Source organism: Photinus pyralis, unplaced genomic scaffold, assembly GCF_008802855.1.
Source record: "Photinus pyralis isolate 1611_PpyrPB1 unplaced genomic scaffold, Ppyr1.3 Ppyr1.4_LG8, whole genome shotgun sequence".
Taxonomy (NCBI): domain Eukaryota; kingdom Metazoa; phylum Arthropoda; class Insecta; order Coleoptera; family Lampyridae; genus Photinus; species Photinus pyralis.
This window is the reverse complement of record NW_022170819.1, coordinates 3,106,967-3,178,623: the sequence shown is the minus strand read 5'-3', so window position 1 is coordinate 3,178,623 and position 71,657 is coordinate 3,106,967. Positions and strand designations below refer to the sequence as shown.

At 39.1% G+C, this 71,657-nt stretch overlaps 4 protein-coding genes and 1 long non-coding RNA gene across 5 annotated transcripts; 2 read left to right on the top strand and 3 right to left on the bottom strand.

The window, feature by feature from the left end:
- Positions 1-7,265: 7,265 nt before the first annotated feature.
- On the bottom strand, positions 7,266-14,977 carry LOC116178969 (pickpocket protein 28-like). Its single transcript, XM_031498637.1, has 7 exons — positions 14,815-14,977; positions 14,526-14,768; positions 14,227-14,478; positions 13,705-14,177; positions 7,877-7,936; positions 7,643-7,826; positions 7,266-7,590 (listed from the first exon to the last, which is right to left on the bottom strand). Exons 1-7 carry the CDS (start codon positions 14,955-14,957, stop codon positions 7,326-7,328), a joined length of 1,620 nt encoding a protein of 539 aa, XP_031354497.1. The 5' UTR covers positions 14,958-14,977; the 3' UTR covers positions 7,266-7,325.
- Positions 14,978-21,370: 6,393 nt separating this feature from the next.
- On the top strand, positions 21,371-23,459 carry LOC116179025 (pickpocket protein 28-like). Its single transcript, XM_031498720.1, has 8 exons — positions 21,371-21,577; positions 21,622-21,867; positions 21,915-22,166; positions 22,218-22,419; positions 22,465-22,735; positions 22,787-22,846; positions 22,891-23,065; positions 23,118-23,459. The coding sequence occupies exons 1-8, from the start codon at positions 21,426-21,428 to the stop codon at positions 23,377-23,379; spliced, it is 1,620 nt and encodes a 539-aa protein (XP_031354580.1). The 5' UTR covers positions 21,371-21,425; the 3' UTR covers positions 23,380-23,459.
- Positions 23,460-31,434: 7,975 nt separating this feature from the next.
- LOC116177631 (pickpocket protein 28-like) lies at positions 31,435-39,051 on the top strand. The gene is made up of 8 exons (XM_031496639.1): positions 31,435-31,754; positions 31,800-32,151; positions 32,197-32,357; positions 37,612-37,816; positions 37,866-38,136; positions 38,182-38,241; positions 38,291-38,489; positions 38,534-39,051. Exons 1-8 carry the CDS (start codon positions 31,603-31,605, stop codon positions 38,790-38,792), a joined length of 1,659 nt encoding a protein of 552 aa, XP_031352499.1. The 5' UTR covers positions 31,435-31,602; the 3' UTR covers positions 38,793-39,051.
- A 2,329-nt stretch (positions 39,052-41,380) lies between these two features.
- Positions 41,381-58,629, bottom strand: LOC116178949 (pickpocket protein 28-like). Its single transcript, XM_031498614.1, has 10 exons — positions 58,382-58,629; positions 48,597-48,822; positions 48,308-48,550; positions 48,150-48,258; positions 42,793-42,938; positions 42,550-42,739; positions 42,238-42,505; positions 42,129-42,191; positions 41,885-42,086; positions 41,381-41,840 (listed from the first exon to the last, which is right to left on the bottom strand). The coding sequence occupies exons 1-10, from the start codon at positions 58,404-58,406 to the stop codon at positions 41,558-41,560; spliced, it is 1,755 nt and encodes a 584-aa protein (XP_031354474.1). The 5' UTR covers positions 58,407-58,629; the 3' UTR covers positions 41,381-41,557.
- Positions 58,630-61,512: 2,883 nt separating this feature from the next.
- LOC116177893 lies at positions 61,513-62,205 on the bottom strand. The gene is made up of 3 exons (XR_004146777.1): positions 61,960-62,205; positions 61,731-61,900; positions 61,513-61,679 (listed from the first exon to the last, which is right to left on the bottom strand). It is a non-coding gene; the product is annotated as an uncharacterized LOC116177893 (long non-coding RNA).
- Between the last annotated feature and the right edge of the window lie 9,452 nt (positions 62,206-71,657).

Sequence of the window (71,657 nt, the reverse complement as noted above, 5' to 3'; positions counted from 1 at the left end):
GCCAGTGCTTTGCCTAACCCTGTTTTGCCTCATATTAAATCTGCTGCTAGCTTCACTATAGGGCATTGATTATACATACACCGTCTTGAAACAGGTACGTACGTCGTTGACTAAATTTCAGTTACACTTATCATACAGTTATGATTCATCAATGTTTACTTTTTAGAAAAAGGACCTGTTGATGGTTAATTTGAAGTGAAAAGGAAATAAAGAGAGATTGTGGAAGAAGTGCAGCAATGGATGAAAGAATTGTTATGCGAATCCTGGTAACTGGTGTGGGCCCCCCCATGCCTCACATTGTGATATGTTTATGAGTGTATCCCGTTACTTGGTTCTCTTACGATTCGATTTTCATTTGTCAGTACCGTAGGAGATTCACGATGTTTGCGGTTCCCGTTCCCTGCCAGCAAGCCGAGTAAAGGCTTAGAATTGGCAAGATTCGTTCGTGTTCTGGGATTAGAGGTGCCCGGGGAAGGTTCCGTCAAACTTGAATGGACTCCAAAGAGACAAATTGACGCATTAGAAGTGTTTGTAAAACTGAGAAACGTAGGTCTAGGGCACGGCGAATGAAATTTTAACGAAACGAAGTAATACCGAATTGATAGTGTCTCGACCGTAAGTACCAGGATTTCAATGTAAATGTCATAATCGTAGCGCAGTGTTCTGCGAGTCTGTGATCATCCCACTGTATTAACACGTTGGCCCCCACATGTACAGCCGGCTGTCGTAGTTGATACTATTTTGGCACACCAATTATGCACCAGCGAAACAGCCGGGTTGCCGTAGGAGATAGTATTTCAGCACACTGGCGTAACCGTTTAACACAAGTGGGACAGCGGGCTGACATGCGATAACCAACGCACACAAGACCGCTCTGGTGGCGGTTTAACGTATTAAAAGACAATGTGACCTACTTCATCGGATTAATGTGAAGATGGGTAGCAAAATATTAAGAGTGCGGTTATCGTACAGTACCTACGTCAAGAAAGTTTTCCTTCGTTACTGTTCAGCCTCACGTCTTGTGGCTGCCGAATGAATTGTGTCCCGATCATTTATACCGAAATGAAATATACCGAGAATACTTTGACCGGATTGTTATCGTCGATACTAGCGACGTCGTATCTTAAGGGTAGCGCAAGCATTATCGTACCCGTTACCATGCAACTTTTAGAGGTCTACAGACTCACCCCAAATCAACATATCCATGAAATCCTAGGGGTCTTGATTCCAAAACACGAAATAGGTGCACCACAAACGTTAAGTTTTAAATACAAACGAATTTAAAATCGGAAGCCATTTTCGATTTAATCTGAAAATCTCTAACAACACAGACACTACCGATTTGCGAGCACTTCCCCGACGGTTTTTATTAATTTAAGGGTTGAATTTAACCACAAAATTACATTTTACGCGATTCCAACACGTAAACGGCGATTTAAATTCGAACGAAAAGTAGTACTAATGGACGCCATAACTTTTCGAAGTTTAAATTACGTTTTAACACCGATTTACGTATTACGGACCGAAACGCACTACTTTCCACAATTTTCCACGTCTTTTATTTGCCGTTTTTTAACTTTATTTTAATATGGCACTTCGCAAATTAACAGAAAACCGAAAAAAATACAACGCGATCGCGGAACGCTGCAGCGGCAGATGTGGTCACGTGACCAAACTGGTGTTTGACGTAACGACTACGTGAGTCATTACGATGTGATCACAACCACTGTGGGTCCATGTTTGCGCCCAACGGTCTCCATGCTCCCCCGGACCTTCAGAATCTTCTTCAGACCTGACACTATTGAGTCGCTTAAATTTAATTTAATTTAAAGTTATAAGTGCGAAGGCTTCTAAAGGTTCTCCTTTAAAAAAAAACTTCTGGAAAGCCTCTTGAAAACTTTTCGGGATTTTTTTACAATTATTAATAAGCTCGACCTCTAAAAGTGTTCATATGTTTTTGTGGATCTTTAATGGTGGGAGCGGGAATCTCGGGGTTTCCTGGAAACTCCTTTAGCCCCGAGGTAGTGCTCGGCTGTACATTTAAAGGACCTCTCTGGTAGTACACTAGCAGGACCAGGTACTTAGTACATTTACAGGACTTGGTAGTACGCTGGCAGTACCATAAATCTCATTTCCTAGAAGTACCTATACTATAAGCTATAGGAGTGGGTTAAAATTAGGTACTTAGATGGTTCCCAGGTTAGAAAGCACCATAGGGAGACGACTATTTTCCATTCCACAAGACCTTGCTGCATAAAAGCAATTTCCTGAACTTCTCATTACAGAGTTCTAAATTAGGGGGTCTCATTAAAAGTGCCTTGGAGGTCGAGATCAAGGTCATCCTCAAGATGACTACCGATTAGCCTAATTACAATTGTACAACTTGTTGTATGGCACTTTTTTTCTAAAAAATACTATCCCACAAATTATTAAATCGTCTCAAGGTAAATCAAATTATTTTTGAATGTCTCATTTTTACGGTGCAAATAAATAACTGACTTTTATAAGTAGAACACCCTGTATTGTCGCCATCTTGTTAATATTTTCCGGATAATTCCCCATAAGTAAGCCTCACTTTTATGAATCGTAGCGTTGAGCAAGAATGTTAATCGGAGTAATCGGCAACACTTTCATAACGAGAAACTTGGGTTTAGTGATACAGAGTGTTCGCAATGAAATGGTAAATTTTCCGAATGTCAAAGTGCCATAACTTTTTTTTTCAAATAGAACTACCACTATTTTTTTTCGCTATTCGATAGTGTAAACCCTCTGAATCAGTCCCGGTAGGTACATGTACTCTTTCTACAAGCATTCTTCTACGGGCCCGCATTTACTGCGAGCCGACCAGCCAGCCAAAGTGAGATTCAATGCTACCTTTTTACAAATAAATTTGTAAAAACGGGCTAAAAAGACAATTTAAATTGTAAAGTTTTAAAATAGGTCCTAAGTAGAAGGAATTTGCGATGTATCGGTAGTAATCCGTCTAAGGTCTTCGTAGCAACTAGAATTTAGCACCACAATTGTACGGAGTATGGAATTTGAGGGAGGGAGTAACCCGTTACTAATTTAACGTTTAGCATATTGTTACATAATTTAACACCACGATTCTATGGAATAGGAAGATTCGATTGTCCTTTCCCAGGGTTATCAAACCTTTATTCACTAAAAGAGCTTTAAGAACCTTCTTAACGCCTTCTTTACAAGGCATTTCGTGTTTAACGACTGCACCTGCAAAAGTCAAAATGTCAAGAGCCTTTTAAGATACTTTACAGTTTTACGTTTTTATTTGTTTTTAAAAATATTTAAAGGGATTTTAATAACCTTCAAGAGCTCTGAAGAGGAATTCTGCAAAAAAAAGTACGTAGAGTTGGGAAGTTTTGGTTTCAAAATTTACAAAATTCCCGGTATAGGAAATTTTACACGTGTACTGCTCATAATGAAAAAGAACAGAACTGATGGCCAAACAAGTCAAGTGCGTTAAGATAAGAAACGAGTGTTCAAGCAGATCAGAGTCCAAACTCTACAGTGTTGCGTGTTCTAAAACGAGGGACGTCGTTTCTGCTATACCTTCATATGCATAAAAACATAATAACAATCGGTGTTTCGTTGGGTCCGTGTTGGGTGTAGGATTCGGTGAGTATACAAGTAAAAATCGGGTGGGAGGGAGGCATTCTTGGCCAAACTTTCGAAGCGAATCTGTGCAAGTCGAGCGCAGCGTTGTGGTCTTAGTCAGACTAAAACTATTTATTAGTTGGCACTCCAACGTACGGAATTTTTCTGCCCCACACGAACCGAAAAATTTTAAATCAAAAAACCGCTCCTGTTACAGAACGCATTTCGACGTGGAGGGGTTCCTGTCGGATCGTCGTCAGAAAAGATGATATTCAAAATCGCGGCCATCGTTTGCCGTTCGGAAACAGTGTATCTGTCACGGTCGCGAACATTGGAACAAGGGTCGAAGGGAGCTTGCTGTTGAGAGGATGTGCGGTAAACTACTCTCCAGGGGTTAGCCGACACGCTAGACTCGACAAAACGCCGCCATGTAATAATTGTATAGAGACGTTGTCATAGAGATAAGTTGTAAATTGGTTATCGTTAGAATAAAAGTTGTTAGCAAGTCTACAACCTTTCTCCAGCGAATACATAACACCATGATCCATATCTTGTTTTGGAGCTGTCATGTACTTTCTCCTGTTCGAAATGTACACACTTCTGACCTTTAAACAAATGCTTATTCATAAATGCAATATAGGTAAATCTGGTGATGCAGATGGTTCTCATAGGTCGATTCCTTTAGGAATATTAAAATTACTTCAAACAAAATTAAGTATGCAAATTCTTAAAAATAACCGACCACTATTTTATACAAGTAAGTAATAAACATTTAAAATAACTCACAATTATTGACGTGGGTAATATTTTCTTTTTGTAACAATTTATTATATCTATCCTTGGAAAATGCCGATTCCTTTAGAAATATGGTCGCGAAATATAACGAAATATATCACTATGAAATTCTGGTGTGCCAGCTCTTGGAATTCTTACGGAATTGCTGCTAAACTTTTGGAATTCAGTCTTTTTACGAGCTATTGTTTAGGCGCTGATTTACTTTTTATTGATTTATAATAATATTACCTGGAATTCATACAATATTGCCGAAAATGAGGCTAGTTCATTTATAATTGCTTAAAAAGCGAGCCGATTTTATTGAAATTGTTGAAGCATTCTTTACGTCAATTGGCTTTAAGACAAAATGGCATCTGAGAAGTTTCCCTGAGCCGCTGGGAGCACGCTTGAGGAGGGGCGCATGCGCGCTTAAAAAATTCGCTGCTCCGAAACACGGTTCGAGAACGTAACGACTTGAGCTAGTCCGCGGATCCTGGGGAGCGGGGGTGTTGGGGGGGAGCAGGGAAACCGTGGGGGTGACTGCCGTAAGAAACGAACAAATCGAAAAAAAGATAAAACAATTCGTAGCCGGAAAACAAATCCTTTTTCATAAATGTAATACAAATCCGTTCATGCAGATGGTTCCCATAGGTCGATTTCTTTAAGAATATTAAAATTACTTCAAACAAAATTAAGTTTGCAAATTCTTAAAAATAGCCGACCACTATTTTATACAAGTAAAAAACATTTAAAATAACTCACAATTATTGACGTGGGTAATATTTTCTTTTTGTAACAATTTATTATATCTATCCTTGGAAAATGCCGATTCCTTTAGAAATATGGACGCGAAATATAACGAAATATATATCACTATGGAATTCTGGTGTGCCAGCTCTTGGAATTCTTACGGAATTGCTGCTAAACTTTTGGAATTCATAGAATTATTTTGGAATTCAGTCTTTTTACGAGCTATTGTTTAGGTTCTGACTTACTTTTTATTGATTTATAATAATTACCTGAAATTCATACAATATTGCCGAAAATGAGACTAGTTCATTTATAATCTCTTAAAAAGCGAGCCGATTTGATGAAATTTTTGAAGCGTTCTTTACGTCAATTGGCTTTAAGACAAAATTGCATGTGGGAAGTTTCCTTGAGCCGCTGGGCAGCACGCTCGAGGAGGGGCGCATGCGCGCTTAAAAATTCGCTGCTCCGAGACGGTTCGACGTACGACTTCAAAGCACGAGCGATAGGAAGGGAGGGGGGGGGGGGGTCAGAGAGACCGTGGGGGCGACTGCCGTAAGCAACGAACAAATCGAAAAAAAAAGATAAAACAATTCGTAGCCGGAAAACAAATCCGTTTTCATAAATGTAATACAAATCCGTTCATGCAGATGGTTCTCATAGGTCGATTCCTTTAAGAATATTAAAATTACTTCAAACAAAATCAAGTATGCAAATTCTTAAAATAACCGACTACTATTTTACACAAGTAAAAAACATTTAAAGTAACTCACAATTATTGACGTGGGTAATATTTTCTTTTTGTAACAATTTATTATATCTGTCCTTGGAAAATGCCGATTCCTTTAGAAATATCGACGCAAAATATAACGCAAGGGGCAAGCACTATGGAATTTTGGTGTACCAGCTCTTGGAATTCATGGAATTGTTACGGAATTGCTGGTAAACTATTGGAATTCAGTCTTTTTACGAGCTATTGTTTAGGTTCTGACTTACTTTTTATTGATTTATAATAATTACCTGGAATTCATACAATATTGCCGAAAATGAGGCTAGTTCATTTATAATTGCTTAAAAAGCGAGCCGATTTTGATGAAATTTTTGAAGCATTCTTTACGTCAATTGTCTTTAAGACAAGATGGCATCTGGGACGCTCCCCTGAGCCGCTGGGCTGCACGCTTGAGGAGGGGCGCATGCGCGCTTAAAAATTCGCTGCTTCGAGACGGTTAAACGTACGACTTCGAGCCGCGGGTTGGGGGGGGGATGTCACGGTGACCGTGGGGGTTCTGCGTTCTCGAATAGGGCGACATAGGTACATACCTTATTTTTGAAGGTCTCTTCCTTTTGGAATTCTAGGACATATTTTTGCGCAGTGGTTGACCCCATGGTTTAATGTCAGTTTATTTAATCCCGTTTTTATTTGAAAAGAGGTTCCCCGATTCGAAAATGTTCCTTCGCGTAAATTGTATCACCCGTAAATAAAAAGACCGTGTTACGAACCAGGCTCCTAAAAAGCTGTTTCATCATCCCCCCCCCCTTTTTTTTTACTGTAATTCGTTTATTAGCACACATAAAATTGCAAGTAAGTCGCCATTTGTCACAAGCACGGATTTGTTTAAATATTTCTCCATGACGTACTCAAAATTTTCTCTCTCTGCAATAGGGTTCTTGTTATCGCCTGACATACTTTTGTTCACGTTCACTTTGATGCGGTATGTTTGTAAATTCAAAACTAGAACCCTACTGAGATAAAATTACTCCTTTTATCTACGATTCTCCGAAGCCTAAAGTTTCCGAAACCCATTACGAAAACAATGCGCCATAGAAGTTAACAGACGTAGAAAAGATAATTGCACACAGGCCATTTCTTACAATTCCACCACTTGTGTTATTTACTGGAAAAGTTTACTCTCCAATTTTGACACAACAAATGCCAATTTAGAGCTACCGTTACAAGAGGTAGGAGAAATTCCAAGAAAATCGTAGCAACTCGCAGAGGAACAGGAGGGGACTCCCATACATTTCTCTGACTCCTTAGCCTTTCTTTGTGCAAGTTTCCTTCAGAGTCACTACACAAAACCTTAAATTCTAATAAAAGTATCCGCTTAAGCATTAATTTATTAGAGCTTCACATTTACACCATGAACGAATTAAAGAGTGACAAAAGCACATGAGTCACCTGCGCGGTGCATTTACTCATTGTGGACGTAAGCGTCGTCCTCCAACAGTTCGGGAGAGCCCGACCAATAGTGACGGCCGTACTTCCTGAGGTTGCACACCAAACGCAAAGACAGAAAGTAGAAAATTTCAATTATGGAAAGAAGCGAGAATCCCATAAACAGTCCCAGCAACCCCCCGCAGTTGGCGAGGAAATCCGTGGGACCGTACAGCTCGTTCCTCTCCGACGTGATGAACTGCATTTCTTTGAAGAAGAGGGTGATACTGGTCAGGTTTGCGCTGAAAGAACGCTTAGGTTACGGTAGGTGTTTGCGATTTCGGAGGAGCTCACCCAGCTAGTCCGCGATACTTGGCCTTGGTCGCCTCAAACACTTTGTACCACTGGAAATCTGCCTGGGAGTTTTCTGAGTTGTAAGTCAGTGAGGTACAGGCCGGTAGGCAGTCGCAATCCGGTCGGTCCCAAACCTGCGCGTTTTTATTGAACTTGTTCTCGATCTCCTCCATGAGCAAATCGACTGTGGTTGTGATACGTGGTGAGCTGGTGAACTTAAAAGTCGTTACTTACCAGATGCGTTATGAACGCAGAGGGTCTTTCCCGATCCGCACAGCTTGGTGTTTTCGTCATCTGAAACGAAACAGCTAACACTACACGCGTTTCACTATGGTACTGTAACGGAAACGCTCCAGACATGACGTCGCCTTTGGCGCTCTGAAATTTTCTACGCGCGCGATAGTGGGATTTGTATAGGAATATTCGAGACTTATCCGGTAATTACGCGAGAGTTCTAGACTTACATTGCTTGCGTGTATCAATGGTTGCGGACCGAACATCGCAGTAAGTTTACTACCGAACGAGATCGAGTACGGATGAAACATCGAGCGCGGAAATATAAATTGCGAAGTGTGTGATATAAATAGTCGATATAAATTGTACAGTTTTTATAGTGTTTTAGTTTTGTTTAATAAATATTGATATAAATCGAACCCGAATTTATAAATCACGTTACATTGGTGTCAGGTGTGGGGTTAATTAAATTAATTAAAAGTAAGATTAAATTAAGTGCTTCTGCTTGTGTATGCCTGTAACAAGATCTGCTGCCGCTAAAATGGAAGAAACGATGCTCAATTTGCTCCAGCAAATCCAAAATGGCCAACAGGTGTTGCAACAAGAAATGAAAAGCAACCAAGAGAAGATGGAAGAAAATGCTAGAAATTTTGAAGAGAAGATGGAAGAAAATTCTAGAAATTTTGAAGAGAAGTTCGAGAAAATGGAAGAAAATTCTAGAAAGATTAATGAAGAAAATTCTAGAAATATTCAAGAGAAATTCGAGAAGATTGAGGAAAATTCTAGAAAAATGGACGAGAAGTTCGAAAAGATGGAGGAAAATTATAGAAAGATTATCGAAGAAGTCTCTAAATCAATTGAAGAAAAAGTTGAAGATAGAATTACGGAAGTTTCCAAAACATTTAAAGCAACATTCGTTGAGATTGAGCACAAGTATGAAGAGCTGCGCGAGCAATTCTTGCGACTGACTACGGAAGAGCGTACTAGTAGTGCCCCAGATGAATTACTGATGGACCGTCTTCTTGAGGTGCCACAGTCTACTCATTACAAGAAGGTCGACCCAGAAACAAATACAAGAGTAGAAGGCGACGTTCAGCAAGCCCGAGTAAAGCCACCTACTTTTGATGGTAAGATTCCTTGGACCACGTACGTTCGACAGTTTGAAGCAGCGGCTGCGGCAAATAAATGGACTCTTCAAGACAAAACTACAGCCCTGATTCTTGCTCTGAGAGGAGATGCTCTGGATGTGTTGCGGACCATCCCCGAGGATCAACAGAACTTCCAACAAATAGTAGCGCGACTCGAAATGCGATATGGCGATAAACACCTTCAGCAAGTTTACTATGCCCAAGTCAAGAACCGAATGCAGAAACCTGGAGAAAGTTTGCAGGAACTTGAAGCGGACATCGCTAGACTGATTCGATTGGCAAACCCTACGGCACCGGAGAGCTTTCTTGATCAACTGGCTGTACAAACATTTATCGATGCCGTTCGTGATGGAGATGCCCAGCAGGCTTTGAGACTGGCTAGGCACGACAAAATTGAGAAAGCTTTGGCCCATGCGTTAGAATTCGAAGCCGCCAAGAAAGCTAGTCATGGAAGTGCGCGAGTACGTATGGTGGAACCTCGCAGTGACAGCCGGGTAAGAACCATCGAAGAGGAAGGTGGCTCTGAAAGTTTTGAAGAAAAGGTCAGTAAAGTAGTGGTAGAAAAGGTCAGTAAAGTAATGGAAGAAAAGGTCAATAAAGCAATACAGTCACTGGCAAAGAAACGTGAACCACGATGTTGGAATTGCGGCGAGATTGGATACGTTCGCCGCAACTGCCAAAAAACCATTGCAGCAGTCGGAAAACATAGAAAGTCGATAGGAAGGGGCTATCGTCGACCTGCAGAAACAAAGCCCCGATCTTCACTGTAAACATTACGTCGTCTGGAAGAGTTCTGAGTCTGTACATCGACGGCCGAGTTAATGGAGAAGACAGATCCTTGCTAGTAGACACAGGTGCAACAAGAACTATTGCAAGACCAGAGTTATTGAAGAATCATTCTCGGATCTCATCTTCGACCGTGCAGTTAAAAACAGCAACTGGTGAAAGAATAAAAACGCACGCAGAAATACAAATGTCTGTCACCATCGGAAAGACCACCATCAATCATCAGGTGCTAATTGCTGATACTTCTCATCAATTCATCTTGGGGATGGATCTTCTTAAGAAACTCGGAGCTGTGTTAGACGTGAAAAAGGGCGTGTTAAAGGTCGGCGATGAAGAACTCCCTTTCCATGAAGACAAAGAAGATGTCATCCGCCTGTTAACCACTCATGGCGTCATTATACCCGGACTTAGTGAAAAAATTATAATGACCACTTTAGATGGATATTGTCGCCAGGGAAGCCTACGGATACTCGAAGCACCAAACGAAAAGGAATTTCTAGTAGCTAGGGCTCTGGTAAAAGTTCAAAATGGCGTTCCGATTCGAATTATGAATTTGAAAGATAGTCCTGTTAAGCTAAGCAAACGAACTGCAGTTGGACAGTGTGTACCCATCTCGGCTATTCGCTCTGTGAGATCGGAAAATCTATCTAAAGGAAAGTATCCAAGAGAGCTGACATGTCTGGTATATTTGGATGATGTAATTGTCGTAGGAAAAACTTTTGAAGAACACCTAAAGAACCTGAGAGAGGTGTTTGGACGATTACGAGAGGCCAATTTAAAACTATGTCCCAAGAAATGCTTTATGTTCCAAAAAGAAGTTAAATATTTGGGGCACATCGTATCTCGTGATGGTGTTACAGCTGACCCAGAGAAGATTATAGCGATTCAAGAGTGGCCGATTCCTGAGAACAAGCACGAGATTCGAAGTTTCCTCGGTTTGTGCACCTATTATAGACGATTCGTGAAAGGATTTGCCAACATTGCCAAACCATTAATAAAGTTGACAGAAGAGGGCAATGAGTACGAATGGAGTGAAGACTGTCAAAGAGCTTTCGAACATCTCCGGCAAGCTCTTACTAGCGCACCTATCCTTGGCTACCCCAGAAATGAAGGAAAGTTTGTGCTAGATACCGATGCCAGTAACACCGCCATTGGAGCTGTTCTCTCTCAATTGCAAGACGGACAGGAAAGAGTCATTGCCTATTTCAGCAAAGTACTGTCGAAACCCGAGAGGAATTATTGTGTGACTAGGCGAGAGCTCCTGGGTGTGGTAAAGGCATGCGAACATTTCCATAAGTACCTTTACGGCCGCAAGTTCCTGATAAGGACAGATCATGCAGCGCTAAAGTGGCTCTTGCAGTTCCGAAGCCTAGAAGGACAGGTGGCAAGATGGTTAGAACGTCTTCAGGAATATGACTACGACATTGAACACAGGGCTGGAAAAGTTCACAATAATGCAGACGCTTTGTCAAGAAGACCGTGCAAGGACAACTGCACACATTGTTCTAAAATAGAAGACAAGATTCGCCATCTGCGACGAACAACTGTAGAGAGTGAGGAGTGGAAGCCAAGCGAAATCAAAACGGCCCAAGAAAACGACCCAAGTATAAAAACTGTCCTGAATTGGATGCGCCACGGACAAAGACCAGACTGGCAAGACATTAGTGCCACAAGTCCTGAAGTAAAGAGTTATTGGGCCAATGGAATAGCCTGACTCTGAAAGACAACCTGTTGTATAGGACCCTTGAAAGTGAAGATGGCACCGAATCGACGCTGCAATTAGTAGTACCTAGAAGCAAAGTGTCGGAAGTATTGCGAAAATTGCATGACGGCGCTTCCGGAGGACACTTTGGTATTACGAAAACGTTGCAAAGGGTACGTGAGCGATTCTATTGGGTCAACCGTAAAGAAGATGTCCGGCGATGGTGTCAAAAATGTGAGTTATGTGCTACTGGAAACGGACCAGTTTCCAAGAAGAAGGCACCCATGAGGCAGTATAACGTTGGTAGTCCGATGGAACGAGTTGCTATCGATATCGCAGGACCGTTTCCCGAGACAGATGGCGGAAATAAATATATCCTAGTCGCTATGGATTATTTCACAAAGTGGACTGAAGCTTACGCCATTCCAAACCAAGAGGCAGCAACAGTTGCAGAAGTGTTGGTAAAGGAGTTCTTTACACGTTTTGGTGTTCCTATAGAAATCCATTCAGACCAAGGAAGGAACTTTGAATCGGCTTTGTTCCAAGATGTTTGTCGATTGGTAGGAGCCAATAAAACCAGAACAACACCTTTGCATCCTCAGTCAGATGGAATGGTAGAGAGAATGAATCGAACGATGGGTAAATATCTTTCAAAAGTCGTGGCAGAACATCAGAAAAATTGGGACCAGTACCTCCACCTGTTCCTTATGGCATATCGATCAGCCGTCAACGAAACCACGGGTCAGACTCCTGCCTGCCTTATGTTGGGTCGTGAACTACGCCTTCCATGTGACCTCGAGTTTGGGCGTAAACCCCATGAAGAATATGTCGCAGGTGAAAATTATGTTGACCAACTAAAGGCGTAGATGAACGACATTCACGACTTGGCTAGAAGTCATATTCAGATTGCCAGCGATCGCATGAAAAATCAATACAACCTCCGCTCGGCCAATGAAACTTTTGAAGCTGGAGATCTGGTATGGCTGCACAATCCACAGAGACGAAGAGGTCTTTCTCCCAAGCTACAAAGACAATGGGAAGGTCCGTATGAGGTGATCAAGAAAATAAATGACGTGATATATCGTATCAGAATGAACCACCGGAAACCGAAAGTTGTCCACATTAATCAACTCGCACGATATGCCGGATCCAACAACAACGAAGAAGTTAGAGGTATTCGAGAAGAGGAACGCAGCTTTGGGATCGAGCCAAAGTTTAACGATTTTATGTCAAATTACGCCCAGCGGAAGAAAGCTCGATTTGGCGTTACTCAGGAAATTTGTCAAAATATTTTTGAGCTTCCGATTAACGTTTCCATCGCCCATTGTGTCGCCGAAGACCTTCGCATGGGTAGAGGTATAGCTTCCGTATTCCGGAAAAGATTTGGAAGAATGGACGAGTTGTTAAAGCAAAGACCACGAGTGGGTAAAGTACTGCGCTTGGAAGATAGTCAACGCTCTTTGTTCTACTTGGTTTCAAAGAAAACGTCAGAAGGCAAACCCACCTATGAAAACCTCTGGTCTGCTTTAAAAAGCTTAAAGAAACTCATGGCATACTATGACATAAATAGCTTGGCGATCCCGAAGATTGGATGTGGTTTAGATGGGTTGGACTGGAAGATAGTGCGAACCATGATCGAAGTGATTTTTAGAAACACTAGCGTTCGAATTACAGTATGCTGCTTCAACCCACAGGGGACGACCCTCCGCAAAACTGTGGACTGCTTACTTTTTCAAGAAAGGTGTTTGTCGAGCAGGCTCTGACTGCAGATTCCGACACGAGGCATTAAAAAGTAATACTAACGCAGTTTCTGAACGAGACGTCCAGAATTAAGAAGGGGGCAGTGTAACGGAAACGCTCCAGACATGACGTCGCCTTTGGCGCTCTGGAATTTTCTACGCGCGCGATAGTGGGATTTGTATAGGAATATTCGAGACTTATCCGGTAATTACGCGAGTGTTCTGGACTTACATTGCTTGCGTGTATAAATGGTTGCGGACCGAACATCGCAGTAAGTGTACTACCGAACGAAATCGAGTACGGATGAAACATCGAGCGCGGAAATATAAATTGCGAAGTGTGTGATATAAATAGTCGATATAAATTGTACAGTTTTTATAGTGTTTTAGTTTTGTTTAATAAATATTGATATAAATCGAACCCGAATTTATAAATCACGTTACAGTACTTACGTGGCATGTGATAGGATACGCAACCGCAGTGAATGAGGGTGTAGTTCGTCACGCACTCAACGTCGCAGTTTTGCTGAGTATACACCTGGTAAAAGCGCAATTGCCGCTCGGAAGGGAAGTAACACTGCCTTCGGTGGGGGTCGTAGTTCCTCAACCCTTCGGATGTGGTCATCATATCGGGCTTGATGGCGACGACACTTTCTTGATTTAGAGGTGCACGAAAGTACTGCTGACTCACCCTGGGCACCTCCGAGGGATGATGCAATAAAACCTTGAAACCCTGCACAGGGCCTCGACAGACGTAGTCCAGATCCTTCTCGAACAGTCTCAACCAAACCGATAACCCCGCACCTTGTCCGGCAGATATCGCACGCTTGGGGTACGCGTTCTGGCCAACATCAGGCGGGTACCCATCTTCCAGTGTCCAGTTCGTTGCCTTCACCCCGTGGTGGAGGTAATCGCCGTTGAAAAACCTGGAACCAAACCATACTGTAGCATTGCGTCGGAGAAGGTTTCACTTACACCGCGTTAGTGTAGAGCTCTTCGCGGTCCAGCATGTTAAACGTGAAACAGATACCTTCCTCAGAGAGAGTAGGTGTGAAAAGCCGGGAGCAATTTTGAATCTGATTCATCCACTTGCACTGGAAGAAGACCTCATCAAACGGAGGGGCGACTTTCCCCAAGAAGTCGATGGTCTCATAGTCAATGGTGTCATTTCCTGAAAGATGCAGGTGATTATCGCAAACGAGACTGATCCGCTCCAGCATGGCGTTTCTAAACAAAGAACGGTTGTAAAAGGCGCCGTGACAGAAAATACGTACTCCTCGCTGGTGACGTTTTGGCCGCTTTCAAAGCGGTTGTACGCGTTCGTGTAATTAAAAATGCTCTGCTTCGTCTTCGTTTCCGAGCAAATTGTGACCGCCGGAAATGGTATGTTCCAAACTGGCGTGGGACTACGTGCGAAACTCACGATGACCGGCGACGTCTGCCATTTTTCGTAGGTTTTGATTATCATAAAAATGCAAATCGACAAAGACGCCAGAATTACCACCGACCACCACAGTCTAAACGACAACGTAATTCGTTACGAAAATTAAGGTGCATACTCACTTTTCGATAACGGTCCTCTTTTTCTCTCCAATGTACTTTATGCCGTGAATGCTCGAGTTACCGCTGTACTCGGAAAAATAATCGTAAAAGTTCTTAACGCACCCTGGATACTTTCGGGGTTTCTTCACCGAATCGACGGACATGGTTACGCTTTTTTCCGAAGACTAATGGCACTCGGAGTGTTAACGCTCAAATTGTTTAGGTGGGGCGTTTTTCCGAAAGGCGTTGTTCATTGAAAAATTATTTGTCAGCGGGACGCATACACGCAGCCCCCAAAGGTGCAAGAATTAGCAAGTCATCAACTGTTTGTGTGGAAACTTTCATTAAATTTTATTGCAGTAGGTATTCTTGGGGGAAAATTGTGCACACGAATATATTGTGACACTTTGGATAATAATTTAAGGGTTGGGTGGCGACAACAACTAAAAACAATCATAACACGTAAAAATGGTACTGTTACAGATCTCCTCTGATCTGGATTTATTTAAATTACTCGCCTTTTATTATTATTCGGATTCCTTCTTCCACCGATTTTCCAGCTCCTAGGGATCCTTTCTTCTTGAGATTCGACTTAACCATCAGATCCCTTAGATTCTTATGATCCTCGCGGTTATTTAGTTTCTTAGGATCCAACTCCTACAACTCTTTCCTTTTCACTTTCGACACTTGGGTTTTTCGGATGAAAGATTTTTCTGTTTCTTTGGATGCTTTCAATTCGTCACGTTGTTCGTAACTTGTACAATTTTATTCTCTACGGCACCGGTGTTACTGTAACAATTAATTTTTAGTAATGAAATGATTACTACCACGGCTAGTTCAGTAATGAGTAAATCTTCAATGACTCTTACCTTGTAAAGCCAAAAAAAATAGAACAAGTGGGAGGAAAGAAAATTAGAGGAATGTCAGGATACTACAATGAAAGTATGAGAAAAAGGGGCTATAGAAGAGGTAGGAAGAGAGGACGGTGAAGAAGATGAGATACCAAGAGCAGGAATTAACAAGACTGAAGGAAGGGGGAGACGAGATAGGTAATGGGGCATGGATTCTCTCCACAGACAGGATCAAGGAAAGGATGAGAAGTCTAGTAAACAAGGTAGTGAAAACAGGGTGTTCGCGCAGGAAGGGGTAATTGTGACGATCTTAAGAAGAGGGAACAAAGATGGTGTGGGAATTATAGGAGAATTACTACAATGACTGAGGAGGAATTCGAAAAAAAGACTTACAGGCAGCGTTTGACAGAGTGAAACGGGAAAAGGTATGGAAGATGAGAAAATTGACAGGGTAGAATCAAGGAAGTATGTAGACAGACAAGGTTGAGGATAGAAATAGAAGGGAAGGAGTCCGAACTGTTTTATACATGTAAAGGATTAAGACAGGGATGCCCACTTAGCCCAAGCTAATTTAATTTCTGCTTAAGAGACATGGAAATTAGGAGATTAAGACAGTGCCAAGGTGGAGCGATAGTAATGTGTCCCTGGCATATGCACACGACGCAAGGATCATGGGAACAGCGGTCGAAAAAGATGGGAAGAATGGAAAGGTATTGGGAAAGGGAAGGAATGAAGTTACATGTAGAAAAGTCGAAGATGATGACATTTGAGAAGGGGAGTGGAAGGAAATGGAGGTGGAAAAGAATAGAAGAATAGAATAGAATGCAAAGAAACAATCGGGCAAATTCGCAGATAACAGAATTAAGGCAAAAGGGGGTGGTGGCGATTAGACAGGTGCGGAAAATTGGAGAGAGGAAGTTCAAGAATGATTTTAGAACAAGAAAGTACCTCTCCGATGCAATAGTGAGCGAGGTGCTCGTGTCCGGAACGGAAATACGAGGGCGGAAGGAACTGGACAATAATTTAAGGGCATTGGGGTTAAACCAAAGGACACAAAATTGTATATTAGAGGAGGAACAAAAATGGGAAAGGATCGAGGAAAGGGGCGATAGGAAAAGAAAATTGGCGAAAGAATCCTTGACAACGAGGATGAAGGGAGAAAGAAAGAGGAGAAATGGATGCGAACGTGCTGAGGTGGAAAGGAGGAGAAAAGATGGAAAATGAGCTGGCAAATAAAGGATCTCACAAATACAACAATCATGGGTGAATTTAATAAGGGAGTCGCTACCGTGGGAAGGATAGAACAATATTAAAACAATAGCCAAGTTCAGACGGGGAAAGGAAGAGAAAGGGAAGGAGAAATCGCGACAGGAAGAAGAAAAAAATGTAGATCATGATTCGAGGAAGAAGAGGGGGGGCTCCCTCGGCTGGCAGGGTTCCGCTGGAATGCGCAGGGTGCCATTGTGGTCGAATGCGAGGACCAGTGGACCTTGTCGGAGAGGATCGTTCCTCTTATTAGGCCCTAGGATGACGCGTCTCTGAAGGTTTGGAGGCAGGTTCCTAGGGTAATTACAGTGGTGGCTGTGCTGTACGGGCTCTACGCCTTCAGATGCAAAATCCTGGTTTCAGGACGAGTCTATGGAAGACGTTCTTCCGCGGGGAGACGCCTGGCAGGGTCCTCCTCGCATTTAGTGTCGATGAGTCATCCTATCGCGGGGCACTCCATCGGCAAAACTTTTAGGCACACGCGGCGGTCTCGCACGTCACTTTTGTGACGAAATCCAGCCTGCCCCATGTAAAGGAAAGAGCTCCGTCGGAGTAGCGGGACTCGGTGCAGTTGCGACGGAGGGGGCTCAATCCTTCGCTATCGACTTCGAAGATGCTACGGGATTACTACCGGCGCGCTCAGAGATAGATCGAGAAAGATGTCGACGAGCTTTTTTTGGTTCGTGTGGCGGTTCTTAGCTACGACCAGGGACCGGAACCGGCGGCATCGCTAGGGGAGGGGAAACCTAGTACATCGGCGCAAGGTAACCTTCTTACAGATCAATTTGCAGCAGAGCAAGGGACGTCAACTTGTTGCAAACGCGTATGCCTCATAAAAGAACCTTGGTTTTATAAGGGACGAGTAAAAGATCTGGGCCAGGACTATCTTTATTATAAGAAGGACAGTCAACTAAATCCTAGAGCTCGTATTTATGTCGATAAACGATAAACGTGGTCTTCAGGGATCTCCTCGCTCTAATACTTCAGCTGAAAGATGGCAGGGGATGGAGCAGGCACTTGGTGAACTGCCGTACGATTCGGAAGAGGCTCCACAAACCAAGGAGCGGGCTGAGTTTATAGTGTACTATCCAAATAGTGGGCGAAACTAAAACTGTCAGAACGGTTGGATGTACCATCCTTGGTCGGTTGGAAAACAGAGCAGGTGGATGAGGCGGCCGCAGCTGTAAAGTGCGGACCTTTCCAGGAACGAAGAGAACACCTTGGTGGAACTCACACCTTGAAAAGATTCGTAAGGAGGTCTTTAATAGAAGATTGGTCAGCGCAGGTACAAGGACCGTATTCGAAGGTCTGAATGAGGATCATGGACGTCCTTCTATGGTAACACGGAGAGTTAAAAAACTTCGTAAGATCCTTTTGAAAACTCCGGCGTAAAAAGTGGGGACACTAAGGCTTCCATGTGGCAGATATACATTCACCGCGCGGGAGGCTCTCCACATATCTCCTGGAAACACATTCCCAGGCTGTGGGGAGGAGGTGTAAGGCCGATCGACTGGAAAGTAGCTGCCCGGGTGGTTACCGTACCGGACTCAGACAGTCCAGGTCCTTTTCAACAGGACCCCCTTGTGGAGAAGCCCACGTGCAGATTGTGTGGCGAGGCAGATTAAACTACCGAACACGTGGTCTGTCACTGTCCTTGTCGACAGCTATCTGGAGCCGGGGAGAGTCGAGCAACTTGGGTTAAACACGGTCCTATCCTTTCTTGAGAAGAACGGGCTCTGAACCTAGTTGCAAAAGAAATGGGGTAAGCACAAGGGGCCTTCGGTGTGCCTAAGTGCTGCCAGGTCGGGCTCCCCTGTAGAGTAGAATAGAAAGTGGCAGTAGTTTTGGGATTAGTTCGGGTTTAAAATAGATTCGATTTTTGACCAATCGTTACAACCAGTACTAATTTGTGTTTCAAACGTAAAATATAACAACACGAGTTCCGGTAATTACCGCTGATTAATACACTCCATTAATATACGACCAATCAGCTCGATGATTGTTTCATCAGATGATTTTTATCTGTTTAAACGCTAGGTAGGTTTTTATCAGGGATAAAAATGCGCGTAGGAATGCGTAAAACGTGTAGTGGTTGTAAAATTTACTGTCTTTTATTAATCTCCCTAAAATACACTCGACCTTGGTTTTAAATCAGGATAATTTTAGTTTTAATTCACTCAAATTTTGTTGCCTCCGCCCCTCCCCCCAGGCTCCGTCGCTCACTGATCACGAAAAAGAGTCGCACGGGAAAGTTATAGTTTGTACAAGTCTGATCGAAAAAGTACGAATTGTTTTGGATTTTTAATTTTGGTGCGCAAAATTAAAAATTTTCTTATAGAATGTGGCCTGTAGAATCCATAATTACAAACAGTTCCAAAATTGGGCTACTAGTTCAAAAGTTACAGCCCTTTGAATTTTCTTTCGAAATTGGTTTCTAGTCCATAACTTTGGATTGAGAAGTCCCATCGAAAAAGTACGAATTGATTTGGATTCTACGCACCAAAATTAATAAGAAAAAGTGTTTTCCCGAGAAATCTTGGTGCAGTCGATTTTTGGTAAAAAAGGAAGGTTATAACCTGCCTTTTTTGAAGCCCCGAAAGGAAAATTGTCTCAGATCGACCCGGAAAAAAATTTTCTTATAGAATGTGGCCTGTAGAATCCATAATTACAAACAGTTCCAAAATTGGGCTACTAGTTCAAAAGTTACAGCCCTTTGAATTTTCTTTCGAAATTGGTTTCTAGTCCATAACTTTGGATTGAGAAGTCCCATCGAAAAAGTACGAATTGATTTGGATTCTACGCACCAAAATTAATAAGAAAAAGTGTTTTCCCGAGAAATCTTGGTGCAGTCGATTTTTGGTAAAAAAGGAAGGTTATAACCTGCCTTTCTTTGAGCCACGAAAAGAAAATAGTCTCAGATCGACCCGGAAAAAAAATTTTCTTATAGAATGTGTAAAACGGAAGCTCATGAACTCTTTACTTTATGTTAATTACACTTTTTCGGTCACCAAGTCGGATGGCGGTTATCTCATTCTTGTTCTATCCTTGCTTTTACTTTTTGTGGGAAACTGAAACGGCCTATAAACAATTAACCGTACCAAAGAATATTAATAGTCCCTCATCTTCGGCAGAATGACAACCCTCGGTGGTTACAAAAATAATTCCAAAATTCCAACAGGAGCGGTCGTAGGCGGACTAATTAATTTTGGGCTCTTTTAGTCTCCATGGCATTGCGGAGTGTTCTCAAAGTTACGGTTTTCTATGTAACGAAGCCCAAACCAATCGTTACTATACAGAGTGGTCCTCATAAACAGCAAACTCCACTCAGAAATTCCGGGTGCTTCGTTACAAAATGATGGAATAGACAGTTAACGTCGCGTAAGAATGGTTTACGTACGAAGATAAAAAACACTAAAGTGCACATTCTTACGCAGTGAAAGCTTTCTCCTACTTGGGACAGTCTAACCGAGTATTTCCAATTCTTTTGGCCCCTGTTTTGCCCGTATTTTTAAAATACAAGGATACGCCAGAAAAGACAACATTCCGAGAAAATGTGCGTCATTTAAAAATTGACAGAAGTTTCGTGTTACCCTCGGCAAGATTCCAATTGGATGTGCACAATTCGTCTTTTCTACTTCATTGTCACCGAGGGTGGATTGTATGCAACTTAATTTTGTGACTGCCTTGACTCCGCCAAAGAGCCGTCGTATGTGAAGTGCGCTTTATTCCTATTATGATTATTAATCTTTAAGAAAAAAAAAATCATAGTAATTCTAAATGTCATTGAGGTTTAAAATTCTTAAAGAGCTCAACCTGTAAGTAATTGGCGTAGTCTTGTCTTGCATGTATTTTTTTTTACAAAAATGGATTTCTTTAAAAGCAATTGAGTGTTGCAAAGAAGTTACATTGCAGGAAACTGAAAAGAGGAGAAATCTTCAAATAAATCAATCATAGCAATACAGGCAGTCGTTGGTTAAGTAACAATTTTGACTAAAGAATTTGCGAGTTTACTTAGAAACTCAAAATTTTGAAAAAAGGAAAGAAGTTCAACCCGCTTTATTAAAAAAAGCCTGTTGCACGCAACTGCATGGTCTTATCCATCAGGCACTTTTGAAAAATTTCGTGATACTGAGGAAGAAAAAGTCAAGGAATTTTTCTTTGTATATAGTCAATTTTTGTCAATTGAACTAACGGCAGCTGAAATTTGCAAGGAGGAATGGTATTTGGGGTTCCTCCAATTGATTTTTCCCACATTTGCGTATTACAAAACAAATGACAACACTTCTAACATGAGTCGTTCATTCCAAAATTCATTAAATGTAATTAACAGAAATTGTAAGCGACGAACGTAGGTGTTCCCTAAGGAAGGGCGTGAAGAATTCCCAAACTGATAACGTGTCTACAAACATTTTGAACGAATGTTAACTGTTATCGACCTATTTGTTACGGAACGGAAGGGCAATTAGAGTCTCGCCCCCGTTCACGTCCCATTTACGTTTACGAAGTTAAGGGAGAATGACGGGCACCGTCGTCGAAGACGCCAAGTCGGGGAGGAAGTATCCGGGCTTTCGGAAGAATTTCGTCGCGTATTTCGCCCAGTACAGCGATAACACGAGCATTCACGGCGTGCGCTATCTGGGGCAGTACGCGAGGAGCATCGTCGAGAGGTAAGTTACGAGCAATCCGGGTAGATACTCCTGATGTGTTTCAGGTTGTCGTGGTTTGTGGTCATTGGGACGTCCCTGTACTTGTGCATCACGCTGATTTTGGCGACGTACGACAAATGGGTGGCATCGCCTGTCATTGTCAGCTTCGCGAGGAGTCCCACTCCAATTTGGCAGATCCCGTTTCCGGCGGTGACCGTTTGTCCCGAAACGAAGACGCTGCAGAGAGTCTACAACTATACGCACGAGTACCATCGATTCCACGAAAATCCCGAGAACATGACGGAGGAGGAGTAAGAGTGCCACGCTTAATCACTGGTTCTGTAGGCGAATTTTGCAGAAGAGACAGGTTTGACAAGATCAGCCTGGTTTGCAACAGCCACCTCCATACGGTGGGCGACAAGTTCGTCAATGATAGTCTATTCGAGGTGTTTAGGGAGTTGGCCCCTCCATTTGAGGACGTCTTGTGGCAGTGCAAGTGGTTGAATCTGAACGAAACCTGCGCATCTCTTTTAACCGAAGTGTTAACAGAGGAGGGCGTGTGCTTCACTTTCAATATGGTCGGAAATGAGGCTCTCTACACAAAAAACGCGTGAGTATTGACGTGACAGCACCTTTTGACATCTTTAAACAAGACTTTCAGTTACCAAAGCGCCACCCCCTCGCAGTTTGGCATACGGTCCCTGGAATGGTCACTGGAAACGGGATATTCTGATAAATTGGGAAAAGATACGTATCCGAAGAGGTCGATTGCAGCAGGACAGAAAGCTTGCTTTTCGCTCTTGATGACACTGTATGAGCCGGACATGGATTATCTTTGCAAAGGAGCGGTGCAGGGATTCAAGGTGGTACCCCTTCCATTAGTCCGCGAGTCTACCACGTAATTTCAGATACTCCTCCACAACCCGGCCGAAACGCCAAGAGTAACTCAGCACTACTTCCGTGCACCATTAAATCAAGAGGTGGTCGTGGTGATTAAACCAGACATAATGTCGACTTCGGAAGGTCTACGAGGTTACACCCCCAACAGTCGCAAGTGCTTCTTCCAAAATGAGCGCCAACTCACCTTCTTCCAAATGTACACCCAAAAGAATTGCCAAGTCGAGTGCCTAACCAATATAACGTTACAATACTGTGGATGCGTAGCATTCCACATGCCACGTAAGCCTTCTCCTGATAACTAAACGTGGCTACCTCTTTACGCCTTTGTAGGAAACGAGACTACCAAGATGTGCGGCCCTGGAAGTAACCTCTGCCTGAAACAAGCCGAAGGTTTGTAGTTTTCGCCGAAAAAAAAAGTTACTCGATCATTTCAGCGGAAATGAACGCGAGGGAAGTTGACCTGGAGCGCACCCACACCGACATCAACGAACGCTGCAACTGCCTACCGTCGTGCACGTCCTTAACGTACAACGCCGAACTCTCGCAGGCAGATTTCAACTGGCCGAAAGTATTCGAGGGTTTCCACGTTAACTTTAGCGAGTTTCCCGGGTAGGTCTCCCCATTGCGCAGGTTCCCAAAACGCTCATCGCCACGTTCGCAGGGTCGCGATGTCGAGGGTCATGTTTTTCTTCAAGGAGCAACAGTTTATAACGTCGGAACGCAACGAACTGTACGGCATAACGGATTTCCTGTCGAGTTGCGGAGGTCTGCTAGGTCTATTCATCGGATTTTCGGCGCTGTCCATTTTGGAGATAGTCTACTTCCTTTCGTTGAGATTGCTGGGTAATTTGAAGAATTACGGGCGCCAGTTTTGGTCTGGATCGGCGGAGCTGATTAATGATGAATCTTACAAAAACGAGTAGCATGTTTGCGTTTAATTTATGTAATTATGTGCTTGTCATTTTATAGCGTAAATTCGTGTGCATATTTCGTATAGCAGTAAATCCTTCTTTAACTTACAAAAGTTACGAGCTTTCCTTGAAAAGGCTCCCTCCAAGAAAATTTGAAAACTGGATCGCCTTTGTGGTGATATAGTTCAATTTTCATGATAATGAAGCGTGCATTTACCTCAACCGCGTTCAAAACGTGCGGCAAATTCTCGAAGAAGTAAATCGAGTTGTTGTTTATGCACAATAATCAAAATTCAAATTCCAACTACCCTGTACACGCTGACTTTTTCGCTTATTGTTTGAAATGTTCTGCGAGAAAAGTTCCACTTTAAATACGCTTCTGATTGTTAAGCTACGACCGCGTTTTGTTTACAGAGGGGCATTTTGAATGAAAGGTGAGTTTACAGTGAATTTGTCGCATCTTAATAATGAGTTCTGACCAACAATTGGCCCCCATTTAATTAGCTACTTCCCTTGTTAAAAATTCTAACCCTTCCGCTTCATTGCAATACACTTATACGAGGACGAATTTACCTGCTGGTGTTTTTTTTGGGTACGAATATTTTGTAGGCGGATTTTTGGGAGCGAATTTAGAGGGGTCAGTTTTCTGTGTCGAATCTTCCTACAATCATTATATCTAAAATTGCAAACTCACTTTAAACTCATCTGGGACCAATTGCCGGCGATTTGTGAAATATGAAATTTAAGGTTATGTTCCTTTATAAGTCGTCTAGTATAAAAACAGTCGCAGGTAGCCGGCCACTACAAAACTTATATCCTATAACCTAGACACTTTGGAAAACGTGGACTATGAGATTGCCTTTGAGAACCTGCCTGTGATCATAAACATTAATTTACAAACTGGACTTATGAAATGGTTCTTAAAGAGAAAGTAAACACCAAATAGTTTTGTAAGCGTCCGCCGCAAAATATTGGCGGATGGAAAATTCCCAATAAATGAAACAGATTAACTAAAATCCTTTGTTTGGGTTAGATTCTTATTCATAAATGTACTACAAATCTGTTCATGCAAATGGTTCTCATAAGTCGGTTCCTTTAGGAATATTAAATTTACTTCAAACAAAATTCAAATTCAAATTCCTAAAAATGATCGACCGCTACTTTATACAAATAAAAAAATTAAAGCTTACAATTATTGATCTCGAATTGATATTGAATTGGTCTTATCTTCCCTGAGAAATACGGCTTCTTTTAGAAATGTGGAAACAGAACGGTTCAATGGTACAGTTTACTTTCTGCACCGCCACGGTAACGTTAATGTTTTGTTGGATGGAACAATTTAGCGGAAAATATGCCCGTACCACTTTCGGATACAAGCCAACCGGTTATTAATTTTATCCAATTTATTAACTAAGTTTTGTTGCGAGTAAATGAACCGATTAATTGCGAATAAGCACAGAATTGGTTTGTAGCACTTGAATTTGTATTTCTGCAGTATTGTCTATCCTTTTAGAGTGTTTGTAATTGCGCATTGTTTATTTGGCACATCTGGTCATTTGCGATAAGATAAGAACTGTTGATATCAAATGAATTTCAACGAAATCTACATCTGGCGCAGATATAATGCACGTGTGCGCGACACGAAAGAGAGAAGATAGCACTTCAAGCGTTTTTTTTCGCAGTTTTTTCCAGTCTAATTGTAATTGGTACATACAAGCATACAATATAAGAGAATAGAGTTTATTCGAGAATAGAAGTGACTGGAAGCTGCTAGCTAGCTGATTTGTGACGGTTGAAAAAGCGTGTACGTCTTTTTCATAATAATTTTGTGCAGAAGAAAGTGAAACTGAAGTTATTTAAAAGTAAAAGATTTTCTTATTTATAACTATCGACCGTCTGCTAACGGAGTATCATCTAAAAATAAGCTTTGTAAGCCTCTCTTTGTATCAGTAATTTTTGTGTGTTTGTTCTAATCCTTTATACAACCCGCATAGGGTCATTAGGTATGTCAGATCTTTCTCTTCGTATCCAAGACTTATTTCAGGTGTTGATAAAAATTTGCTTAATAAATTACTTGGTTCCGTTAACTCCCCTCCTCCTCCCCCCAAGAGATTTAATAGTTGTATTATTATAAAATAATGCGCTCACATGCGTCACCGATATTAACTCTAGCGCCATTATCGTTTAGAAATCCGAAAATACATTTGGGAAAGTCCAAATATACCTTCCCCCCCCCCCCTCCCAGTACGTATTTTGTCGGTGGTGGGCAACTTAACGTGACTGCGCATAGATACCAGCGACAAAACACATAATGAAGAGGGAGGGGGGTTGCTATGTACACTTAACCCCTCAAATGCATTTTCAGATGTCTAAAAACAACGATATTGGTGCAAAAGTTATTATCGATGTGCGCATGTGGCGCAATTGAGCGCATAACCAGATGTATCGAGTGGCACGGATACCGGTATCAAAATGAGTTATGGGGGTACATTCACTCCGCCCCCCATATATTTAAGGATAACGAAAAACAAGAATGGCGCAAAGATGTCTTTTTACGGCGCATTTTAGCGCATACCTAGGCGTACAATTTTGCATGGAAAAATGATAGAAAAAGGTAACTTTAAAAACGTTAAGTTGCCCCCCCCCCCCATTTTTTGAAAATTTGTCATGGCTTAACCGTGATGGCGCTAGCTTTAATTAAAGTGGTGCAATTGAGCGCATAACCAAATGTATCAAGTGGTATAGGTACCAGCGACAAAATACGTAGGGGGGTTCCAAATGTATTTTGCAATTTCTAAAAAACGATAATGGCGCAAGAGTTATTATCGATGGCGCAAATAGCGTGCGGAAAAGTGATAGAAACAGAAAACATCTTCCATGTTGAAAAAATTGAAGAAGAACCAGAAGATTTAGGAACCATACATGGGATAGTGAAGCAAAGCTTTGGAATAGAAGCGTTTGGGATAACAATATCAGAGTTGAGGGGCAATCCACTCGCTGCAATCATTCTTTCACAGGACAGCCTTATCACCGCACCTCAAATCCTCACCCATTGTTTATTTATTAATTTATTTATTTATTTATTTAATTAATTCATTTATTTATAAAGTTTTAATAATTCGAAACATAACTGGAAGATTTTAAAATACACTCGAATTGATATACCTGAATCCGAGGTGGCACTTGGTGCCCTTGTGCCCACTAAATCAACCTCGTCGGTAAATTCTTAAAAAATTAGTGAAATTGCCTATGAATCCCTAATTAGCATCCCTTACGAATCATAATAGAATTTCTAGAAATGTTCCAGATGTTACCTTGTTTAGAAATCTCTAAAGAAATTGGAAAAAAATCTGACAAATTTCACAAAATTAGATGATGCCACAAAAATAGCATAATATTATTATATACTGCCATAGGATCTACGAATTCTAGATGTCATTTGCAACAGTTTGTTTCAAAATTACTAAGGGAGTCTCTGGTACTCTGGTGGTCCAGATTCAAGAAAAGAATTATATGTATACCAAGCCAACCAAGTACAAGTAAAAATCGACAACCTTACTTAATTCCATACTAAAGGTGACAATATATGCTGGTTGGCTTAGAACGGCCCTGTTTTGCATCTGCTGCTAGGTTGAAAGTAAGAAAATTGAATTTTTTTTAGAAAAAAGGGGGGGTTACTTTCAATTTTCCACTTACCCCTTGAAAACTGATTTTGAACGGGGCGATTTGTAAGAACTTGAATATCGAATAATCTGAGAAATCTTAAAGATCTGGTGGATCTGGGAAGAACCCAAAGAACCTGGAAAAACTGAACAATCGGAAAAATGGAATTAAAAAGGGTTAAAGACTCCAAATCCGGAACTGGACAAGGATCCGAAGAAATGGAAAATTGTGAAGTACAGAATTATTCTGAAAAACCGAAAAAAAATCCAAAACGTCGGAAGAGGTGAAAGAATCAAGAGAACCAAACCCAGAAGGACGTAAAGGTTCAATTTGAACAATTATGAACAATCCCAAGGCTTTGGAAGATGTGGTGAATGTGAGAGATTGAATCGTAATAATGGGGGAACTGCAAGAAATGGATACAGGAAAGATCTAAAGGTGTAAAAAGATGCTAAAATCTTAAAATAGATAGGACGGTTTGATTCGTCGATCTATAATAATATATTTTACCCAAAATCGTCCTGAAACCTTCATTTTCATGCCTGCTTTCTGTCAGGAAATTTTAGTTTCCGTGACAGAGGCAAAGCAGACTACGTTTCCTGCCGCTTGTCACTTTACTGGCCGCATTTGTGATATTTCCAAATGTCTATAATGACTTCTGTCATCACTGACAGATTGACATTAATCAAAAGTTATATATAAAAATTGAAATTTTATATTAAAATACGAATTCGGGTAAAATTTAATACAAAACTCGTCAGTAAAATGACATTACCTGACCCGGAAATTAAAGCACTCGACCCCAAAGGGGCCTCGCCCTTCAATATTTCCTCACTAGTAATGTATCATTTTCTTGACTTTTATGTAAACAACTATTGAAGTTTGAAAAACGGAAAAGTTGCGAAAAAACAACAAAAAATTAACAACGAAAGGATCTTTAAGATCTAATGATAATAATTAGTGAACCATTTATTAATTAAACTTTTAGTATTATTAGTCGCACTTAGTATTAGTAATTATTCAAGAGGGCCGATAGATAATTTTTTCTTTTTCTTTTTGTTTGTTTGATTGTTTTTTGTTATTGGTTTCGGTAGTTTAAGTACTATTTTCAATATTACTAGACATTTTTTTTTTTATTTTTAACTCTATTGTACTCTGGCAAGTTGCAAAATGTTGTTTTTGCTCTGAAATTGGAAAGGTTATGTCTTTCTGTTGAGCAAATAAAGGATTATTATTATTATTATTATTATTATTATTATCTAGTCTAGTCAAGAACCTTTGAAATCTTTCAAGGTTCTTCAACCTTCGTCACCTTATAATTACAGCCTCCAAAGATGTTCCAGTGTTTATTGAGTTTTGCGAAATCACGTGTTGCGTGAGTCTTCTAAAGCCTCTGGTTCCTTTGCGAACCCATAGCTTGAGGGCAAGATCTTAAAATCCAAAAGTCTCTAATCAGACATCCTAATATCGAATATTTGTCCTGCGTATTCGAATTTACCTTTATCTTTATGCAAGAAAGAAATAACAAGAATTGCGTTATTTTGGAGCTTGTTTTGTGTAAAGGCACGGAGGGGGGGTCCAAATGAATCATTTGGTTAACCATGTTTTTCTTTGTGTCTTTTTAGTTTATTACATACCAGATGATTAGGTACACATTATTTGGTAAAGTAATGACAGTGTACAACATGCATTAGGTAAATACCAGGGTATCGAGGGTTTAGCCATTTTAACTAATTTATTATACATATATAATAATAATAATAATAATAATAATAATAATATTTTAATGCTATCGTGCAAAGCACTTACATGCGTCAAAAAACATATAGAACAATATACATAAGAAAACAAACGTATCAACAATTACATGACTAACTAAATACAGTTAACATTTCTAACGGACTGAACAAATTCTTCAAAAGAATAGAATACATTACGGGAAAATAGTTTTTTAAAGACACCTTAAGTTCCTTAACACTAAGATTTCTAACATTTAAAGGGAGACAGTTGTAAAGAGACTGGCCCTGAAACAAAGTTCCATTTTGCGTAACTGACAATCTGCAGAATTTTGTATTCAGATTTAGTTTGTGTCTTGTGTTATAGTCATGTTTATCTGATTGCTGATTAAACATAGATATATTATTCTTAATATACAAAACTGCTTCCAATATAAATAATGAAGGAAACGTCAATATTCCAAGGTTTTTGAAAGCCTTGTGACAATCATCACGATAACCAAGCCCGGCGATGATTCGAACAGCTTTTCGTTGTAATTTAAACACCTTATGCCAAGAGCAGCAATGTCCCCAGGTCAATATTGCATAGCACAAGGTACTTTGTACTAAAGCAAAATATGCTGCTTTAACAATATTACTAGAGACGTTGCTAACAAGTCGACGTAAGAGAAATATTGATTTACATAGTTTCTTAGCAACCAACTCACACTGAGGACCGAAACTTAAACGTGAATCAATAACACATCCTAAGAATTTAACATGCGGTACAGTAACGTAAGTACCTGAGTCCGATTTTTTTAAAGTAAAATTCATGAGGGCTGTTTTTGTAGTGTTCACTGACAATTTGTTTGCTAGGCACCAATCCTTAACTAAATTTAAACTATCATTAGATTTAGCAAAAGCTAACCTAGCATCACTCTCGCTGGAAATAAGCGTCGCGTCATCAGCATATAAGATGCAGGTTACATTAGATGGAAGACACAGAGGTAAATCGTTAACATATATAAGAAACAGCAAGGGACCAAGAATGGACCCCTGCGGTACTCCTCTTCTTAACGGTAAAACATCCGAACGTTGATTGTTAAAAGATACACACTGAAAACGATTACTTAAATAAGGCATTAACAAGTTGGCGCTATTATAACTAAAATTATAAATGCATCTGAGTTTACTAATTAAAATATCATACGCGACACAATCGAAAGCTTTTGAAAGATCTATAAATGTTGCTACAGTGTTCAAACGTCTTTCAAAGCCTTCCAGTATAACTCCCGTAAAGTCTATAATTGCTTTAGCCGTACCCCGTCCTTTCCGGAAGCCGTACTGCTTATCGTAGAACAAATCATTTTTTTCGAAATAATCTAAGCTGATCGTATAGAATTATTTCAATGACTTTTGAGAAAACCGGAAGGATAGACACGGGCCTAAATTCGGTAATATCACTCGCACCAGGTCTTTTTGGAATTGGAATAACCAATGAAGTTTTTAATTCTTCGGGAAAAACCCCCGACGAAATAATAGAATTAATAACAAAAGTAAGAGGCGGTACCAGTAAACTCATGTTACTTTTTATAAATTTTGCGTTTAGTTCGTAAATGTCTCTACATGTTCCCGTTTTTAGTTTTCTCAAAGAATGCCTAACTGTAATTTGAGAAACCTGCACAAACTCAAAATGCAAGGCTTGATCTATTTGAGTACAATAGTGAAGTGGATCTATGTCTATGTTATATATATAATTAATAACTAATTATTGCACTTTTATAATTATGCTGACACATTCATAATTATATAATTAAAAATAGTATAATTGCTTTTATTCTTATGGAGGCATGCAGAATAAAATCCTATAAATTCATTTGTAGCTGCGTTGCCTGGTTGCTGCAATTTGGACATCGACCAATTGTGTATTCACAATTGAACTTCCTGCAGGATTTCATTACCTTTGCAGGTTCGATATGGCAACGTTAATTACTGTTTTTACAGGGTGTTTCGTCTGTGGGCGAGTTGCGGTAGGTCAAGATTGTTGAATAACTGCAACTGGTATTGAATTAATTAATCGGTACTGATATTTTGCCACGACACCTTTCGTCGTATTGTTGTAATGTTAACTAATGCCCCTTGCATTATTTATTTGATCCGAAAATTCATATTTAGTAGGCTAACTTGCATCGATTATACCTATTTGACATGGTCCAATATTGAAACTACGTGAATTTATTATAATATTTAATGTTTGTTGTGTCAAATATTAACTCTTTAGGAATTCCAGAGGAGTGTAATTAGAGATAAGCATCTACACCGTTTTTTTTATACATTGCCTATCCTCATTTGGCGCCCAAGATCTGCTGGTCGCCTTTAGGTGAGTTGCTAGTATTCTTAGAATCTTCATGAAGCTTTTTCTTGTGTAGTAAAATATATGTCCTCAAACTCCTAGGTTAAGGAGTGTTCTTGTTTGCATGAGTAGCTCTCCTCAAAACCTACCCATACCTACACCTAGAACGAAAGTGCCGAAGGCTAATTAGCTTTCCGTGAAGTGTCACACGATCATTTATTCATAATTGAGATGGAGCTAACGTAAACGTTGTGGTATGTACATGAAATAGGCGTGTTAGAAATACTAATTAAGTATTTTAATAACGCAATGGAATGAGTACATACTACACCGATCTTGGAGCACTATGCTATAATGAAAAACGTTTTTATGTCCCTTTTCGTTTCAAACAAAGGGTAGTTTACCTACCCGACCACTGATATTAAATATCCTTCGTTAATTTTTCGTTTAAGAAAATTAATTATCGATCGTCCGGTTTTCGGTACAAAAAGCGCATTACTCACGATGGCTTCGATTAAAACGGTCGCGGAGGAGGCGGACGAGTATGAGCCTCCGAAGTGTCTCAAGAATCTGCGTTGGTACTTTATGGAGTACTGCAACAACACCAGCATTCACGGATTTAAATATTTGGGGGAGCGACGGAGCTCAGTTGAAAAGTGTGACTAAGTAAGTTGCATTGTGTGCTTAAGATTCTGTTGTAGGCTGTGGTGGGTGATCGTCTTGTCCTGCTCCTTGTATTTCTGCGTGGATTTTATGACCGAAGCCTACCACAAGTGGCAGCGGTCGCCTGTCATTGTTTCGTTTGCGACTAGCGAAACGCCAATTTGGAACGTGCCCTTTCCAGCGATCACAATTTGCCCGCGCACCAAGGCGATCAAATCCAAGTACAACTTCACCAAAGTTGCCCTTTTAATAAATGAGAACAAGGAGAACTACTCGATGTGGAACGAGTACAACTACATGTCCATGGTGTGCCCAAGCCAACTGGACCTGTTCGTTGATAACGAAACTGCCCAATACATCAATCGCGAAATCATAAACTTTCTCATTGAGGTAAAAGCACTCGATCCGCTACCGTGTCACCATAAGAAATTTTAGGTGCATCCCACAGTTAACTACTCAGTCGTCAACTGTAGCTGGATGGGGCGGAATTGCGATGACAAGTTGATGCAGTACTTCGTACCGACCGTGACCAGTGAGGGTGTCTGTTTCTCGTTCAATATGCTGGACAAGGACGAGATTTTTACGTCGCACATGACGTGCGTATTGTACGAAAGCGTAAAAGGTCATAGGGTTCTTTTTTCCCAGTACGCCTAAGGCTTTCTGGCGCACCTACCCCTCATTGAGCTAATTGGCTCATATATTTTCCGTTCAAAACCATTTTTTATAGGGGTGGCTTGACAATGAATAGGTAACTTTAAGTTGATTTCAACAATTGCCTGTTGTAGTAGGATATTTCATTGGACTAATTTTCGTAGATTCCGGAATTTAAATGGAGGTTTTGTTAATATTGATTTATACCTCGTTCGTATCCGCGTTTTAATCTCAATTTAGCGGCGTGGTTTATTAATTGTACTGGAACAACTTTCCCACGCGTAATCCCGTACGCCCTTTACCCTAAATTTGTTAGTTTATTAACTAGTGAAAAGATTAGTATTAACTAAATAACGGTTGAAATCGCGCTTGACCCTTAGCACTTAACGCCAAGCAAAAATTGACTATATTTTAAACCGCGGCTGTACCTTTAATGAGCACTATGACGGCTCAACACCAGTTTTTTTTAAATTCCGCTCTCGTAGAAACTGGCACTGAAAGTTTAATGTCTTCGAACTTATTAATCCCCCCTATACTCCTGCAAACTTGCGCTTATCAACTAAGCTATACTCTTGAGCATGAGCACGGAAAACCGGCGACTGAATTATTTTTAACATGCATCTTCGACTTACAGCTCAACTTTTTTGGAAAATTACTGACTTAAAAGGAAATTTAGAATAACCCATTTTGGAAAAACCATTCCTTTAACAAACCACCCTGTTTGTGCCCTCGCTTGGCACTATAACAGGGATAGTGTGAGGCTTTCATCCACCGCGCGAGCATTAGTTCGGGTTGGACTTTGTTGATGTCCGTTAACTTGGCCCCCCCACTGAGAGATTTCATAGTCGTATTATTTTGAAATGAATGCGCTTGTTATGCGCTCATATGCGCCACCGATAATAACTCTTGCGCCATTATCGTTTTTTAGAAATCCGAAAAAACATTGGGGGGGGGGGCAAGTGAACGTAGCCCCCCCCAGTACGTATTTTGTCCCTTGTAACTAGGTCACCTGATACATTTGGTTATGCGCTCAATTGCGCCACTTGAATTAAAGCTAGCGCCATTACGGTTAAGCCGTGACAAAAGCTCCCAAAAAAACACCCTGTAAGTTGTTTCTGAAACACTATAATGGCGCCAAGATTTTTGTTTACGGCGCATTTTAGCGCATGATGAAAGGTACGATGTAGTAGAAAAAACATGTTAAAAAACGTAACTTTTGAAAACGCTAAGTTAGACCCTCCACTTTTTAAAATTTTTTTATGGCTTAACCGTAATGGCGCTAGCTTTAATTCAAGTGGCGCAATTGAGCTCATAACCAGATGTATCAAGTGGCACAAATACCGGTAGCAAAATGCGTTATGGGGGATTCCGTTCACTTGGCCCCCCCCCCAAATATATTTAAGGATAACCAAAAAACAATAATGGCGCAAAGATATCTTTTTACGGCGCATTTCAGCGCATACCTGAGCGTACAATTTCGTATGAAAAGATGTTAAAAAAAAGTAACTTTTAAAAACGTTAAGTTGCCCCCCCCCCCACTTTTTGAAAATTTGTCACGGCTTAACCGTAATGGCGCTAGCTTTAATTCAAGTGGCGCAATTGAGCGCATAACCAAATGTATCAGGTGACCTAGTTACAAGGGACAAAATACGTACTGGGGGGGGGCTACGTTCACTTGGCCCCCCCAAATGTTTTTTCGGATTTCTAAAAAACGATAATGGCGCAAGAGTTATTATCGGTGGCGCATATGAGCGCATTCATTTCAAAATAATACGACTATGAGATCTCTCAGTGGGGGGGCCAAGTTAACGGACCCACTTTGTTGGATGGCCCGATGTTCGCACCCCTTTTATCATCTGTAGTATTCTCTTATATGTCGGTCTTATTTCCTCTCAATTCCTTTCCGATTTTGATTTTATTGAAGGGAATCATCTATGACGAGTGTGCTCGGGAGTGTCCCCTTTGCAATTGCAATACCAGCACCAGGGTTTTCGATCCTTTCCCATCCTGTCTACAAATGACAGTCTATTCTCTTGCCTTGATCTCGGGAATCAAATGCCATGTCCATCTACCTTTTCCTGTCCCCTGCCATCTGTTGCCAGATTTCTATTATTCTTGATATTTTTTTCGGATCCTTTCCTTCGTAGAGGCGGCGTCTCTCCTCAGCTATGAGAGCCAAAGGGATCCCGCCGGCCATCTGTCCCCATGATCTCGAATGTGGCCATTTTTAAGACTCCCTTCACTGCATCCAGAGTGGATCTCCTCCCCCTAAAACCGAGCTGATTTTCCTTTTTCCTCTAGGTGCTCCAAAATTCCTGCCCTTAACACGTGTTCATGCAATTTTCCTGCAGCGTCCCTCAGGCAGATAGACTGGTCTAACTTTTCGATCGTCTTTTGGCAGGAGGGCCAAGATCGCTTTCTTCCAGCTCTGTGAAAACTCACATTTGGATAGTTTACCATTAAACATTTCCAGCATTTTCCATTCATCGGCTTGGACTGCCCATTTAATCACTTCAACTGGAATACCATCCGGCCCAGGTGCCTTTTTCCCTTGTAATTTATTCACAGCTACCTTCATCAAACGGTTCCATGGGGGTTATCGGCATCTCGGGTAAAATTTCTTGTGCCAATATTTCCTTTACATTTGATTAACCGAGCATAGGCAATGGATCTGAGTTTTCTGTCATTTTCTACACTACTTGCACCATGTCTACACCTACCCGACCGACTCTCCATCTTTTAAGTGTGGAGCCGGGAGGAAAGCATATACCCACATCTTTTTTTATTGACTGTGCCCCTTTTAATTTCGGTCTACCGAGCGAACGCATAAATGACAGTACTCGGCACCTATTAACTACGTGAACACGGACTCATATTACGGGTTGCATTTGACAGTGGTTCACTGAACCAAGTTTGAGGCACTGACAGAATAATAATAATGTACTAGTATTTATTACAATAGGCCTAATTCAGTCTAAGTCTTTAAAGAACCCAGAAATAAGGCACTATTTGATCTTACTGGTGCCTTTAGTAAACAATTTTAAGACCAACTTAAAACCAGTGTAACTTGAAAAAATTTAACTATTCCATTACAAATAATCAACAGCCGAACGCATAGTTTCGCGCGGTATAATTGTCATAAATAATAAAGCACATATACAAATCTATCGCTGTCCCTTACCAACTCCCCTATCTGATGCATTTTTTCATATCAGAAAACGCGCAGATTTGCAATTAATATTGTATTTCTAATTCAATTAATTAATGCTAATTGAAAATAATTTACCTTGTAGTGAATTATTCCTATAGTAGATCGCACCAGGGTCCATTCTTTGGTTGTTCCACTATTATCTTCTTACATATATCAAAGACAAGTTTAGGGGTGGCAGAGACCAAAACAAACATTTTTTTCTAAATGAACTGAATGCTCAATATGCTTGGTTTAGGCGCTACACCTGCAAGAATCCCAAAGTTTACGTTTTCTTCTAAACTACATACCTACAATATCATATAATAGGTTGGAATTAGCAGCAATCCCTAAGTACAATACAAAATTCATGGGAGCAGACGAGCGTGGCGGCGGTCGACGGAATGGACTCGAGCGCCACCAAGGGTACAGCCTCGCCCCTGGTCAATGTCGGCGGTAGCAGAGGTTCGACAGATCGGACGGCAACTTCAGGAATCGGTCGAGTTTAGCAAATGGCGGCAGATAATTGGGAAAAACTGCTAAAATTACGGCAAAGCAAAGCAACAAAACAGAAATCGGCGGAATCCACGGTGCAGGAAAACGGAACAATATTCCTCCCTTATAACTTAAGGCACCCAGCTACGAATATAAGTAAAACTTTTCTAAAATATTGCTTTTCTACCATCTATTGATATTCCCGCACTAGTGCGGGAATTGATCACTTTGCGCAGGCGACTTGATTAATTCTTAAACGATTGTAGGAAAAACGTTGTTCCTAACATGCGCGTGAAGATGATTCCGAACCTCAAGCAATCTGCATCCTGCTTTCGTTTCGGAATCATCATCTTTACGCACTTGTTCGGAAAATAATTATTTGCGCATGCGCAATGCCAACTTTATTATTTACAAACGCATTTAGATATAAAATATAAATTTAAAAAGAATTTTTCAAGAATGGAGCAAAGATCTCGCGCCTGCCCTAGCATTAATATTACTACGAGAAAGATGCGCTTTCGTCATTTAAGTTTTCATGACCTTTTAACTTGTACTTATTTCTCTTTCAACAGTACTTCCTTTGTTTGTGTATGTGCGGTGGAATGTAGGTACATATTTAGTCCTGTATAAGTTTTGTGCTCCTGTATGGAGTCGTAGGGCGAACTATTTACTCTATGGTAAACTGAAAAAGGATCACCAAAAATCAAAATTTTAATTTGCAGCATTACCCATTGTCTACACTTTGTCCGCCGGTCTGTCCGAATTCTCTCAGTCTATGCTTTTTCGTTGTGGTAGCCGACTGTGCAGCTCAGTGGTAAAACGTTGGGCTACATAGCCGGAGGTCGGGGGTTCGAACCTGGGTTGAGGTAAATTTTTATCTGTGGCAGAGATGGGAATTTCCTCAGATCAGTTTCGAGCATTCGGCCGGCTACTCCGAATTAGGTTTTCCTGCAGATTTCCTCTCTGTGAATGTGCGAAAGCCTGTTGAGGGTCCAGAACAAGAGAGGGACAATAAATAAATAAATTACAACCAAATTACGTACCATACTTCTTGTGCGACCTCCATGAATTTCGAAAAAAATCCAAAACGAGGTCTGTTGACCGTTTTGAAATTTGTAGATAATTATCACTTCCAAACGTACATGATCTATTCTAATTTTTTTCATTACGCACGGGTGTAGGTAATGGGTCATGCCTCTAAATTATATGTTATTTTTTTTTTCATTTACCATCTCTCTCTTGTTCTGGGCTCTCAACAGGCTTGCGCCCAATTACAGAGTGACTCGCATAATGCTTTTTAGAGGTGCCGGATTTATAGCCCAACGCTCTACCATTGAACCACAAAGTCGGTTGAACTCATATTTCTGGGAGGTCGTTTTTTCCAAGTCAACCCTTATAAAAAATCGTTGCGCTAAGTACGTGATTCACCTTGAAATGTATAAAAATTGTACCTGTGGCCCTTCCACGCTTTAGCACTTACGATTTTGAGCGATTTCAAACTGAAACGCCCATTGCAGCGAAGACTACTCCGATCGAAAGTTCTCCGAGCGCCAGCCCAACTCAGAGTGGACCTTAGAAGAAGGTTATCTAGATGACGCAACTTTGAAAGCGTTCCCTCGCCGAACTTTGATTGTGGGCCCAAACGGAGGACTGGATTTAACCTTTATGACTCTGCAGTCCGACCTGGATTACCTTTGCGGCGACGCCCTGCAAGGATACGATGTAGCTCAACCTCTTTTTTTCTTGTGAACACGACTAATTGGTTTTTTAGGTGATTTTGCATCACCCAGCCCAGATGCCGGTTGCCAAAGCGGGCTACTTTCGTGTCGGATTGAACCAGGACGTGGTGGCGGCGGTCAAACCCAACATGATGCGAACCTCTGACGAACTACAGCGCTACAGTGCGTACGATCGGAACTGCTACTTTGTGGAGGACAGAAAGCTACGCTTCTTCAAAGTTTACAATCAACAGGACTGCTTGATTGAGTGCTTGGCAAACTTTACTCTCGCCACCTGTGGTTGCGTCGAGTTCTACATGCCGCGTATGTACCCGAAGTGCACCAAGTCACTTACGAATTAATTTCCAGGTGACAATCTCACTTCAATCTGTGGAGCCAAGCAAAGGATTTGCGTCAAATACGCCGGAAGTAGGTAGTCTACTGGTCGCACATTGCTCGCTAACTGCTGTGTTTGTAGCAAAATTTCTGGAGAGCGAGGTATCTTTCCAAATTGAAAACGGTGAGGAGAATGAAGAAAACCTGACGAAGCACACTGCGCCCAATTGCAACTGTCTCCAATCGTGCAATTCGCTAAGCTACGACGCTTCAATTTCCCAGTCCGACTGGGACTGGAAGAAGGGGAAGAGGATCGTTTCGTCAAAAAACGAGACCGACGGGTTCGTAGCATTCCTCCTTTGCCAACTTACACTTGACCTTTCAGCTATAATCTATCGAGGCTCAGGATCTACTTCAAGGACATGCAATTTATCACGTCCCAACGCAACGAGCTCTACGGCAAGACGGACTTTTTCGCAAATTGCGGCGGACTTTTAGGCCTGTTCACCGGATTTTCGATCATTTCGCTGGCCGAGATCGTGTATTTCGCGACTTTGAGGTTTACGTGCAATTTCCGCAAGCACGGCAGGCACTATTGGTCCGGCGCCAAGGAGCTTATGAACGATCCCAAGCGCCACGACTAAAAAATTCGAGATCGGCGAAAACTACATTAAGTGCTCCCAGAGAATAGGGGTTTTCACGTTTCAAATCTAATAGCGCACTAATCAATGTTTAAAACTTTGGCAATAATAATAATAATAATAAACAAAAAGTACTACCTGATTCATCATATATCACCCAAATAGCCCGGACTTTCTTAGTTTCTCTGAAAATGTGCGCAATTGAGCCTAGCACCTACGCCTGGGTCCATGAAGTTAGCAGAACATCGGCGGCACAAATTTTGAGACTACTGTCGACGCAAAAAGTTTGTGCACTGGAGTTTGAAGCTTAATAAAAAAAATTTCCGTTGGGTCGATTTTAATGGGAGTTCGGTAAATAACGTAAATTTACAAGTTTAAATTATTACTTTCCATTTTTCCATTTATGGTCAGAATAAACACTTTCCATGATAGATTATGACTTACAAATGACAGTAAAAAAAATCCAGATAATTTTTCAAAGCATTTGTCTGTTATTTGCAAAATCCCATTACCTTCGGTCCCCTTAAGTATGGTTTCACCGGTTCTTTCCATATTTTGAAATTCATCCCTCTAATCCACCGGCAAAAAAAAACGTTCGGGTTGGATTCCACTTGCAAGCTATTAAATGACTATTTAAACTTGTTCTTTAATCAATTTCAATATCAATGTGGAAAAATGTTTTTTTTAAATAATTGATGGCTATTGTTTTTTGGCTACGTAGACCAACGGGCCAAAAAGTTACAGCCCAAAAACTACCCAAACCTCCAAAAAGGGTTTCTTTTATGACTCTTGTTACAAAGAACGTATGAATGTCCGGATTTCTGTGTTAGTAAATAATAATAATAATAAATAATATGGCTTTATGGCTCAGTGGTAGAGCGTTGGGCTATAAATCCGAAGGTCGGGTGTTCGAACCTGAGTTGAGGTGAATTTTTCATCTGCGGCAGAGATGGGAATATCAGTTTCGAGCATTCTGCCGGCAACTCCAAATTATAATCCGGAACAAAGATCACAAAACTTTCCCCATAGGAGGAAGGTTTTGTAATCTTTGTTCCGGATTATCATTTACCCCATTTTGAGCTTCCCTGAGAGAATGGATACTCAACAGGTTAACCCACATTCTTCTGCAGAGGCACCTCTACAAAAGCATTATGCGGGTCACTCTGTAATTGGGCGCAAGCCTGTTGAGGCCCCAGAACAAGAGAGGGATAACAAATAAATAAATAAATTCCTTAAATCTCAGGCAACTATGCAGATTAGAAAAAGTATATTGCGCATACGTATTCCAACTTTTGTATTTGTGCAATCCCAATTTTTTTATTTGTTAAGATATTTAAATGATATTTTGTATCTAGACACCTCAAATAAAAGTAAACAAATGCCGAATCAAAAAATTTGTTTTACGCATGCGCAGTCGGTTTTTTTATTTATGAAATTTTGTATGTAGGCACCTCGAATAAAAGTAAAACAAATGCCGCATGCGCAGTTGGTTTTTTATTGGTTAAGATATTTAAATGAAATTTTGTATCTAGGCACTTCGAATAACAGTAAAACTAATGCCAAAAAATTGTTTTGTCGGTTTTTTATTTGTTAAGATATTTTAATTAAATGTTGTATCTAGACACCTCAAATAAAAGTAAAACTAATGTCGAATCAAAAAATTTGTTTTGCGCATGCGCAGTCTGTTTTTTTATTTATGAAGTTTTGTATGTAGGCACCTCGAACAAAAGTAAAAAAAGTACCTCATGCGCAGTCGGTTTTTTTTATTTGTTAAGATATTTAAATAAAATTTTGAATCTAGGCACCTCAAATAAAAGTAAAACTAATGCAGATTCAAAAAAAGGCAAGCTATGCTGATCTGGTGGGATAGAAACAACTCCGTGATGCTACATGCGAATAATTTAAGTTTTGATCGCCCTTCTACAGGTTGTTTTAAAACTAATGGTCCAGTTCTAGGTCAAGTACGAACCCTAAAAAGTTGATTTTTTGAAATGAAACCTGTTTTATTTTTTTTGCACTTTCAAATGTGGAAAAAATTCTACATCGATCAACTATTGCCTTCCCTATACCATTGAATAAGTAATCATAGGTTACTTATTCAAGGCCTTCTGTAATGGTTTTATTTAATATTTTTTAACATTGCGACCGTTATATGGATAATTTTCTCAAGAGACCTTGAAATAAACGCGTTAGTTGATGTGATTGTACCATCATTGAAAAAATTACCTGGTTTCAACTTGATGGAGCACCGGCTCATTCTACCCATGATGCTTATATATATTTGCACATTTTTGAAGACAAGTGGATTAGAAATATAGGGTGTAAAGTACCATTAATAATGCGGCAAAAGCTAGTTATTTTGACAGTTTGGGAAACCGTGAAAACCTTTACCACTAAATTTTGGGAATTTTATTTCTACGCAACCAAACCTACAAAATTTTAAAACTTCCCGAATTATTTCGAGGTAAAAATCCTCAATGACTATGTTCTGCTGGCAAACTTTTTACGAAACCAATCCAGCTACTCTCGAAATGTGTGCCGCCAATTTTCTGCTAACTTCACGGACCCCCTGTCTATACTTTTCCCCAAAATCAGTCATGTAATAATTTATTAAAGCAAATAAAATCATATCTTTTTGCAAACAATTACAATTTGTAGCCAACGCTAGACACTCTTAAGAAGAGAATTTGGTCAGCGCGCTGTTGCATTTTCGTTTGGTGCAAACTTTCAGTTGGAGTAACCCAGACTCCCCGATTAAGACACGCAGTCTATCGTTGCTGCTGCTTCAACCCGATCTTTCGCATCCTTTCCCGCTCGACCATCTTCTGATTGCCGGACCAAACCCGTCTGCCGAACCTGAGCGTGTTGCAGGCAATCCGTAGCGTCAGGTAGTAGAGAACCTCCATGATGGACGTAAAGGAGAGCCCGCAGAAGAGACCGAGGAAACCGCCGCAGTTCGCCAAAAAATCGGAAAGGCCGTAAAGCTCGTTCCTCTCCGACGTCATGAACTGTAGGTTCTTGTAGTAGACGATCAGTCGCGAAAAGTGGTCCCTGAAAGTAGTAACTGTGGGAGTGATAGGTTTGTAAGGGTGTACCTTTCAAAGGTTATGTTGAAGCTTTCGTCGTGTTCCTTGTAATGGAAGGTTTTTCGCCAGTCCCATTGCGATTGTGAGACCTCCGCGTCGAATGAGATTGACGTGCACGATGGCAGACAAAAGCACTCCCTGGGGTCTTGAATTTTCTCCCCCATGCTTCTTCCCAAGATGAAATCCTCCAGGTCATTTTCCAAGAAGGAGACTAAATTTAGTGGTTAACAGTTATGCATGGGCACAATTTTACCTCGAGCTTCCTCCAAACATTTCCTACTTCCAGCTCCACACATATGCGTCACGTCCTCTTGAGCTGAAAAACGATCGCGTGATTTCAGGAAGTTCGTTTGCATTAATACAGATCATGTAGAATCCTGCGCAACCGCAGACGTGCAGAGTGTAGTTAGCGAGGCATTCCACCATGCAGTTTTGTTGCGTGTAGATTTTGTAGTTGCTCAGCTGCCTTTCACCAGGTAAATAGCACAGACGGTCGTAAATGCTATACGATCTAATTTCTTCCGATGTCTTAATCATGCTAGGTTTAATTGCGACAACTGCAGCTTCGTCCATGGGAATTCGGAAGTGAGTGTCCATATCTGGTATTTCGGCAGGATGGTGCAGAGTTACCTGAAGTGGACCGTTGGGATGAAAAAACCCATGGCGAAACCCACCTTGAAACCGCTAATTTCACTACACAAATAGTCCAAGTTGGAATCATCGACAAACAAATCCAGCTGCAGCCCAGCCTTGGCACCCGTCAGCATAGTTCTTCTAGGGTAGGTGTTCAAACCGACACCCGCCGGGTATCCTTCCTCCAAACTCCATTCCTGGGCTCTCCTGGTGTGGTTTTCCGACAGTTCTCTGACAAGTTTAAAAACGTGAGAAGATCGGGGAATAAAACCTCCAATATTTACCCGGCGTTTACGTATACTTCGTCAGGATGTAACATGTTGAAGGTCCTACACCAGCCTTCGCTGGTTAAAATGTTGGTGAAGCTTCGCTCGCAACTCAAACTGTCTCCAAGCCACGAACACTGCTCCATTTGCAAATCTGCAAAAGACTAATTGGTTTAAATTAGTATTATGAGGGGTTGATAAGCACTAATTGGACACAATAATAAATTATGTTTTGCAATCTCGGTAGCTTAAAGAAATTTTGCAAATTCCAACTGACTTTGAAAATGGGGGCGAGAAGGAGCCGTACAGGAGGTATAAAGGAAGTGTGAAGAAAGTATGGAAAAATCGTGTAGTTTGGAGAGCAGTGAGAGTGAGCACAAAAGAAAAAGGTAGCGTGAAAAACCTAGCAAGGAAGAGAAGGGAAGGGGGGGGAGGTTAAGTGTATGTGAAGAAATAAGGTGACACATTTTCGTGCAGCTGTGACAGAAAGAGACGAGGACTGAAAAAGAGAAGGGTTAAAGGAGGATCCATATACCTACCATGCGTAAAAAAAACAAGGTTAAGGAAAAAGGCGTGAAGTGAAGTGAATGAACAAATGGAGGAGGATGTGCGAAGAAAGAGGGAAGACGGTCTTCAATCGGTGCGAAGGAAAATGTCAAAGGAAGGATAAAGGAAATGGCCAAAGAAAAATCTAGAAAAAAGCGTAAACAAGTATAAACTGTGTCTCAATCGCCCTTTGTGAGTACCCTCTTCCGACAATGCGTTCTTGAGGTATAAGGGAATATACCCGAACACGATAAGAGGTCGAGGAGGATGGCTATTGTTGGTAGAAATTAGTTCCTTGAGACCTTTCATTAGAGTACCATGAAGGATAAAACTGGTTCCACTCCCCCCCCCCCCCCCACCTCTCCCTCCACTCCGTACTTTGATAAGAGGACAAAAAGAAGGGCAGTAGTTGGTAGAAAACGGTTCCTTTCGTTGAGACCTTTAATTAGAATACAATGAGAGATAAAATTAATTTTTACCCCCCCCCCCCCCCCATTTTCTAAAGCTTACCTTGGCACCACTAAAAGCATGCGTATGCAAAATCTGAAACCAACTGGTTGTCGTATGTAAAAGTTACGCACGTTTTACTTTCAAATTAAAAATTATTATTATTATTATTATTATTATTATTAAAAACAGCATCTCAGGAAATAATTCGTGGGGGAGAGGGAGGGGGGCTGTTAGACAGCGAAATTTGATGGCCGTCTGGCACACCTTCAAGGTATAGGCTACCTACTGCAAAAAATTCGAGGATTCTAGGACCTTTCCCCTAGAAATAGTTCGAAACGGCAGAAGTGGGTCCGGACGGACGGACGGACAAAACGGAAACAATAGCATATTTTTTTAATTCTTAAAAAATGCTAAAAATAGACATTGAAGGGATATGAAAAGTACGTAAGAGGTGGAAGGGGAAGCATGTAAACAGTTGGAAAAGACGTGTTTTTAGCGCAAGTTGTAGAGGTTACTCCATTCCAGATAATTGTTGAGGGGGCAATTATTTCCATCTGTAGGGTAGATTCCTCTCCCCCCCCACCCCTCTCCAGCAGTACTCTTAGCGAAGGAAGACCTGGTCATTTTTGTTTATTATCCTAGCAGTGCCACGGTAACCTTTTCGAAAAGGTGATCAAATGTTCGTAATGCTGGGGAGGGGAGGGAGGGGGGGGGGGTTTATTTTTCCCACAAGACTCCCGTACCGCACCGTATGAGTGCTAACCATTAGAGGTTTCTGCGGAAGGACCTGTAGTACACCCGAAGGAAGATTGATTTTTTAAACGTCACCTCTAGCACAGTCATAATAATCTTTTCGAAGAGGCAATCAAAGCTTCGTAATGCAAGGGAGGGGGGGATTCCATCTATTTATCTTAAAATTGTTACACAAAAATAGGAGCGGAAATGTATTATAGGCAGTAGATTTCTCCGGAAAGCGCCTCGAAGACCCTGATAAGATAAAAATTGCCCTTGGAAGCATTTTAGTCTTCTGAAAGTCTTTCAAGGCTGTCTTATGCCTTCTAGCACTATAAGGCTTAGAGTTTTATACACCTCTTTGAGAGTTGTCTACACTCAAAAAGGTTAAGACTACCATAGAAGGGTGCCAGAAAACTAAATCACCATCAGGTAGGCTTGAAAAAGCTGAAAAGTGTATAAAAGCTTTCTATTCTAGTAATTCCTGGAAAGCACCCAAAGATCTATGGACAGTGCTTTTAACGGCTCTAAAAATACTAAAACATTGTTTAGCTGTATGAAAAAGAACTTAAAAAAGAATTTAAAGGGAAATGTAATTTATGCATATCAAACTATACGTTTCGACATTTTCCCGACAAAATTTGTTTCATTAACAAACGTTTTGGGATCTTTGGTATAATCTTGGGCATTTGAATAATGTGTTTTAGGGGGTAAATGATCATGAATCAAAAACCAAAAAATATGTTTACTGTTTTTGCTTTCTTATTTTTAGAATAACTAAATTAGATATTATTTTTATTGAATTATCTATTCCAACAGAATGAAAATGTTTGCTTATAAAAACGGTCTTTGTAAATAAAATGACCACAAAATAACTTTGGTTGATAAAGATAACACACCGGCTTGTTGCAAAAGCAGAAGAAAAGTTGGTAGGTGCAAACTCCAAATCCAGTACCTAAAGCTTATTATAAAGAATATGAAGTTGTGTTTGGGGGTGAATAGGAGGAAGTCTTAAATGGATCGATAATGCCTGCATATAGAAGGAAATGTCAAAGGTATTTAAATCTTCTATCCTTTGCTGCATTCATTCAAAACTTCAAACAATGATGCGATTAAGAAATGGAACAGATTTGTCAGCATACTCTAAATTACACGCGTTCTTGAAAGCTTCCAACAAGGAATAAGTGGGTACGTCTTTTCCATTTACAGAAAGCAATCAAGGAGATTCCTTATTTCAGCCCCAGACCACAGTTTAACCGGAAGTCTATTTATAATAAATGTAATAATTTTGCGCAATTTGTAAAGTTCAAAGTACATCGCCGCCATACTTATGAACTTCAATCTCCCCCAGGCCAACCTCTGAAATAGCCCGGTTCACACCCCGAGCCAACTCCCGAAATACCCCAGGTGCCGAAATCCTGCACCCCGGACCAACTGCCCAAATATGTTCCCGCAACCCGGGTCAATTGCCAAAATTTGATCTTAGACTCTGGGCCAACTAACAAAATTTTACTCGGACCAACTGCCGAAATTTGCTGAAATATTTTCCCATGGCCCCCACTCCCCAGAATATTCTCACGCTAGAAAGCCATCAGGTAGGCTTGAAAAAGCTGGAAAGTGTATAAAAGCTTCGAAAGAAATCTAGGCAGTTTTGGAAAACTGATACAAATTCCTAGAAAAACGGTATACAATTCTAAAATCTCTCAATTCCCACAGAACACTTCTTGGAGTGCCTACCAGGGTACTTTTCGTGAATCTCCTCTACCTCATGTAATTCTAGTAATTCCTGGAGAGCACCGAAAGATCTATGGAAGGTGCTTTTAACAGCTCTGCAAATCCTAGAGCATTGTTTAGCTCTACGAAAAAGAACTTTAGGTGCGCTGTAAAAAGAATTTAAAGGGAAATATAATTTATGCATATACGTTTCGACATTTTCCCGACAAAATTTGGTTCATTAACAAACATTTTGGGATCTTTGGTATAATCTTGGGCATTTGAATAATGTGTTTTAGGGGGTAAATGATCATGAATCAAAAAATACGTTTACTGTTTTTGCTTTCTTATTTTTAGAATAATATTATTTTTATTGAATTATCTATTCCAACAGAATGAAAATGTTTGCTTATAAAAATCACAGTCTTTGCAAATAAAATGACCACAATAATAACTTTGGTTGAAAAAGATAACACACCGTCCATTGAATGGCTTGTTGCAAAAGCAGTAGAAAAGTTGGTAGGTGTAAACTCCAAATCCAGTAAAGCTTGTTATAAAGAATATGCAAAGTTGTTTTCGGGGGTGAATTTAGGAGGAAGTCTTTAATGGATCGATAATGCTGGCGTATAGAAGGAAATGTCAAAGGTATTTAGGTATATCGTGGGTTCGAATCTGAAATACCCCGGTTCACACCCCGGGCCCCAGGGCCAACTACCGAAATCCTGCACCCCGGACCAACTGCCGAAATATAATCCCGCACCCCGGGAAAAATTGTCTAAATTCGAACTTGCACCCCGGACCAACTGCCAAAATTTGACCCCAACGGCCGAAATATTGTCCCATGGCCCTCAGAATTTTACCACGCTAACGTACCGCTACTCCACCCTGGAAGACATATGGAAGCAAGGGTGCCAGAAAGCTGAATCTCCATCAGGTAGGCTTGAAAGAAGCCTAGGCGGCTACTCCACGTCCCAACACACATTGGGAAAATTAATAATAAATCCGCCGGCTACCTGACATCCTCATCTACAATACAGACCTGGCAATCAACATACGAAGAGTTCGGAAAGTGCTGCAGCGTTGCCAAGCGCTTGGTATACCTCTAAACACGAAAAAGTTCAAGTTTTACAGAACGAGATGGAAGGGTGGCTATCTTTGTACAGTAATTTAAAATGCAAAAGCACAAATACGTACTTGAATAAAACTTTAATTTCAAAAACCCTCTTAGGAATATCAAAAATTTCTGGAGAAGGCGTAAATGCTTCGCTGAGAGGATTTTCTAAAGCCGTTTGGGACTATAACACACTAGATAGTGTAACGGGTGACCGCGTTTCCGTTTTAAAATTTTTTTATTTCGTTCAACAGAAAAATTTAGATTTGTACCGCTTCCCAGAAAACGTGGACGTAAGTAGGTCTGGCGATAAGCGAAGTGCGTTTAGAATGACATGTGTGCTGAGTAGATAAGAGAAGCGCGGGCTCGGCGGCGTTGCTCTGTGCCAGGGTAGGGGAGGTTTTTTAATATCTGGAGGAGAGTGTAGAACAAACACGCTAACTCAACGGCTTCACTAAGTTCCGTTTCGGATTTTGAGTTGAGAAGTTTCGACTTTGATACGCCAGAACGCTATTAAATAAATTAATATTAAATTGCAGTAAAAATTTGAGGACAATTAACTTGTACACTCTGCAAAATTAATATTCAGTGCAGTGGGAATTTGGCTTTGTATCTCTGTGCCTAAATAAGATCACGATCCGTGCTTTCGAGAACCTGGTGCAAGTTTGCTTGTGTTCGCAATCAATAGGGACTACATTATACTGAAATTTCCACTCAAAGAGTGTCAGTATAAAGTAGGTACATCGTACTGCAAGACCTCAGTCTGCCATTGGCCGGATGGAAACCTACAACTAACCAAGCGCCATGGGTTACAAATACTTACACCCAAAAACATAACAAATTCGTCGTTGGTCATCAGTTTCGTAGCATTTTGATCGACGAATTCCAAATGCTCGTTGCAGATCGTCGAGTACAGCCTAAAATACGTATCCCTGAAACATTACAATTTTAAGCTATGCTCAAAAACAGTATGGCACCTACTCCTCTTCGGTGGTCTTCTGCTTCATCCTGTACTTCAAGTATACGTCACTGTAGTTAAACACCTTGGGGTGAGCGTTCACCTCCGGGCAAATTGTGATGGCCGGAAACGGAATCTCCCATATCGGAGTCTCGCGGGTCGCAAACGTGACGATAATCGGCGAGCTTTGCCACTTAAAGTATGACTTTCTGATCAAAGACGAGGACATGAAGAAAGCTACCAAAATTATCAACGCCCACCAAACCCTGCAACAAATTTGTGGTAAACAATCGTTAATTTGCAACGAGGTACTTCTCGAGGACGTAGCGCTTTCGTTCGCCCAAAAATTTGAAGCCGTGAATGGAGGTGTTATCGCAAAACTCGCAGAAGTAGTGGACTGTGTTCTTCGTGCAAGTCCCTTTTTTCCTCTCGTAGCTGGCCGGTCGCACTTCCGCTTCGGCATCCTGGAACTTCTTCGAACTTCGCTTTCTACCGGCGGTGAAGTTTACCTCCCCCTCGTTGTTTCTTGTAGGAATTACTTTAAGAAAATCAGTGGTATCACTCCTAGCTTGTTGCTTTGAAGACATTGTTGAGTAGAGTGAACGTTTTTGATGCTTGTCAAATTGCCAAAAAAATTCGCATGTGTTCTTACAGTAATATTTCAATAATTTTATGCTATTTTTAAACATGTTGTTTGTAGTAATGGACATAAACTGTGCTGAAGTATAGATAAACACTTCCATTACTAAAGGACTTGTTCAGAGGAAGTTAAAGTTTAAAAGCTTTTCGCAATTTTAAATAAAACCGTGTCTTAAGAATAATGATTTTGATTATAAACTTTTATAAATAACGTTCTTAAAAATTTTAACGTCCGCCATCTGTTTTTTTATTATGACAATGTAAACCGTTTTCGTGGAACTTTATTAATGCCTGTTGCTAACAGTGATCGAAAAGCTCATCTCCAAGTAGGTTTTTCTTTGGGAACTTTTCCATCAAGAAATGTCGCCAATTCCAATTAGTCATAAGATAATTCACATCACTCCGGTTCTTCCAAGACAATTTGTTACGTTCAAAGTAACAAAATTACAAGTAGGTAAGCGCACTCTAAGCTTAGGTAAAGTAGAAGTGGGGCCAGGTGAATAATAAAATAATTGACAGGGGTAGGAACATAATAATTAATCGAGTAATAAAAGGTTGTCACAATCGAGGGTATAATTAATGATCTAAAACTATTACAAAAGATCTGAGATGTCAATGTTTAAATTTAACTCAATTTTTTTAGCAAAAAGGGCTCAACTCGTAGTCAGGGAAATTATCAATGTCAAAACAGACTTCCGCAGAAAACAACGGAGCTATAATTGTTAAATTACCTTTGAACTCTTGTAACGACCTTTTGAGCTCAGAAGAACGCTTTTCTGCCTTATCTGCAACAGATGTATAAGTAGTAGATAATATCGAAAAAGTAATCCGGAAGAGAAAACGATGAGAACCTAGGAGAAAACTATGAGAGAACACAAGTCATACTCTTTACATACCTCAGACTAATTTCATACAAATATAAACCCGCTAAGCGTATTAAATGGAACATCCACAACACATCAGAAATAGAAACACTCCAAAGAAATATGGTGAGATTCACTACAATGAGCCCTTTTCAGGTAGACAGTAAGTTAAGTGAAATTAATGGCGTATTAAGAAAAATAATTTGCACGTAATCACTGTGCCAGATATTAAATTAAGGTATAAAGCGTGAACTCTAGCGACAAGAGAATGAAACAAATAACACTCGGGTGATCTCTGGCGGCGAAAATAAGAAACTAAGGTAATAGAAATAACTTACATTTTAACTAAACAGGTTTACAAAGGAAATACCTAGATGGAGTGTCAGAATATTGAATATAAACTGAAGTAATAATCGAATGTTAATAAATTAAAAAAACTGTTCAGGCAGGAAAAAACACGTCTATCGCTAAGCCTTATAAAAGTGAAGAAAGCTGTTGCTGCTATGAACCACAAATTTTGTGATGCTATATGTACTCAATATTTCTTTCCGTGCAAAATTCGTCCCGGTAAATTCGCCTTCGAAAATTACTAGCAAAAGTTAACTTGTCGGTAAATTCGCCTACAGACAATTTTGGGGCCGGAATGCTCTCTTTAATTTAATTTTTCAAAAACCGTTTTTAATTTGCTCCTATAAAGTACGCGATAGAGAGAGATTGCCTCTTAGCTTTCACCCTTCTCTCTCACCTACAGTATTCGCGTTTACCATTGGCACGCGCAGTTCATCTCTAATGTCGATGGAACAAACAAGTAAAATTTCTTGTTGGTCACACGATCTTCTTCTGTTTACTCAGCTGTTTCTTGACCTTTTTGTAGTGTTCTGGTCTTTTCAAAATTTCTTCTGATTAGACTTCCTATAAATTTTCGTCCGCCCAAAATTCTCTCAATATTACCTTGTATTTCTCCAGAACTTCCGGTAATCTTCTACATATTTCCTATACGAAGGACAAGAATAATGCCATTACAACCCCTCGGGATGGGTGTTGTTGCATTTTAAGTGACAAAAAGTCTTTCTGAAGCTGACGGCGAGTGCTGGTGTGTGTTTTTGCTTAATGCGCCAGTTTATCGCAAAGTTGTCCTCGACCACGTTATCAAAAGAGAAAAAAAACTAATATGAATTATCGACCGTCTGCGTACGAGGTACCATATAAAATCAAGCTTTGTAAGTTTCTTGTTATTCCAGAAATTTTGTTATTATGTCCTTTTAATTATGTTTATTCGAATCCATTGTACGACCCGCATAGAGGCTTTGTGTCAGATTTATCTCTTTGTATCCAGGATTTATTTGCTTAATAAATTATGACCACGACCATTTGTTTAAATGCCACGACCCAAGCCAACGTTTTTTCTTATCTGATGCAAAATTGCCCGATATTGTCTTCCATTTCTGTAAAGATTTTTGGATTTTTTAGGTGGTCTTGGATAGCAAGAAAAATTATAAATAAGATGGAGGAAGGGAAAGGCGAGAACAGTATAGTATGAAAAGGAATGTAGGGAAACCGAAGAACTGGAGATATTAGATAGACCTTATTTGGTATATAACGTGAAGGAAAATACGCTACATAAAGAGAAAAAAATGTGGAACTATGCCAAAGATAAAAATAGAAAATAAGGATTGCAAAAGATCTTATTGAAAATTTAAATTTTAAATAGAAGGCTTAACAAAGTTGTCGAAGAGAATGTAGGAGAGGACCAGTTTGGTTTCAGAAGAGGAATGGACACGAGACACGCAATAGGAGTGCTGAGAAGGATCCGAGAATATTTGGAAAAAGAAAAGCCCTTTCCGTGTATAGCTTTTGTTGACATCCTAAAGGCATACGATTGGGTAAACTGGGAAATACTGGAGAAAAAGAAGACTAATACGAAACTTACATATGAAACAAAACGCAAAAGTCAGGGTTGACTGTAAAAAGGCGAATTTACACAGGGATGCTGTTTATTATCGACTCTGTTTACTTTATATGTAGAGAAATATGTTGAAAAGGGGGAAAATATGGTATAAACATGGGAGGGAAGAGAATTGGTCATTTTCATTGAGAAAACGCGCGGCTGCATTTTCCGGAGAGCGGCATACGAGTGGTTTTTTTCTTCGAAAAATTAGGCCAGGCAAATTAAATTCATTCACAAATCGTGCCACAAAATTTATAAAAGGTAATTTCGAACGAAGTAAAATATTCAAAGCGCGAATTACTGCTTTTTAAGCGCGCTGCAGTCCAAAAACACTTATCTACAAGTAATTAATACATTATTCAACAAAGCCGCACTTTGACATCAGGAAAGTTGAAACGTATAATTCAGTAAAGCAAACTCTTCTATATATTGCTGACCATGGCCCATTCCCATACTTCACAATACGAAGTTCGATCTAGGGGGCTTGTTTTCAGATAATTTAATGACGAGTTCAAAGGACGCCCAAATTCAAAAATTTTGGTATATTCTAATCAACTGTAAAGTTTTCTAGGCCCCTTTGATGTGTTTGGACCCTCATCGTGCTCTACCCCATCATCCACCTCCTCCATCAATTCGTTGCCGAGGTCCTCCTTCCTCCAATTGATGAGGATAGGAGCGTTGGAGCACGCCTGGCCTTTAAAACACAGATTGTCGATAATTTAAGTCCTGGCTATCGACAGGTGGACCTCTTTTGAGGTGGTTATTGGGACCTCTTTGCTTTCTAATCCCAATCGAGGGGGTCTTTTTACCTTCCACACCACGCCTGTGAGCGATGAAATGTTGCATTTTTGCTTTATTGAATGTACCCCATGCACAATATCACAGAACACTACGGCGACGGCGAAGGCGACGCCTCAAAATCGTTTTTTTTTCTTGAAGCACTGTAATAATAGATAGGTATTTCAGTATTTAGCGAAACCCATTTCATTCGCGATCGTAAACCAACCGTTTTATAGCCCACCCGTACGCATATTTTGCGTTACTAACGTCGAATTAGCGCAATTTGTAAATATTTGCGATGATTTAGAGGTAAATTACGACGAGTAATGGAAAGGTGTATTTTTACCGGCTGAAATCATCGACCTAAGTTTATGCCCAATATTTGTTTAATAAACACATTACGTTATTGGCGTCATAATGTATTTTTAATTTATGTAGTTTTTTTATGTTCGTTTGATATTTTAATGTTTAATTTCCCTCAACGATACTTAAACAGTAACTAAAAATTATCTCTCCGAATTGACATTAAAAATGAAATGAGAACACTAGGAGATTAAATTCTGGCAATTGAAATCATTGTAAAAATACCGTAATGCCTTTTTGAGTATTATTTTTATTTATTTATCTATAGATAGTAGCTAGTAGTAGCTAGACAGTAGCTATTCAAAAATCATCAAAGTCCTCGTGTGAGATGGAAGGGTCTTCAGGGCACTTTTGTGTGTCACATCAGTATTATACTAGCCAGTTTTGACTCCACCATCAATAAGATCTTGTCAAAGACTACCACATTCCCTTTGTCGATACCCACTTCCGACGTCCCGTTCACCTTTTTGTGGATTTCGCAAAAAAAACCACAAAATAGTAGGTACTCAATTTTTGGGTACTTCCCATAACTCGAGCTTCTATTTGCGACACGAGAAAGAGAGGCCGCTATTAAAGTTCTAAGAATCTTAGGGCGTCCAAAGTCGACTACCCCTCCACGCTCCTTGCAAAAGGTGGTTAATTTCGTCCCTAGCTTAAAGAAGTTTTCAAAAAGGTTTCATGCGTGGTTTTGTATTTTTTTCAATGTTTATTCGAACAGGGCCCCTGACACTCGGATTAGAGTTACTAAATGCACCCCAACTTAGCCAATAGGATGGTTTCGAAATATCCTAAGAAACTTCCTGTAAGATTTGCAGGTTGTTTTTTTGGGAGGCGTTTTTTGAATTATTGCAAAATACGCAGGAAATCGCATTTGCACTGCAGAAAGACTTACTGTAACAATTGATCGAGAGTAGTATCAGATATTTAAAAAAAAATTTCTTTATTAGATATACCTCCAGTATCATGCACCGCGATAGTCTTGAAATTAATTAATTTATAACAGTTAAAATATTATTTATCAATCACCTATCCACAATTTATAAGAGCGGGAGCTATTTGTTACTTCGGCCTTGCAATTCGAACTCCACTGAAACGATAATGTGATCACCTTAACGGTAAGGGTAATGTGAAACAAATCATTATGCATTCCAATGACAACTGCCATTCTTATTAAAACTGGAACGCGGAGCACGATATAAAAATGAAGTTCAGAACATAATACAATATTGTTTCCATGGAAACGACCTAAGCTTGCTATTTTGGGCGTGTAAATTAAATACCCACATAACTATCATAAGTTTTATAATGATTTCTATGGCTTCTGCTATAAAATTAAATTTTGTGTTATACAAGATGATAAAGAGAAACTAACCATCTGGTGAAATTCTTTCACTCGGTTGTTTAAACATCCCTTTATCGTCTTGTATAATAAATAACTATTATTGGGTGTGAAGCTGTCGCATGTACGGGCTGTGTGACTACAGGAAAAATGCCCTGGAACAGCTCTGCAAATTTCCCCAAAGCCATAAGCATTTTATAAAAAGCATTTAGAGGCTTTGGAAGGCCCTCTAAATGCGATTCAGAGTTTTGGAGTATTCCAGAGCCTGGTAGCCATTTTCAAACGTTTTTGCTGAGCATTTCTGGGCCTTTCAAACTGTTTCTTCCCCTCTTCAAACTGTTGGCCTTTACCGTAACTTTCTGGACTCGCCTACTCTATAAAAAGCACTGATGAATCCAAAAACTCCATATGTGGTTTAAATAGTCCCTGGAAAATATTCTAAACGCACTTTAAGATATTTTGTAAGTTCTCGAGAATCTTCTGGGTATATTCGCCGGAGCTTTATAGTGTATTTAGTCGCCCGCCTTCAAATAAAACGAATTAAGACCTGCACGAAAAACCGAACCGGGCACCACAGACCCAGAGGCGAGCTCAGAGGTTTAGTTTTGATGACATCCTAAAACCGGTGACAACCAACGAGCCGTTCTTGATACCATATTATGTCAACTGGGGCCATATGGCGACCGGAAAGCAGAAATTTTCTGCTTCAGTGTCTGTCTGCGGTGTGTGCTCCGGTTCATGCACTAACGGAGCACCCATCGAAGACATCGTCGAAGATGACGATGATAGTTTTGACTTATAAACCGATTAAGATTAACATATATCATCAAATATTGATCCCAGCGAAAAATCGAATGGAATCTTTTATGTAGAGAAGTAAGTATAAGAATATATTTTGCTATGGACCACCCCGTTTACAAAAAACTCAAAAAAGGGACCTTTACACCCCCCTCGTCCGTTAGCTCCGCCCCCATACTTTTAGTATGTTGTATAAGACACTTCCTTCCACCTACAACTATACCAAAATTTGTTTCTACGCGAATTATTTCCTCCATTTTTCCTTCGTTGAGTAGGCGTTAATATATCAAGAGTATAGCTCAAATTACACCAAATGGAGATATTAGGTTTCGTTCCTTAGCTCAATGCCACAAAAAAAAACCATGGGTTTGGAGATTGCCGAATGTGCATTTTTTAAATTACGTGGGACTTTGACAGCATTTGGGATTGGTAGTAACAAAAGACATTAACCAATAAGTTTTGGGAGATAATCCGCCACTGTCGGCGTCCAAAACATTACGAAGTATCTAAGAGGGGCGAACGTTGGGAATTCGCGGTTTGGTCGTTGGGATGAACAGAGTATCTATGTTGTATTAGAAGTGACCAAATATCCCAAGGTCTCTTTTTCAAATAGTAAAACTATGTGGCCCAGGATTTGTACTCCCCGATTTCTGGATACCACCATAACAGTTCATCTTTACGTTAAAGGCGCATACACACGTTGGGAAAAATTCGCGTCCTTATTATGAAAATATCGCAACGAGTCAAAGAAGAACTCCGGGTTTTCGAGTAGTGCGATTCAATTAAAAAACTTAATTCGAAGTTTGTATCATGTAAAGGCGGCGCAGAATCCGCATTCTTTCCACTATAACGCGTTATAAAAGGATTTAGTTTTGAACTAAGGATAAACTTATTATTTGTTAGTGTAACAGTTAACGTGAACAACTTCCTGGCGTATTAACGCATCATATTCATGAACACTTTTGCATTACTTAAAGTTTAAGTGTACTGTAAAAAAGTTGCACAAATTGACTAAAACGTTAAAACAGCCCCCAACGATTCGTTATCTTCAAAATTTTCTGCGGAATCTACAATTGCAAGGGGCCCGTTTATCAACACACGATCCATCCGACATCTTATAATCGTAAGCGGTTTGATGCTATATAGCAGACGTCCAAACGTTTGTTACATTGTTATATATAGCGACAGGTGAGTTCAATTTTTTGTTGTTGGATACCTTTAGTAAAATTACGAGAAATACATTTTTTTCCAATGTTGCAATTTAAGTAAGTAGAAATGTGAACACATTTAACGCCCCCAATTTATCTAGATTTCATAATTATGTACAGGGTGGTTCGAATTCGTGGCGTGGCTCACCTTTGGGATCTCCGTAACGGAGAGAGATACAGTGTACGTTAAACGGGGCCCTCTTTGGTGACTAAAAAAACGCATTTGAAATTGTTAAAAAATCTTTATAAATAACTAAGATATCTATGGAACGCCGTTTTAGCATTTAATGTGCAACAATACTATATTCTTAAAGTAAAGTTTTGCCCGAATTTCTATTATCTTAATCATAAAATTAAATAATTAATTTTATCTTAATGATAATTTCAAATCATTTTTTTTATCTTGTGGATAATTTTAATTCCATTCCGCCATTTAAAATTATCTGAAATAATTGTAAGTGGCTATTTCAGCCATTTAATATTATCTGAGATAAAATTAAATGGCGCCGTGCGCTGCCTTTCTCTCTTTTTCCCTATAAAACAGCGTATTTCCATCTCGCTATGACTTGAAAAGGTGGCCATTTAAAATTATCTAAGATAATCGTAAGAATTAAATTTATCTTGGTGATAATTTAAATTTTGCTATTTAAAATTATCAACAAGATAAAAAAATGATTTAAAAATATCATTATGATAAAAATAATTATTTTATTTTATCAAATATGAATTATTTTTATCAATATATATAATAAAAATGAATATTTTTTATCTTGTAGATAATTTTAATTCTTCTATTTATACTTATCTACAAGAGAAATTGAAATAGTTTGTTTAAACTTTATCATTAAGATAATTTTAAATAGGCAAAATAAAACTATCTACAAGATAAAAAATATTCATTTTTATTATCTTGTTGATAAAAATAATTCATATTTGATAAAAAAAATAATTATTTTTATCATAATGATAATTTTAATTCATTTTTTTATCTTGTTGATAATTTTAAATAGCAAAATTTAAATTATCAACAAGATAAATTTAATTCTTTCGTCATTTACGATTATCTTAGATAATTTTAAATGGAAAATTATCAACAAGACAAAAGTAATTATTTTGCCATTATCCACAAGATAAAAAAAATGATTTGAAATTATCATTAAGATAAAAAGAATGATTTAAAATTATCATTAAGATAAAATTAATTATTTAATTTTATCATTAAGATAATAGAAATTCGGGCGAAACATTACTTTAAGATTATAGTATTGTTGCACATTAAATGTTAAAACGGCGTTCCATAGATATCACAGAAAAATTGATTATGTCGAATTTCGTTTTGATTTTGCCTAGCTTAAGCAAGATCTAGTTACCCATGAGTGTTTGGTTGAGACTTGTATAAAAAGCGGCCCATACACGCTCAATCATCTCCACACGATACAATTCCATGGCAAAAATCTGACTTGCGCAATAATATTGCACGTTTGTGAACAACCTTCAATCATATTGTGCACTGAATTTGCACAATAATATTGAGCGTGTATGGGGTGCTTTTAAGTAATTATTTTTCGTTTTTTCATTTCATTTCATGCTAGCCGGAATTTATCTATTTACTTCATCATAAAAAGGTGAATAAGGGGATGTAAGTAAAGAACACGAAAAAAAATTAGGGGTTTCAACCCTATGAAATAGGAAAACCCATTTCAAATACTACACGAAGGCTGCTCAGTTGTCGTTCTTCGAAGCAACCAATTTGACTGATTGGCTTTCTAATTTTTTCAAGATTTTACCCTAATTAATGTGGACCATTTTCATAATTAATAATTGCACCCTGAGGGGGCTTGGGTAGCAACGTTTAATTTAGTTAAAAAATTAGTGCAAATTGGGCTCGTGAATTACAGAGATACCATAAAAGGTCCTAACGATTTCTGTTTTTAGTAATGCAGTCAACCTGTTGCATGATTTGTTAAAATTAATTTCAATTAACTTCCAAAGTGAGATCACCTAAAATTATAATGGAATTAACTCGGAAGCAAATCCATCCCTGAAACACAATGCGTGTTTGCACAATTCTAATGTAAAACCGATAATTAGCGCAAAACGGTGACATTTTCTAATCCTGTCGAGAAAAGTGGTCAGTTCTAATTTTAAAATCTAATTACCTTCACATTTATAATTATTAGACATTGCCGGTTTATCACAAATTTTCACCAGATCGCACTAACAATAAACTTCGGAAGGAATAAGCGGCATGTTCGCTCCTTCCGTGTACATTACTGAAACATTTCAAACTGATAACGCTTGCTCTCCCACCTACATCCAAGTGCCAATGTCGCTATCTCGTATCATAATTGTACGTCTGATAATATAAGGCCACTGGTCAAACGTAATTTTTGATAAAGCTCTCCTAGAAAACGCAGGTGATGGTAACGCGCGGACCGAAAGACTGCCCTCAAATTATTTATGACGCAAGGGGGTGACGTTTGGAACGTTTTAATTAAAATATGTGCTCTGGGTGACGTGAACTTTGATTAATGTACGAGGGTCGCGACTAAAATCAGTCGACAGTGGATGTTCAAAGTAAGGGATGTTTCATCATCAACCCTCTCGTCGCTCATTGATGATTTAGGCCGACGTACAAAAACCCATCGTCATCGGCGAAGTTGGACGTTGATTGTTTGCTTATTTAACATGTGTTTTTTTTTGGGATTCCGTTTGCAAATTCTATTCCTGGAACTGATGGAAATACATAATTCACCGATCAAATTTAAAACTGCACGTCGATTCCATGTGCGTTTAGAGCTAACGCTTATAATTTTAGCGTGGTTACAGCTGACACGTTAGTGAATTCCGTCCGTCCATTCAAGGATGGCGATCTTGGAACTATAAGAGTATGTAACGGTAAGCGGCTAACACTATTACGTTGCCTGTAAAATTGAGCAAAGATCGTAGATCTACCAGAGAAAGACCAATTTAATAAACCCTTGTAACGGTAGCTCTAATTTTGGATTTAAATTTTGAGGTTCAAGTAATTTAAGAATTGAGCACCATCGAAGTACAAAATTTAGCGGTTCCAAATTATTTCCCAGATAAACATTGGTTTTGGAGGAATCTGAAAGAATAAATTGGGTTGACTGCAGTGCAAGGGAGATGCATTTATTTCTACGTATGGGGCATTGTTTCTTAATTGCTTCCGGAAACCGGTAGAGCTAGAAAGTTTGGAGTTATTTCCTCTTTTGAATTGGTACTATTGGGTTAAATATGGAGGCTCATCATGATAGCACTCAATATCATGGAACTTGGCCTGTATAATCCAAAAAATTATTACCTCAATTAACACAGAAGAGAATAGCGCCATCAAATTTTAATTTCGTTTCATGATTGTGGTCGCCGGAAATCACGCAAGGAGGCGAATGAAGGAAACAATGACGATCTTTGAAAATCTTTTAATTAGAGTGACTAAGAAAATAAAGATGTAAATATACTCATTTACATCTGTAATTCTAATAAACGTACACTATGATAAGTAAGAATCTAAAATGTATACCGTGGACGTTATCGTCAGTGTATTTGCTACCAACTTGATTATTATGAAATAGCTACCCTCAATTGGTAACAACCGATGGAGGTCGAATTATTAGTAACTATTGCCTTCACAGTATAAGTTCCCTAAAAAGAATGAAATGATTTTAACGTTTGAACGATGCAAGTTATACCCACCGATGGAGTACTGCTTGGCACAGTTTCCGAAACAACGACGGCTCGAGTATCGCCTACCGGTATGGGACATGTTGTCATGTTGCACAAATTGACTTTGTAAACAGTTATCGGAAAGCCGAAAACATTTGCAACCAGCGAAAAAGTAGGATCCGTATTTGACCCAATAGTTATAACTGCAATAAAATAGGCAACACTGTAATGGATTTCTTTACAATCACGAGGTTCTACTTACGAGTGGTAGCGTTTATGGTTACATGGACGTTAGAACCTTTTTTGACTGGGCAAGGCAATGCAGTACAGTTGTTCAGTAGGAAGTGATTAACCGTGGCACCGTTAACATTAGATGGACCCGAAACAGAGCAAAACTATTATCCCATCGGGATTTTGTAGGGTTCGGTAGGTACATAGGGTGTAAGGCGTATCAGCGAAAACCCAAACGACCAAAGTGGTAAAAATGAAGAAAGCTTGAAGAGACATTGTGAACTAAATTCTTCAAGCCGTGAGAGCTATTTTATATCAAATGCAACTTAAACAAAGAGATAACAACCCTTTCTTTGAGCAAACTGTATGTCACATTTTTCACAATTTATGGCTATAAGTTACCGAAATTTAATATACAAACAAGTAAAAACATAAGATAACACGTAGATTTACGTAAAACTGCACAAATAACGTAGACAGTATTTAACGTACTTAGATAAGCGTCAAAATAACGACGAGGGCCGTAAGTAAATATTTACTAAAAATTTACTTACTTTACAAGATACGAAGAGTCGCATACGATTTTCAATAGGAGAATTTTTTTCTACTCAGCATTCGGAAACCAGACTTTTGATCCGGCTCATATTCAATAGCACTGATCGATTTGCGAAACTTTGACTTTAATTAAAATGTATAGCCATTGAGATCTGATCACCAGAAACAGAGATAGAGCCCCCAATGCAAAGAGTATGTAACGCTAAGCGACTAACATTATTACATTGCCTGTAAAATTGAGCAAAGGGAGAAGTTGTCGTAGATCTACCAAAGAATAACCAATTTAATTAACTATTGTAACGGTAGCTCTAATAATTTTGAGGTTTAAGTAATTTAAGGATTGAGCACCATCGAAATTTTCAGGTTGTACAGAATTTAGCGGTTCTAAATTATTTCCCAGATATACAGTGGTTTTGGAGGAATCTAAAAGAATAAATTGGGTTGGCTGCAGTACATTTATTTCTACGTGTGGAGCATTGTTTCTTAATTGCTTTCGGAAACCGGTAGAGCTAGAAAGTTTGGAGTTATTTCCTCTTTTTAATTGGTACTATTGGGTTATATTTGCATACTCATCATGATAGCACTCAATATCATGGAACTTGGCCTGTACAATCCAAACAATTGTGACCTCTACTATCTTAACAGAGAAGAGAATAGCGCCATCAAATTTTAATTTCGTTTTACGATTGTGGTCGCTGGAAATCACATAAGGAGGCGAATGAAGGAAACAATGACGATCTTTGAAAATCTTTTAATTAGAGTGACTAAGAAAATATATTCTAATAAAGATGGAAATATACTCATTTACATCTGTAATTCTAATAAACGTACACTATGATAAGTAAGAATATAAAATGTATACTGGGGACGTTATCGTCAGTGTATTTGCTACCAACTCCATTATTATGAAAGAGATGCGGTGAATTGGAGACAAACGATGGAGTTCGAATTATCCACAATTCTTAGCTTCACAGTATAAGTTCCCTAAAAAGAGTGAAGTGATTCTAACTTCTGAACGATGCAAGTTATACCCACCGATGGAGTACTGCTTGGGATAGTTCCCGAATCAACGATGACTCGAGTATCGCCTACCAGTAAGGGACATGGTGTCAGGGTGCACAAATCGGTTTGACCAGTTACCGGAAGGCCGAGAACATATGTAGTCAGCGATATAGTAGGATTCGTATTTGCTCCAATAATTATAACTGCAATAAAATAGGCATCACTGTAATGGATTTTTTTCCAATTACGAAATTCTACTTACGAGCGGTAGCGTTTAGGGTTATCTGGACGGTAGAACCTTTCGTGACTTGGCAAGGCGATGCAGTACAGTCGTTCAGTTGGAAGTGATTAACGGTGACACCGTTAACATTAGATGGACCTGAAACAGAGCAAAACTATTATCCCATCGGGATTTTGTAGGGTTCGGTAGGTACATGTCGTGTAAGGCGTATCAGCGAAAACACCAACGACCAAAGTGGTAAAAATGAAGAAAGCTTGAAGAGACATTGTAAACTAAAGCCTTCAAGCCGTGAGAGCTATTTTATATCAAACGCAACTTAAACAAAGAGTTAACAACCCTTTCTTTGAGCAAACTATATGTAAAATGTAGGTAAATATTTTTTTCCATTTTATATCTTTAAATACTAAAATTTAATATACAAATAAGTAAAAACAATAGATAACACGTACATTTACGTAAAACTACACAAATAACGTAGAAAATATTTAACGTACTTAGATAAGCATCAAAATACCGACGAGGGCGGTAAGTACATATTTATTGAGAGTTTACTTACTTTACAAGACACGAAGAGTAGCATACGATTTTCAATAGGGGGATTTTTGGCCACTCAGCTCGCATTCGGAAACCAGACTTTTAATTCGGCTCGTATTCAATAGCACTGATCCCCAAAAACGATTGGCGAAACTTTGACATCGCTATCTCTTTTCGTTCTCGAGTTAGACATGCGGACAGACAAACGGACGAAACCATCACATAAAGGGCATTTCTATTCTTTCGAAAATTTCGTACATTTGTCCTTGTCTGGTAGACGATTTGGTGCAATATTCGAACCCTTGTCGATAAAATATACACACAATACTATTTCAAACGTTAAATCGAGGAGTCGTCGAAAGAGTAAAACAAAGACATGAACTAAATTGTAAATATTGGCTTAAAAAAACGGCAAATCATGAATAGGCATTTTTCGACAGTTTGTAAATTCTGCGTTCATTCTTGGCGTTCCACTGCGAAGGAAGGGCGGCGGAAAAGGTTATCCTTGCTGTTCAATGGTAGTATAATTCAATATAAAAGAAAAGCATTATCACTTTCAGAAAAAAAAATAATAGTAACAAACATTACCATGAAATGAAATACAAATACCTACGCCAAAAAATTAAAATTGACATTAAGAATGCATATATGAATTAAGTTTCCAGTACAGAAGCGGACATGAAAACCAATATGAATGCATTTTGGACATATGTAAAAAACTCTAAAGGTAACTGTACCTATCAGAGGAACATGTATCTGAACAATTCAAAATTTAATAAACCCTCAGATATTTCTTCCGCATTTGCAGAATATTTCGCTTCCGTTACAAGCAAGTGCCCCCACGTAATAAAATGATCGGAACGTGTCGATGTTTATAACAAACATATTGTCGATTGTCATGGCGGGCGAGACGGACGTAGTCCAAAACGCTCCGACTAAACCGTGTCGAAAATGTAATAATATTCCGCAAAGTGGAGTAAAGTGTGTTACCTGTGGTTCACTTTTTCATCATGGTTGTGTGAAGTATATAAAAAATATCATAGTTATCAACGAGGACTTGGTAAAATGTTGTGAGAGTTCGGACATTTTAAATGACAAACCATCAAATAGGAATGGCGATTACCGTATCAATAACAATGACTACGACTATCTTAAAAATATTGTGCAACAAAAGGATCTAACGATTAAGTATCTGGAAGAAACTGTAAGTGCACTTAAAGAACAAATTAATCTCTTAAAATACGTGCGCGATCTAATGGACGTCAAGACATCAAATCCCCTTGGTGAAAAAAACGCAGTTTCGGAAAGCAAAATGGACTCTGAGTGTTCCAAAGTTAAAAAAACCAAAAATATTGCAAAAAGCGAACATCGTTCCTTCGCTAATGCAGCTAAACAAACATTGCTTCGTGTCCAGCATGATAAGGATAAAGAGACGAAAAGTTCAAGTAAACCAAGTACCTCTAATAACAAAAGAGATATGTCACCTGTAAATAATCCCACAGTGTTATCTCTTAACAATAATTTATCTAAATCGGAGAATGTGGATGATTCGATTAATGACAAGGCTACTGAATGGACTACCGTCGTGCAAAAAAAAAGGAGACCTCGCCTTAGGAGCGAAGTGATAATTGGTACAAAAAAAGCAACTATTGGAAATGTCAATATTCCGGAATTAAAAGTGGCTCCCAAGGCAGTATTCATTCATATCTGTCGGCTTGCACCTGATACCACTGAAGAAGAAGTTACAAGTTATTTGTCATCAATTTGTCACATAATATCATGTGAAAAATTGCAATCAAAGCGTCCTGAAATCTACTCGTCATTCAAACTTGGTGTCAATGAAATCAATATGGAGAAGATCAAGGACCCAAATATCTGGCCAGAAGGTGTGAAAATAAATCGTTTTTTTCACAAGCGTCCACTGAAGATTCAAGAGGGCTAGCCGCCAAACATAATCAGATGAGCAACGTCACCGAGACCACGGAGGACTATTTCAAGGTTTACCACACAAACATACAATGTTTGTCAAGTAAAGTGAATGAAATTAACTTATTTTTTGATAAACACAAATTTGATGTAATCTGTTTTTCAGAACATTGGATGACAGAAGCCCAACTATCCGTTGTTAACATCCATTCCCTCTGCTTAGGTAGCTCCTTTTCCAGGAAGCATCACGGGCATGGAGGAGTAAGCATTTTCTTAAAAAACGATATTGTATTTAAACCTATATGTCTAAATAACTATATCGTTGAGATGAACTGCGAATTTTGTGGCGTTGAGTTACCCCTGAAAAAGTTATTCATAATTGCACTATACCGACCACCTCTGGGATCAATAGAGGTTTTCATTGATAATTTAGACAAGCTTTTGTTTGACTTTTGCAATAAATACAAAGAAATCATTATAACAGGTGATTTTAACATCAACTTTACCCAATTAGGGAAACATACAAAACATTTATTTAATTTACTTGATACATATGGGCTTAAGACATGTATTTCTTGCCCTACTAGGGTAGGTGCTACGTCATCAAAATGCATTGACAATATTGTAACTAATATTGATAACGAACTATATGCTTCTGGCATTTTAGACTGCGGCCTGTCTGATCACTACGGTCAGCTCATTTCTATAAAAAAATCAGATATTACAGTTCCCAGAAACTTTAATTATACAAGATTAGTTACTCAATTTCGCATTGATAATTTTAGATTATCGCTTAGCGAGGTTGACTGGAGTAGATATAGGCAAAACAGCATAAATGATCGAGCTTCCATGCTTACTAACATTATAAGCGATTTAGTCAAAAAACATTTTCCCATACGCAAACTTCCAAAGAACAAAGAACAGGTTGTCAACTGGTTCACAAAAGAACTAAAACATATGCGGTCTCATTTATCAAGACTTAAACAGAAAGCTGATATAACTGGAGATGCACTTCATCACGACATATATAAAAGATTTAGAACAAATTATCGTAAATTAATTGCTGAAACAAAACGAAATAAGTACAGTGACTTTCTTACAGCTTCTAATAATAAAATGAAAGATGGGTGGCGATTGGTCAACCAAGAAACTAATAAAATAAAAAGTAATAATATCCCCATACCACACAACGAACTGAATTCACATTTTGTGTCTATTGCAAACCATATCATTAGTTCTATACCTAATAATAAAATAAATCCTAAGAGTTACTTAGGTAATATGCCCTCCCCGGCAACTTCATTTTATTTGGCACCTGTCACCTACAATGAAGTTTTAAGTACAATAAGGAAACTATCTAAATCAAATAGTTATGATATTTATGATTTAAATAGCAAAATTTTAAATAACTGCATAGACATAATTGGTGAACTTCTCACTGAACTAATTAACGATTCCTTTCAAGAAGGAATATTTCCGTCTTGTTTTAAAGTAAGTAGAGTCGTACCGGTTTTCAAAAAGGGCGATAAAAGTTCGCTAGACAACTATCGACCTATTTCTATTATTCCCATTTTAGGTAAAGTCTTCGAAATATTAATAAAAAATCGTTTGGTCGAATATCTCGACAGAAACTTTAAACGACCAACAGTATGGATTTAGAGCGGGCTTTTCAACCACAAGTGCAATTGTTGCGCTAATAGGGTCGGTTGTTGAAGCTTTCGAGAGTAAGGAGACGGTTTCTGCAGTGCTTTATGACCTAACTAAGGCATTCGATTGTGTAGTTCCAGCAATACTTGAAGCCAAATTAGAATATTACGGTATCCGAGGAACGCCTTTGGCACTTTTTAGATGTTACCTCAGTAATCGCTTGCAATGTGTTTCATTTAACAATCAAATGTCGGACATAGAACCAATCTTGTTTGGCGTACCACAAGGATCAGCCCTAGGTCCACTTCTGTTCCTGGTTTACGTTAACGACCTACCGAATGCGGTTAATATAGGGAAATGCGTCCAATTTGCGGATGATACAACCATCATTTGCAAATCTACAAACCCATGCGATCTGAGTAAGTCGATTGATATAGCCGCTACAGAAGTGCAGAACTGGCTTGACTCCAATCAACTAAAACACAATCCCAATAAAACTCAAATCATAACATTTACTAGTCAAAAGTCGGTACACAACAGAAACCATGTCAAATTACTCGGTATAGTCATTGACAATGAATTGAATTGGGAACCGCATATTGATTTACTTTGTAACACGTTATCTTCAAGTATTTATTTATTAGTTAAGCTCAGAACATCTGTTGACAAATCTGTCCTCTTAAATTGTTATTTTGCATTTTTTCACTCGAAAATCAGCTATGGAATAACTGTATGGGGCAATGCGTCTCAGGCTATAAGAGTTTTTAGACTTCAAAAGAAAGCGCTTAGAATCCTAGTCAATATTGGTTCGAGAGATCATTGTAGAGGTTACTTTAAATCTTATAAAATTATGCCAGTACCCTGCCTATATCTATACTATACTCTAATTGAAATACATCGCCGAATAAATGCTAACAGTAAAGTGTCAGACAGGAGTAGTCGTCAATATAATACTAGACATCATAATTTGTTACTGCCCTTTAAGTTAAGGCTATGTGTATCGGAAAAAAATTCTTTAAATGTCTTGTTATATAACAATCTAAGCAATACCCTAAAACAACTGTCGTTCAATAAATTCAAAGACTCACTAAAGAAATATCTACTAGACAAATGTTATTATAGCATAGAGGAATACATGCTTACTACTTCATGTTCGATGTAAATTGTTTGTTCTTATTGTGTTACTGTGTTGTTTTATACATTTTTTTTTGTTACAATATTTTTAAAATTTTTCATATCTATCTGACGCGACCAAACAATTGTAATTATTGAATGGGTCAACGAAATATATTACTATTACTATTATACTTTGGGAATAAATTATAAATAAAATATGCACTTATTTCGATCTACTATTGTTATATGATTAGTAACATTTTTGGTGGACCATTAGTTTCCCAAACGACTCTAATAAAGAGCTACACTAAAGTGCTTAGTAATGTTTAGCCACAAATTTCCTATTATAATGTGCGCTGTGTAAATTTAGAAATATGCTAAAAGTTTTGCACAATAAAGGAAAGTAGAGTAGGTACGTACTACGTACGTTTAATAAATTACTATTATATGAGTTAAACCGTATCAGATTTCTGGCCATACGCCAAATATCGTCATATCTACTTTAATGCGACTTCTCCCGGCAATATACCCTCAGGATTATGTTTTAATTAAAGTGTGAACTAAAATAAAGACATACTCCGGAGGTATTTTTAAATCACTTAATTATTATAACGGAAATTAAATCTCTGTGACGTACGTATTAATTAAAGTTAAACGATGTTGTAAACTAATTCCTTTATTTACCAAGAGGTAATTAGTAGAAAGGTACCAAAGTTTGCCCCACATCAATGAGAAGTCGAAAAAGTGTAATTTATACCAATTTTAACGGTGAGGTTAAGTGCCAAGTTTTTTATAAATTCAATTTATACCCACTTGCATTGAAATGATTTATGTTGAGAATGTAGCACAGAAGTATGTGGAGAATTTATTGTTTTTCATTTAAATTTTTATTTAAAAATGTGCAAATCCCAACGGCTTTGATACATGTAGTTCATTTGTCACCTTAAACCATAATGTGTGGGTGGTTTCTGTTTGCGATTGGGAAATTTGGCAAAAAATTTAACTGCCAACGCTGTACGGCAATAAATGCAAAAATAAATAGGTATACCGTATACCCAAACCGTATTGCGGAAAAAATGTGCGGAAAGTACCATCGATGCACCGAACATAAACTTTTATATAAATCGATTTTTCAAGTTGAGATATTCGAATTAGATAAATTGCCATAACGTAACCTATCGCATTTTACTTTAGACGCCGCTTGTCAAACGTTGAATTGCGATTTCTAATAAAGAAATGTCCCCCTTTTTAGTCCCACTTATGTGCGTCAAATGGTCCTGTTAAAGGTTCCCTTTTTTTGCAAATAAATAAATTCTGCAAAATCATGGATGTTTGCAAATTTTTTTATACGCCACTGGCGAAATAAAAATACAGTGTGTCCAAGATAAGAATAAACAGCATGGGTAACCCGGAAACCATACGAGATACACAGTTGGTTAAACTAGAACAAATTTGGGTATTTTAGGGCTTAGTAAAATGATGTTTTAAAAATTCGGAAATTCCGAATTAAGGACCATATAAAAATATAAAGTTGAAGAGACGAAACGTCACACTGAAAATCTGTAGGCATTAGTTATCTTAAAAAGTGTCCACGAGGAAGTATTATTAGTTTTTTCATATATTTTCAAAAAGAATCAGAAATGGTTAACTTCGGTTTTTGCTAATAGCTTCAGAAAACTGATGGGATTTCCAAATTTTTAAAACATCATTGTAAGCCCTAAAATAGACAACTTTTTTCTATTTAGCCGACTGTCTATCTTTTATGGTTTCTCATGCTGGTCATTGATCATTCTTATCTTCGCCACGCTGTATATAAAAAAAATGCACCAGGCTAACTAAAAAATTAAAATTACAGAGCGAAAATTTCGTTTTAAACGGAAAAGAATTATATTTTTTATTTTCCATTATATGACTAAAAAGCTAAAAAGGAAATGGATTATTTATTGTTTAAAAAAAATGATTTTTGCCTTTCAGATTCTCTGTCAAAATCTTTCAATCTTTCATTTCTTCGAATCCTTTCAGTAAGATTCTTCGTATCTTCGAATTCTTAACAATTTTTGGGCTTCCTCAAATTCTTCGCATTTTTCAAAGTGTTTGGACATTTATATGCGGATTCTTCTCTTTCATTTGACTTACGTTCTTTCGATTCGTTGCAGATTCTTTCTTTCAACAGTTTTCAATTTTTCAGTTTCATCAAATAATTCTTCTGCAAATCCATCAGATTTTTTACATTTCTCACACTACAGACTCTTCCGAAATTCCAAAATCAGATTCTTATGATTCATCATATCATTCGTCATTCAGTTCCTTTATACACTCCACTCTTTGTGTGTGACTTTTCAAATCTCAGATCGTTTGTTCTGTATATGCCGATTTTTCTAATCCTACAAAATTTTTCAGATCCTTTAGATTCCACGAGTTCAGTTTCTTGGGATCTTTCCGATCCTTTGTAACGAAGCACCCGTTTTTGGCCTTGAAATTTACATGATCACCCGCTACGTGAACACCAGGTAGGTATCTTGAGGCGCTTTGTTACGAAAACTGTCGTGCGGAAATTATTTGTGTTGGTTTTAGGAGTTGAAGATGGAAGGTAAGATAATTGGCGTTTCAACAGCCGTTAAAAAAAGATGTAATTAATTCACCGTTTGCAACGGTTCCCGTCAAGATATCTCAATCATCTTTGTTGCGTCCGAAAGCTCTGTCATTTAGTTAGAAGACGGAAGCAAATTAATATTTTAGAATTTCAGTCCCGTTAAGTAATTATTAGATGATTTTGGAGCCTTAAAGCTGTAAGACCATGCAGGTTAACGCCGCTATCAGTTTAATAAGAGACCTTTTGCAGACCTGAGATATTCCAAGAGACAGTAGCTAATTTAATGAGTTACAAAACGGCATCGGATTAAGTTGTGAGTGGTCTCAAAAGAAGCGCTCTTAATTAATTTGAATTTTAAGACTAATTACTGATTTTTGTACGTTTTTATTCGAATACATTGTGATGGTTGGGAAAACCGGATGTTCCCTCCATGGCATAACCGACTTTTATAAGAGGTAAAGCCGTTTTGAGAAGGGAAGTTTTTGTCTTTGGCGTTTTAACCGAAACATTAGATCTGGTTGCCTTTTTCATTTTTTTTTATTTCGATACTTTTATCGCTCCGTTTAATTGCAAGGTAAGCTTTTCGTTTTTCTGCATTTGATTGCCCGCAGACACTCCGTAATTTTGTTTTAGTGCTTCTGAAATGACCGCCGCCGTATGCTGAATTCGTCCAATTCCTGGAACTTCCGTTTACTCTAATTGAGTTTAACTGGAGCTTCAAACACCGTTCTGTAACAGTCGTTGTGTCCGTCTACCTCCCTGGATCTGGCGAAACCTTACCGCTACCGTAGATCTTGGGCAGAAACATGGTTTTTGAGACGTCTGGTGATGCCCGAGTGTCCGTAACGTCTCGACGACCACCGTCGTTTCTGCCGTATATCACCGCCGTTTCCGTCTGATATTATGTAAGTGGATACAGCTGTAAAATATGTTGTTATTTTTCCTTTTAATTAGATTTTATATTTTTTTATTGTACCATTGACTAATATATTAGCAATTACTGTACTAATTATACTATATAGTTTCGGAACCTCACTGATTGCGTGCGAACCACTGAAGTGGGTTGTACCCTTTAGATTCTGTAATTTCTTTAAATCCATAAGATTCTTCATATTAATAAAACAAGGAATAAAAATCGTAACATTTTGTTTCCGATTCATTCAGAATGCCTACTAAAGTATAGACGCATATTGATACGTAAAAGTAGACAATTTTCATGGATCAGAACCTACTCTTGCAAAGTAAGTACGTATTTCCTCAACAATATTCTACGTTCGAATTTTGTAACTTTTAGTTTTTATAAATTCCCAAAATTCCTGCTTTTATATTACGTATCCCTAAACGAGGTTTCCAAATTTCAGAAATCTGAATTCGGTTTGGTTATGTTCAACAATGCCCATGTATCAAATTGAAACCAGCTCTTTTTGGCATTCCTCTTAAAGGATACGTTATCTCGAAGTAGGAATGTTCGTGTACATTTCTGCAAGACCAAAAATCGAGATAAGCCTTTTATCTGCGGTGTTTGGTGAGAAAAAAGTTTCTTTCTGTGACATACCTGTCACTGCAGTATAAATTATACTTGAATAGGTAAATTGTACACATAAACAACGGAATTTTTCCAAGAATTAGAGTTTGTTTTTAACTTATTCTCAAATTCAGTCGTCATTAGCTTCAAAATTGTAATCTATTGAGCCTTTCAATGTTTCTCGCTTTTTGAAAGTTCTTTGAATCAAATATCCTACAATTTCTTACGGACTCTAAATCTTCTTTTGTCAATTGTGGTTGGTCGACTCTAAAAATACAAACCTACCCACCCCTGCTCTCACTGGAATTGAGATGGTTATATTATGAGCACCACTGCACTGGCCCCAGGATTATAGTGACCCGCTCATTTACTCGACGG

Bases quoted from the DNA above. Each gene is read 5' to 3' on its own strand.
- LOC116178949 (XM_031498614.1), bottom strand. From the start codon at position 58,406: ATGTCTAATAATTATAAATGTGAAG. The intron at 48,259-48,307 runs GTAGGTGCCATA...GTAATGTTTCAG, and splicing joins CAGAAGACCACCGAAGAGGA to GGATACGTATTTTAGGCTGT. The intron at 41,841-41,884 runs GTACACCCTTAC...TACTACTTTCAG, and splicing joins TTCAACATAACCTTTGAAAG to GGACCACTTTTCGCGACTGA.
- LOC116177631 (XM_031496639.1), top strand. From the start codon at position 31,603: ATGGCTTCGATTAAAACGGTCGCGGAGGAGGCGGACGAGTATGAGCCT. The intron at 31,755-31,799 runs GTGTGACTAAGT...ATTCTGTTGTAG, and splicing joins CGACGGAGCTCAGTTGAAAA to GCTGTGGTGGGTGATCGTCT. The intron at 38,242-38,290 runs GTAGGTAGTCTA...CTGTGTTTGTAG, and splicing joins TTGCGTCAAATACGCCGGAA to CAAAATTTCTGGAGAGCGAG.
- LOC116178969 (XM_031498637.1), bottom strand. From the start codon at position 14,957: ATGTCCGTCGATTCGGTGAAGAAACCCCGAAAGTATCCAGGGTGCGTT. The intron at 14,479-14,525 runs GTACGTATTTTC...TTCTTTGTTTAG, and splicing joins CAAAACGTCACCAGCGAGGA to AAACGCCATGCTGGAGCGGA. The intron at 7,827-7,876 runs GTAAGTAACGAC...TCACAACCACAG, and splicing joins CTGCGTTCATAACGCATCTG to TCGATTTGCTCATGGAGGAG.
- LOC116179025 (XM_031498720.1), top strand. From the start codon at position 21,426: ATGACGGGCACCGTCGTCGAAGACGCCAAGTCGGGGAGGAAGTATCCG. The intron at 21,868-21,914 runs GTAAGAGTGCCA...CGAATTTTGCAG, and splicing joins GAGAACATGACGGAGGAGGA to AAGAGACAGGTTTGACAAGA. The intron at 22,847-22,890 runs GTTTGTAGTTTT...CGATCATTTCAG, and splicing joins CTGCCTGAAACAAGCCGAAG to CGGAAATGAACGCGAGGGAA.